This window comes from Bactrocera tryoni, chromosome 1 (assembly GCF_016617805.1).
Source record: "Bactrocera tryoni isolate S06 chromosome 1, CSIRO_BtryS06_freeze2, whole genome shotgun sequence".
Taxonomy (NCBI): domain Eukaryota; kingdom Metazoa; phylum Arthropoda; class Insecta; order Diptera; family Tephritidae; genus Bactrocera; species Bactrocera tryoni.
The window spans coordinates 37,106,364-37,178,452 of record NC_052499.1 but is presented as its reverse complement, the minus strand read 5'-3'; the positions used below and the strand labels follow the sequence as shown (position 1 = coordinate 37,178,452).

General features: G+C 37.4%; 4 protein-coding genes across 5 annotated transcripts in view; all 4 read left to right on the top strand.

The window, feature by feature from the left end:
- Positions 1–971, top strand: part of LOC120782287 — a 5,874-nt gene extending 4,903 nt beyond the window's left edge. The window contains exons 2-3 of one of the 2 annotated variants that reach the window (XM_040114491.1): positions 3–42; positions 194–971. In XM_040114491.1, coding sequence (XP_039970425.1) covers positions 3–42; positions 194–720 — 567 coding nt within the window. In that variant the 3' untranslated portion in view covers positions 721–971. The remainder of the gene's footprint in view (positions 1–2; positions 43–193) is intronic. The other variant, XM_040114490.1, reaches the window with a different exon arrangement.
- Positions 972–30,039: 29,068 nt separating this feature from the next.
- LOC120768151 lies at positions 30,040–31,837 on the top strand. Its single transcript, XM_040095105.1, has 3 exons — positions 30,040–30,290; positions 31,152–31,357; positions 31,464–31,837. Exons 1-3 carry the CDS (start codon positions 30,040–30,042, stop codon positions 31,835–31,837), a joined length of 831 nt encoding a protein of 276 aa, XP_039951039.1.
- A 10,616-nt stretch (positions 31,838–42,453) lies between these two features.
- Positions 42,454–46,719, top strand: LOC120766617. Its single transcript, XM_040092228.1, has 3 exons — positions 42,454–42,781; positions 46,210–46,362; positions 46,437–46,719. The coding sequence occupies exons 1-3, from the start codon at positions 42,454–42,456 to the stop codon at positions 46,607–46,609; spliced, it is 654 nt and encodes a 217-aa protein (XP_039948162.1). The 3' UTR covers positions 46,610–46,719.
- A 6,435-nt stretch (positions 46,720–53,154) lies between these two features.
- LOC120782762 lies at positions 53,155–58,062 on the top strand. Its single transcript, XM_040115224.1, has 3 exons — positions 53,155–53,670; positions 57,408–57,626; positions 57,689–58,062. Exons 1-3 carry the CDS (start codon positions 53,295–53,297, stop codon positions 57,985–57,987), a joined length of 894 nt encoding a protein of 297 aa, XP_039971158.1. The 5' UTR covers positions 53,155–53,294; the 3' UTR covers positions 57,988–58,062.
- Positions 58,063–72,089: the final 14,027 nt, after the last annotated feature.

Here is a 72,089-nt window from a genome sequence, read left to right as displayed (position 1 = left end):
AGCTGTCATTCTGTCACTCCCGCGGAAAAAGGTTCACGCACGGTAAGTAATTTGAATTTTAATTTCCATGTGTGGCGTTTCGTAATTGTTCAATATTGTTACTTCATCCAATTTAAACTATTAACTACATATGTATTTAATCAAGTAATTGTTTACTTACACTAACAATCTCTCTTCATCTCTCTCCATCCAGAACGTGGCAGACGCAAACGCAGGAAAATGTTGAAGTACCTACAGCCGATACTGATTGGTTTCTTAATAATGAAGTTCATCATTTTTCCGCTCGTTTTAAAAACACTAACAGCGCTCACCACATCCTCATTTGTGATGAGTAAAATTGCGTTGGCAATCGCCGGACTACTTGTGCTTAAATGGCTGCTCACGGGTTCCGGTGATGGCGGTGGCTACGATGGCGGCGCCAAAGAGCGGACACATTTGGAAATTGTTCATTTACCGTTTCCATTAACGAAAGCGTATCACAGGGGTAATGTGGGCGGAGGGGGTGCTCCGTTCGGCGGGTGGGATGATTTAGCTTCAAGTGGCAGCAGCAGTGTGTTTGCTATAAAACATGGCAGCAAGCCGCACAAGTATATACCAGTGAGCAATGTGAAGCAAATGGCACATGTAGTGGCCGCAGCAGCCGTGGCAGATGCAGCAGATAATGGCGAAGGCTTTTATCGAAACACACGTCCAGTATTCGACGCCAAGCCGTTCTTGTAAAAAATAAAATAAAATATGACACGGCAGGAATCTCCCAACGATTAAATTGGCTACTATGCACTCAATTTATGTTTGCTTCTGATATTTATTTGCATAAGCCCGAGTGCGAGTTTATTTATTTATTTATTGTAATACTGAATACCAGCGAAGAAAACAAATTTATATATCAGAACTGAAAGCATTTAACCATGTAGACATGAAATAAGTAAAGTTAATTTATGTGAGAAAATATTTATTAATTTAAAACTAGCTGACCCCGCAGCCGTTGCCCTGCGTGAAATTATGTGTTTTGAAATGAAAAAAAGTTGAAATTATATTCTGTCAAAAATGATTTATTTACGATTTTTCTACATTTTTTTTATGTAGCGCAACTTAATAAACATAACTTTTTGATTTCTGTTCTGGTGCGTAAATATATAGAGAAGATGGGTTTCCAACTCGTCAACACGCAACATACTATATATCTGGCCGTGTAAAAACATAGCATTTCCCGATTTCCTTGTGTCCTGTTGATTGTCAACGCAAGGGCAATTTTCCCTGGAAATTGAATACGTTTGAACTGAAATGGCTGTCTCTTGTATTCGATAACTACGTCATAATCATTCGGGTTCCATTACACAGTTTCGGCGCATGAAGATTGTGAAACATAATAATGACAGATCCAACTTGAAGACGCAAATGATGCTGGGGCAGGCTTGGTATGGTATTTGGAAATTCCACTGGATAATTTACGGTTTCGTCTTCCTTGTCAAGACGATCGATCGATTTATATGAGCGCAAACCTCCCGGAACTTGACTTTGAATCTTCCAGTTTAAATCACTAACATCGGTAATTTAGGCAGCTAAAACTGCTCGTGCACTCAAGCTATCGCAGTTACGATAATTTGGCCAATGTTCGGATAAACATTCGTGATGAGTTCATCTTCCGTTGAAGAAAGGGAGGTGAAATTGATATCAAACCACTGGAAGTATCAACCGAAATTTGCCCATTTCCAATTCTTAGCGAATACAATGTAAAATGTCATCGGCAATGTCATTTTTTCGTATCCCATAATTAACGCGGAATTTAAAGGCTGATATGTCGAAATGATCTTGTCGAAAAGTATGGGAACTTCAGTGGCATGCGAAGTACTATCGCATTGTCCTTCGTCTGTTTCCAGTGATTATCATGTTCCCAGCAAATGCTACAAGCTGGCATGTTTCTCAAAATGTTGCACACACTGTACTTATTCACAATACGCGATGACTTAAATGAAGTTGAACCGCGAGACGTAAAACAGTCGGAAAACTTTCATGAATTGCAAAAGTAAATATATTACAAAGCGCTTTATTGCAGTTCACATATCGACCCATTTGATACTGCTGATCTCATATCGTTCAAGGCCAATAACCGCTATGTTGCTTTCTTTGGTGACGTATTTGCAAACGTATTTGATCGATTACACCAATCTGCAATATTCAACATTGACATGAGTTTTGAATGTGAATTAAACAAAAGGGGCGAATATGGTACGACCCATGTGTTGTCAACTTCGATGTGTTGTTAACGTCGATATTCACGCCTCTAAATGCTAAATGTTCTGCCATTGTCGTCTGGTGACTGGCGCCGATACAGTTAATATCCATCATTTCCCATTCCCGTTTCCGAAAGAAAAGCACATGAGTAGTGTTTCGTGCATTTATTGTCAGACATACAAACCAAAGTGGGATTGTAAGGTTCGCAAGGTCCATGAATCATATTGGTTTTCACCACTTCGCATAATTCTGGATCTATCTCTGAATCAGGAATTTCCGCTGAAATGATTTCATCAATTTGATCTGGTGTAATCACCATCCGCATCCAAAGAAGAATGTGTACGTGCGGCAAACCTCTTTTTTGCTACTCAACAGAACACATTCAGCATCTAACAGCATCATATATACCATAGGTTGCTTCAAGATAAAGACCATCAAACATCGCAGCTATTGTTTAAAAAGTCGTGCTGTGATATCGTTACGATCGCCAGCTGATTGACCGCGATCCATAATTCCGCACGTATGTCATCGCATTTTGGGAGTACTTTTTGCCTTTCTTTGGGCTGCCATACGTTGATGGCAAAAAGAACGCCGACCAATATTAGCGCCACCTCTTCGTGGCTTCGTAACAAATTGCAATCTGTAATTGATCACATCGTCTCAAACATACATAAAGTTTTCACTGACTAATTTTCAATAATTTTTCCTTTGGATAGCCGGAATAAAAAAGCAAGCGACCGCAATTGAACGATTCAAATAATTTACAAATCAAAATATTGAAAATCAAAACAAACAAAAATTTAAAAAAATGTGTATGGAAAATGTCACTTTTTGGAATTGTCCAATTTTCCGACTTCTCCTCATGAAAAGTATAAGGTATTTTGTTTCTAAACCTTTCCCGATCCACAACAAACAACCTTTAAAAATTTCATTAAGATTGGTTCAACCGTTCTCTTAGTGTTACTAACAAACAAACATTCATATGTATTTATTGTAACGTTTGTATGGGGAAAAGAAAAGGGCTGTTTTTAGGGGTTTTCCGGAAACTATTCGAATTTTTCTCGCCGTAAAAACCATCGTTGAACTTCAACAAACATTTAAGAAAAAGAATTGGCCAAATTGGTCCAGGCGTTATTGAGTTATGCGCGTACATACATTTTTGGTATTCATTTTTATTTATATACATATGTATGTATTTATATATGTACATAGAATAGATTGGAATAATACTACAAGTATTTTCGGACCGACAACGAAAACATGTTTTCGTGGGGAAAACTGGTTTACGCACGTGCAATCTTGCAAGAGCAAGAGAATGCCGCTATTGATAGTTGTCAGTGAAAACTCATCGAAAACACACATTGTCGGTCCGAACGACTTAGATTCCACAACATACAAATGTGTATCAAAATGTTTTCAATGTCGGTCCGAACATAGTATAAAGAGTATGACATTCTTCTCTGTCTGTGTGGATTTATGTAATAAATAAAGCAATAAAGAACATTCAAAAATAATTTAATCATATACATATATGAATATGTGGGTATGAATTAAAGCGGATGATTTATTTTTCTATAAAAAGGCATATACAGGAAATACTCTTAGTTCTTGAAAAACTGGGTGTGGCCCCATCCTCTAATTGGTTTGAGGTATATATCATATATCATATCTCAAGCTACAACAACGAAATTCACCTAGCGCAAATAGTATAATAACTACTACCAATAGTGCACAACTTAATGAAATCGGATGGTAACCCCGCTCACTCCCCATATAACGATAACCCCCGTCGACTAAATTGAGTATGTTGGATTATTTTCATATTCCTATGGCACAGCGCGAAAATGGACTAAATCGAACTACAACCACTCCTTCTTCCCATATAGCATAACTTTAAATTCCATTCTTTCACTTTCCAGTACACCAATCAAGAAGCAATTAAAATAACGGCACAAAACTGTGTACTCATAATTCCTTTACAGTAAAATTGTCCCTAAGTACCGAATATGTGGTCCCTAGAATTTATAGCTGACTTTCGGTCAATGTATGGAATAAACAATTAAAAATCGGAGTGAGTGTCACAAATACTAATGAATTTTTTTGACGTGAAATTTAGTATAGTTGTCACTGACAGTCGTACCAACTAACAGAAAAATATGTACCAATCCAACCAATGATCATGGTAGTAAATAACCAGGGTGACGAGAAAAGTCCGTCCGTCCGAGATATCTTGATGAAACTTGGTATGCGGGTTCCTTAGTACAAAAAAAAATCCGAGTTCGTTGATGGGCGTAATCGGACCACTGCCATAACTAATTACTAAATTAAGATAGATATTTGACACATGGAATCGCAGTAGCCAGAAGCACCTGTGGGATAAAAATTTTAAAAAGTGGGCGTGTCCCCCTTCTAATATGTTAAATGTATATGCTTATCTCCTAAACCACTAAGGCTACAACAGCTAAATTCGCTCAGCAGGAATGTTACAAAAACTCCTACCTATGGTGTGAAAATGGACGAAATCAGATGAAAACCCCGTTCACTCCCTATAAAAAGGTACTGTTCAATACTACTAAAAGCGGCGAGATAAATCAATAACTAAATGCGTCATAGACGCAAAAATTTTGATTATTTTACTTTCCAGTACACAAATCAAGAAGCAATTAATATAACGGGATTAAATTATACGCGAATAATGCATTTAGTCTATGCCACCTTATTATCAAAAATTGTTTAAAACCAACAAAATTTGGATCCCGGTACCTATAGCTGACTTTTGAGATATATAATTAAAATTAAGGGATAATCGTTCTCTTATATATAATGGTATGCCTGTATATTAAAAATTGCTTGAATCAGGTCAATACTTCTCTGGAAAACTTAATTTACCCCCATATAACTAATATCAGAATTTTCGAGAATCCGGCTGACTTTACTCTATATGATTAGCTTTTTAGTATGTGACAGGCTAATAGTATGTGGTATTGGAAAAAATAGATAAAATTTGGTCGATAGTACCCAACTTCCATATACTATATATAATGTTTAAAGTCTAACGATAAATGAGAAAATCTTAAATATATTTAAGACTAAACGAGCTCAAAGTTTTGGTTGAGCTGTTTTGCTAATATGTTGCATCTTAAAATGCATGTCTAAATCTATTTGGGCTTCATTTCTAACACGATGCGCTTTTTGGATTTCATCTTTTATTTAATTCCTCCAATGTATATGCGAGTTTTCTTCATCATAAGACACATTTCCTCTTTTAGTTTTAACACAATCATTATATAATATATTTTGCACTTCACTTCCACTGGCGTTATACCTCTTTCCATCAATCCTAAATTCATTCGTGACTGCTCACAAAGTACTACATTTATCTAAAATAAGAGGAGCCGTCCACGTTTTACTATGGCTGATACATAGATAGTACAACTAATACCATCTATATGATTTCTATTAGTTAGATTATAACTATTAGTTAAGGAGATATAGCATTTGGGTGAAGCAACTTGAGTTAGTTTACAAAAAAATGGATCAAAAAGCATTTCGGGTGTTAATAAAGCATTGTTTTTTGAGCGAAAAATACTGTTGAATTTGGGCTGTGCACCAGTGAAATCAACCCAATCCAATCGATAGTCAGGCTAGTGGACATATTATGAAACGGTTCTCAAGCGTGGAAAAACAAAAAAAATCGGCTGGCAAGGTTATGCCGTCAGACTTTTGGGATGTACGTGGTATATAATTCATCGAATGATTACTGAGTCAGTTTTAATCCATTGCACTGCGTATTTGGTTACTATTCTATTTTACCATTCCCAATATTTAGCAATTTTATTATTTTTTAGGAAGGATCAGTTTGAAATTGTAGGCATATATACTTCATCGTTCTCGTTTAAATATTGCACTACTCTGTGCAATGCTTCGAAAAGATTTTTGTATATCTCAAATTATAATAGACCTTTTTACCAACACTCCAATTATTTCGCTTTATTTATATGCTAGATATCGCGTTTGGTTTGTTATAAATTTGCGTCCTTCGCCCATAATCTAGCAAAGTATCAGCAATAAATTGACGACGTAAATGTCAATGCCATTTCTTGTTGTGTTTTTAAATACATTTGACGATCTTGTCTAAAAAACTGCTTGATTCAGAAGCACAATCAGTATAACCCATATACTAAGCATCTATGGATATGAAAATTTTTACTTACTTCTTTCTTTTTTTAATTACTAAAATTTTCAAATGGTTCTTATATGAATTTTGAACAAATGCTTATGATTTGTATTGAATTTAAACATAAAGAGATAAAAAATATCCCATGTCCTTCTCCTGCTTCTAAGCTACCTCCCCACCAATTCTCAGCCAAATCAGTTCAGCCGTCCTTGAGTTATAAATGGTGTAACTAACACGACTTTCTTTAATACGTATATATGTAGATAACAAACGCTGTACAAAATGCGATTTCTTATATGGCTGAGATGCATTAAGTACATTATAGTATGGTACATAAGAAAAAGGCTAAACAAGTTATGACAAATGATTGCATGATTTTTTAATTAAAATATACATTACTGCATTTAACTGTAATAGTTATTGCAGAAATAAAATTTAACCTCACTGTCAACAAAGTATACATAAATCTTTGACAGCTGTGGTAATTTTTAAATAACAGTAAGTTTTAATAACGCCTACTTTGAGTAAACCAAACTACGGTACAGATTAATGTACAATTTGCATTTAAGAGTTAAGAGATTGCCTAGAGAAGAAATATTACATAAGGCATATCACATTAACAAGCTTGCCCTCAATTAAAACTAAAAAAAAACGAACTATAACGCACAATAAGAATGAATGAACCACTGATATTTTTAAATACAAAAATCGAATAAACGGAAAAATGTTGAATAATTAAATTTGTTTGGCCAATAATGGCATTGGCAGTGCTGCGGTAATCCTTGGCGGTTCACGTGTACGGCAATAATTCGTAAATAAATACACCAATAAAAATAGCTTAGTATTACAAGTGCTTAATGCGCAAATTGTTTGTACTGTTGTTGGGTGATTAGCATAATGCGATGAAGTGAACAAATTGATGAATCTGCTATTACGTTGATGCTGACCCAAAACCATTACGTCATCAATAAATAATCAAATAATTGCAAATTACGCTTACATATAGATTTCTGTGCAGGTTAACCATATGTATGTATGTACTATATATACCTGCTTGTAAAAAACATGCGAAAGAGTCGGTTTCAAATGCATGAGTGAGCAAGTTTCAACGAATTGTATTTGGTACACAGACATATTCAAAACAAAAGTCATGAAATCATTTCATTCATATGGGGTGAACCTTCCGTAAAAGCTTGTGGTGTGAAATAACGAATTAGCAACATACATACAAACATATTATAAAATAGTCTTCAAAAGTTTGAACACTAATTAAACAAGTAAGGAAGGGCTAAGTTCGGGTGTCACCGAACACTTTATACTCTCGCATGATAAAGTGATAATCGAGATTTCATTATACGTCATTTACATATTTTTCAAATACCGTATTTTTGTAAAGTTTTATTCCGCTATCATCATTGGTTCCTAATGTATACATATATTATACAGAGAAGGCATCAGATGGAATTCAAAATAGCGTTATATTGGAAGAGGGCGTGGTTGTTAACCGATTTCACCCATATTTCGTACATGTCATCAGGGTGTTAAGAAAATATTATGTATCGAATTTCATTGAAATCGGTGGAGTAGTTCCTGAGATATGGTTTTTGGTCCATAAGTGGGCGACGCCACACCCATTTTCAATTTAAAAAAAAGCCTGGGTGCAGCTTCCTTCTGCAATTTCTTCCGTAAAATTTAGTGTTTCTGACGTTTTTTGTTAGTCGGTTAACGCACTTTTAGTGATTTTCAACATAACCTTTGTATGGGAGGTGGGTTATTATCCGATTTCTTCCATTTTTGAACTGTATATGGAAATGCTTGAGGGAAACGACTCTATAGTGTTTGGTTGACATAGCTATAGTAGTTTCCGAGATATGTACAAAAAACTTAGGGGGCGGGGCCACTCCCACTTTTCCAAAAAAATTACGTCCAAATATGCCCCTCCTTAATTCGATCCGTTGTGCCAAATTTCACTTTAATATCTTTATTTATGGCTTAGGTGTGACAGTTTATAGGTTTTCGGTTTCCGCCATTTTGTGGGCGTGGCAGTGGGCCGATTTTGCCCATCTTCGAACTTAATCTTCTTATGGCGCCAAGGAATACGTGTACCAAGTTTCATCATGATATCTCAATTTTTACTCAAGTTACAGCTTGCACGGACGGACGGACAGACGGACGGACAGACAGACAGACATCCGGATTTCGACCCTACTCGTCACCCTGATCACTTTGGTATATATAACCCTATATCTGACTCTTTTAGTTTTAGGATTTACAAACAAGCGTTATGTGAACAAAACTATAATACTCTCCTTAGCAACATTGTTGCGAGAGTATAAAAATTGCATCACTCAGAACTGATTTCAACTAAAGTAGCAAATATAGTAATAATTTAATTATTATATCTATAGACGACATGGATCAAGTATTAACCATTTTTAAAATCATTTCATTAAGATATCTCTTACAATGGCAGATGCTATTGTGTTCCACTATCTCAACATCCTGAAAAACCTCTTGAAGCCGATGCTGATAAAATAAAGTCGTTAATCAAAGCAAATCGTCGAATACTCGACAGATTGCTGAAAGATTAAATTTGTCTAACATGACCGTTCTCGTTACAAAACAAAAAATTTGTATTTAAATTACACTAAAAAACAACGAAATTTCTTAGGGAACGACCCAATATATTCTATGTTAAATACGAGGGCTGCTATATATATTTTGACCTAGGGCAATACTAAGTGTTGCCAGGTGCAATCTGACATTTCCATTATGAAGTTTGACATTTTTTAGCATAACATCACTCAGAACGTTTTGTCATTTAATCGTGAATTGTTTTATTTACAGGGAATTAAAAAATACATCTCGGCCAAAAAAATGGAATTAACTCTTGAACATTTTCGTGCGATCATTTTTCACAACTTTCGACGTGGATTATCACGACAAAAGTGCATCGATGAACTAAAATCTTTGTATGGCTATGAAGCACCATCCTATAGCACTGTGAAAACTGGTACAACGAATTCAATCGTGGCCGACGCTCGCTCAAAGACGAATTCCGTGAAGGTCGTCCAAAAACAGCCGTTGTGCCAGAAAACATCGATGCCGTACGTGAACTGATAATGCAAGACCGTCATGTAACATACCTTCAGATAGAGGCATGCCTATGCATTTCTCCCACCAGCATACATTCGATATTGCATGAACACCTGGCCGTAAAAAAGGTTTGTTATCGTTGGATCCCGCACAATTTGACAATCGCTCAAAAAAAGGATCAAGTGGATTGGTGTAAAGAAATGCTGAAAAAATACGATCGCGGTGCTTCAAAAGACGTTTATAAGATCGTCACAGGTGACGAATGATGGATCTATGCGTATGAGCCCGAAACAAAACAGCAATCGACAAAACAAAAAAAAAATATACAAAAATATGAAAAAAATAATCATTTTCGTTGATAAATATGCCTATTTACATTATTAGGCCAGAAATATACATATATTTCAACCTACGTATGTTGTTGAAAATGGGGATAACCTCAGAGATCTCATAAGCATAGCAAACCCTTGTAATTTTTTCGTTTTTATACTCTCGCAACCTGTTGCTACAGAAGTGCGTTGCAAAGTAAACAGGACTCGACTAGTGCGTTACAATCTGCTATTTTTATCGATTGTTCAGTGAGAATTTCAAGACATTTCATAAATTAAAAGTGAAGTTATTGCGTTTTAAGTGTCAGTATGTTAGTGTTATCGATGTGAAAATGAGCTTCGAACAAAGAGCCAACATTAAATTTTGTTTTAAAATTGGTAAAACATTTACCGAAACGATTCAATTGATGAAACAAGTTTATAGCGATGATTGCCTATCCCGTAGCAGAGTGCACGAGTGGTTTCAACGCTTTCAAAGTGGTCGTGAGGACATAAATGACGATCAACATGTGGGCTAATCAATATCCGTGATCACCGGAAATTCCATCGAAACTGTGTGTGTATTCATCAAAAATCAGCCGAAATCATCATTGAAATTCATGGAAATGGAATTGATCATATCCAAAACATCGATTTATCGCTTTTTGAACGAACATTACGAAAGGTGAGTGCACGGTTGCCAACATTCGAAAGACCGATTGTTACCGATTATTTGATCAAAAATCACATTTTACCATTAACCACTCCCCGTATTCACCTGAGAGGCACCGTGCGACTTCTTCCTTTTCGGAAAAATGCATTTGCCCATGAAAGGAAAGCGTTATGCAGACGAGGTCATTCAAAAGGCTTGCACCGGCATACCTGCGGCCATACCGGCCAACAAGCTAAAACACTCGTTCGACATGCTTTTGGACCGTGCAAAAAGCTATATTGAAGCAGTCTCCTTATTTTGAATAAAATAAATTGATTTTGCCGAAAAAACCATTTGTTTTGTTTTTTAAGTCCTGTTTACTGGACGTAATCGGACCACTACCACGCCCACAAATCGCCATTAACCGAAGATATATAAAGTGCTATAACTAAGGACTAAATTACGATATACAAGTAAAATTGCAATTTGGCATAGGGGAACGCAGCAGCCAGGGGCATCTGTGGATGAAAAAATTTTGAAAATGTGGGCGTGGCCCCGCCCCCTAATACGTTTAATATGCATATCTCCTAAACCACTAAAGCTACAACAACCAGATTCACCTAGCACGAATACTACAAGAACTCCTACCGATAATGTGAAAATGGATGAAATCGGACGAAAATCCCGCTCAATTCCCATATAAGGGTACTGTTCAAAACTACTAAAAGCGCGATAAATCGATAACTAAATGCGTCAGAAACGTGAAAATTTGTCGTCAGAATGGTATGACAAGGTAAAAATTGGACGGTGGGTGTGGCTCCGCCCACTTTTTGGTGAAATCCCATGTCTCGAGCCCCGATTTCGATAAAATTTGGAACGTGGCATTCTTTTCATATTCCTATGTTACGCTGTGAAAATGAGCGAAATAGGAAAATAAACACGCCTACTTCTCATAGAGCACAATTTTAAATTCCGCTAGATTCGTTTCGTTTCCAGTACACAAATCAAGTAGCAATTATTATAACGGGATAAAACTTTATATGCTCTAATGTATACTATTTTATTACAAAAAATTGTTCAAATCCAACCAAAACTGTTGAAAACCCTAGGGACCGTATATGAGGACCTCAGGACCCACAGTTTAAAGATTTTCGAAATTCCTGGTGACTTTATACTGCATATATGTCAATGTCAATGTTTGAGTTATCACAATGAAAATTTCAGAACGTATTTGACTCATGACAGTATATCATTGTGCCTAAAATTAATACAATTTGGTGAAAACTTGACCTAGCCCCCATACAACCATTACCAGGATTTTCAAGCATCCGGCTGATTTTGTACAATGACTATGTACAATGATTTTGGTGTTTTTAACAAATCTTATGCCGAATATATACGTAGGTCAGTGTGTAAGTTATATATAGTGTAAGTATACTATATGTAGAATTGATTTGATTTCGATCCTCTGGTTGACGTTTTACATCTTAAGGTATGTATTTCCTTGGCTTTGATTCCAGCAAGTTGCAAAAGCATAAAATGTTCGGTTGCACCCTTTTTTACTTGTTTTCAGTTATTTTTTTAATGGCAGCACATTCAAGTATTCAACCTTTCCACAGAAGTACCAAAATCTTTAGCAATCAAGTAAACAAGTTCACAAGCACAACAAAAACAAAGCGCATGCCTATAGATACGATTATGAATGGCCAATAAAGGGTGAGGAACTGAAATTGACGTTCGATGAATGGCTTGGCAGCAAGTGCGTACCGGATCGAGATAAGGAGCAATGATCAGCAAACAACAGCAGCAACAACTGTAAGTAGCCCTATCAATGTTGGCAATTAACAATGCCGTCGTCGCGAATCGCTTCCCGCATTTTAGGGTTTTCATTGCCAGTGAAAGTTACTGGCCAGTCGACGGCCATAATAAGTCTGCGTACATTACACATTATTGATGTGTAGCGGAAGCGCGTAAATGCGTCCCAATTACGCAGCGCATGCGCATATATACATATATACGCTATAGCAAAGCTTCACACTAAGCGTTGCTTAGTTTTGTATTCGCGTGGATATGTTTCTTGCGGTGGATCGTCAAGTAACAAAAAAAAATTTATCGTTGTCGTTTTGTTTTTGGCACTGGGCACCGCCACCTGATTTGTTGGCTTTGAAATGCGTAAGTGAAATATTTTGTTACGCTTTGTTTGGTTTTGTCTTTGCTATTGTTTGGCTGCCGCTGACGAAATCGAAATTGTCATGCATTAGCAATTAACATGTAGTCAGATATGCGCGTGTTTGTTACAGCCAAGTGCATAAAATGCCAACTACGCGCGTTGACCAGCGCACCCATCCACAATTTTCTGCTGTCTCCGTCTGCGATTTGGTATCTGCGCCAGCGCGGTCGATTACCTAACTGTGCGCAACCGCTTTTGCTGGCATACATTGCAGGCGCAGCGATGTGCGCAAGTAACAAACAGCGGCGGTGGCGCGCCAGTTCCTTTCGCCGTGCCCGACTTTGAAATTTACTTTTCTTATTACTTCACTGCGTTACGATTTTCGTCATCTTCCTCTTCTGTTGACTTTTGCTTGCCTTTTTGTGTCATCAATTTCACTTTCAACCAAAAATGCCGCAGCAAAGACAAGTATGATGCCTCGGCAAGTCGGGTCTTAAAAGGTGTGCGTTGAAACTGTGCCGCCGAGCAGGCGTGTCGCACTTGTTAAAATTACCCAACCAACCGCTTCGCACAAAAGATGCTATTCACAAACAACAAAAATAACAACGGGTAGAAAAGTTTTCAGGCTTACCAACCGATAAATTGGCATTCTTTCGGTTAGTCTTTTCTCTTCATTCTGCCTTGTACGCATGTTGAGCCACACATGAGCCTGGTTGTTTTCTTTCTTTCACTGCCATAATTGTTCAATTTTTTTTTTTGTTGTATTTTTTTTTGTTGTGATTACTCAACCCATAAATGCGTAGTATGCAGTCATGCCGCCGCAGCGTGAGAGCATCCAGTATTGTCAAGTCTCAGTAATTGACACGCTGGCTAAGGGAAAGTGATTTCAGGCTATATACCCACATACGATCTGTACTTGTATGTACAGTAGAGGGCTGTCGAAGTTTTATTGAATCTGAAATTCCAAAGCGTTTAATAAACTCATAAATGCAAAACGCTTTAATGAATAAAATAATAAATATAACTGAAGCGGTTCTTTCAAACAATGAGGCCAATTGTTCCGCTTTTTACACAACGTACAATGAGAAAAATAAAAAAAACTAGTAAGGAAGGGCTAAGTTCCAGTGCAGCCGAATATTTTATACTCTTGCAACTTGCAAGGATCAAAGCTGGGGAAATACCTCCAGGTGTTGGCATAACTTAATTTTAAAAACATTTTGCGAAAAATTCAACATTCATTATTCGACGAATTCTCAATAAATTACTTTTAAATTTGGTATTTGTTTAGTTACATTACAGATCATTTGTTTAATAATTATGTTGTGCTTCACATCAGTGAAAATAATATTAAAAACCCAGAAGATGGGAATTGATGATATTGACCAAATACCATATACGGTAGAAGGCCAACCGGAAAGTTCCGAAATCTTTTAATATGTAGGTATGAGAGAAAGGCGGAGTATTGACTCCATTTTATTTATTTATTACTCAACATTATTAACAGAAACAGATGTTCTCTGAGTTTCACTAAGGTACCTCACATACAATCATCAACAGATAATATAAGGAGTAAAGTCAACCGAATGTTCTTCGTTAAGTAGAAAATATGGCCGCTAGATTAGATGAACAAAACTATTATACTCTGTAGCAACATGTTGCAAGAGTAGAAAAAGAAGTTTGAAGCTTTTTATTTATATTTGACTGTAGGAAGGCAGATCACTTAATCATGGAAACCCAAACATATTAGGGATAATGAGCAGCTCAACCAAGGTCAAATACTGTTCAAAAAATGATTTTCGTTGCTTGAAACTCTAAATTATAGGTTTTAAGACACCCCTAAGAAAGTCTCTAGAAGTATGAGCTCTTAATTGTAACGGGAAGGTCTGCCGCCTTACAGTTTTATATTTTTTCCCATTATCAAAAAGATAAAAGTTTCAAATCTTGCTTCCCGCTACTTGAAAAAATACTTCGTATCATAGGTTTTATGGTTTACATATTTTACCTGCCTTTGGTTACCATATGACTCTTAAGAAACTTGTTGCCTCTATCCTTTGCGAGCTCACGCCAGTTGTATATCCCAAGTGCAGACAAGTATCTGTACCCTGGGTTCTTCCATTGTATGCCACCATACAAATACTCCTCAATTTAATTGTCGATTGTATTAAAATTTGCTTATTTTTTCTGTAAAAGAGCTGCCTTTACTCTACACAACTTAGTCAGCAACAAAATATATAAAACTTATACTTTATATTTGTTTTTATTCCACTTTAATTCCCTAATACTATTTTAGTATTTTAAGACATGAAAGTGGACAAATAATATATGTGGTTATCCGCCCAATTAAGTCCTATTCATAGCATTTCAGTAGACATGGAGCCGTGGACTAAGCAACAACGTTCGTTTGCCGTGAAAGCTTTTTATCAAAGTGGTAGCTATGTAGCCGCTCGGCGTCGTTTCCGAACGCATTTTCAAATTAATCGCAATAGACCAGTGCCTTCGGTAAACGCAATAAAGTTCATTCATAAACATTCTTCATTCCTCAGCTTCGGCAACATGAGGTGAATGAAGAAACATTGTTTCAACAAGATGGAGCAACAAGTCACACAGCCCGCGTGAGCATGAATGTTCTTAACGGAGTTTTTCCAAACCGAGTGATTTCCCGCAATGGCCCGATTCCGTGGCCGCCCCGTTCACCAGACCTCACTGCGTGTGATTTTTTCTTGTGGGGTTATCTAAAAGTAAAGTGTACGAAGAAAGACCTCATACTGTTGGTGAACTGAAGGCAAGAATCCGGCTAGAAATTGAGAGAATTCCTCAGCCTATGCTTCGTGATGTTATGAACAGCTTCGCAAATCGCCTGCGCGAATGCCGTGCACGGGAAGGCCGCCATCTTGCTGATGTTATTTTCAAACAGTGATTATTTTCAATGTTTCTTAAATGCTTTTAATGTAGAAAAATATTTTATGAATATAATTTTGATATCTATGTCCGTGTTTTTTTTACACCTACTTCAAAAATGCGGGATTGACTGCTTCACCCTGTATATGTGGTTATCCGCCCAATTAAGTAAACGAGTTATCCATTGTTTGATTACGTTCAACTTTGTCTGCTTGGGGGTCTCATAGTTGTGTCTAAGTATAAATAAACAACAACGATGTAGCAACCCAGTGAAGCAACAAGCCAACCGTCCCACGAAAAAAAAACCACGGTGTGGCCTTAAATATTTAGGTTGAATGCTAAAACTCCGACAGGTGAAGTGAAATTGATTTCCTTTTCATTTGTGTAAATATGAAGTGTCAATATTGACAGACTGAGAAAGTGCCAAGTGATGGGGAAATGACAACGGCTAGGAATGCATGAATGACCAAATAGTGTGAGGGGAATATGCAGTGTGGGGCTTAGTGTGACAATTTAAAATTTGAACAGCTTAGATACGCCCAGTTGACGACGGCAAAACAACCAGTTAAGTTAGTTTTGTTGCCTATCGTATCAACAATTTGGGAAAAAATGAAATAAAATAAATCTACGTAAATATTTTGACATAATTGGCACCTATTTATGGCTCTTTCACCACAAATAAGGCTAATAGTTTCCAATAGAAATATGTAACCCCGCATTTGTATAAAATAGGTACCTCGGTGTATGGAAATATGAGTAAGTACGAATTTCATCAAAAAACTGGAAATATACGAATCTGTAGACCTTGTGTAATAGTGAGCGTATGAAAGCGTAAAAGCTACCTAATGAAGTAAACTATGGTATGCAATGGTGGATGAGAAGGAATATACTTTAGCATCCTAAATCGCCTAAACCTAATCGAGATAGATGTAAGTTTATATACATACATATATGTATTAAAGATCGGATCGGTCTTAATTTGCGGTTTAGTTATGGCAAAGTATGACCTATACCTGTAAATTGGTACAACAAATCGCAATAATTAGGAGTACTTGTGGTTTGCAAACCTTTAAATGGTGATGGTGGTGGCGCCACAGTATATGGGAAGTGTATATAACCGGAAAATCATTTTGACCTCTTGCGGCAGCGTTCAAATATTTGAAATCTGATGATAACCACCCCTTCCCTTATAACGGTTTTGTTAAAAACTACTAAAAGTGCGATAAATCAATAACTACATTTGGAAATACATACATTAAATTTTACCTCCGGGATGACACAAAATAACATTATAGAAACAGGTTTCAAAACAGAATGATGGGCGTGGTACTATCCACATTTAGGTGAAATCACATATCTCCGGACCTACTGAACCAAATTTACATACAATACAGTGTGAAAATGGGCGAAATTTGACTGCAACCAGACTTAGTTCCCATACAGCACAACCTTAAATTCCATCTGATTATTTCACTTTCTAGCATACAAATCAAGCACCAATTGATACATCGGAATAGAAATTGTCAGTGTCTTTAAGTGTGTTTACCTCCTAACGGTGCATCAATGTGCTTAAAACGGATAAAATCAGGTAAAAACTGGCCTTAGCCCCATATACCGAATATTAGGATTTGCAAACAGCTGGTTGACTTTAGTCATTAAATGTACGGTATGTGTGGTATCTTCATGAAACTCAGAATTATCTTATTTCAATATGTACTACCTCTAGCTGTCATACATATATCTAAAATAAGATTTTCAAACTTCCGGTTGGACCGTATATGAATATCGGTAAATATTTAAGATATCTTAGCAAAATTAATTGATCGTATAATATTGAATCTACTATAGGTTACTGCCGAAATATGTCAATTTAATATACGGATTATCACCACTCCCATATACCATATATAATAGCTTTCGTTATTCTAACAAGTCTTAAGCCGTCCACTTGTTCGTGCAAGTTGTAGCTTGAGTAAGAATTGAGAATCGAGGAAGAGTTCGTAAATGGGCGTAATGGGACCAGTGGGGTAAAAATTGAAAAAATGGGCGGGGATCCGTCCTTAAGAGGTTTAATGTCACTTTAGGTACAATATCCAAATTCGCTCAGGCAAATCACGTAAGCACCCCAAACTACACTATACAAATTTCTAAAACCGCCCACTCCGCATACAACTGCTTGTTTAAAATTATTAAAGGCGCGATAAATCAGTAAATAAATATCAGAGACATTGAAGTTTGCACGTGGAATGATACAAGTGAACTTTATAGGAAGCGGGATCAAAACGGGAATATGGGCATGGCGCCGTGGACCTACACGACCGATATCAACCAAATTTGGCATAAAAGTAACCTTAACATTCCTATATTCCAATGTGAAAACAAAAGAAATCTGGCTATAAGCACACCTTCTTCTTCTTTACTGGCATAGACACCGCTTACGCGATTATAGCCGATATTCGCCATGGCCAACGCGCAAAAGACCATAAATCTTTCGCAGAACTTTTCTTTCGAAAACTCGCAACGTCGACTCATCAGTTGTTGTAATCGCCCAGGCCTCTGAACCATACAGCAGGACGGGAATTATGAGTGACTTATAGAGTTTGGTTTTTGTTCGTCGAGAGAGGACTTTGCTTCTCAATTGCCTACTCAGTCCGAAGTAGCTCCTGTTGGCAAGAGTAGCACACCTACTTCTCATAAAACGCAATTTTAAATTCCATCTGATTCTTTCACTTACCAAAATGCAAACTAAACATCAATGAATGTATCAGAATAAAACTTTGCCCAAATAGTGTGCTTATATTAGGCTACCTTATGACTATGTATTGTCCAAATCGGGCCAGACACCGGATATATGAAAAAACGGTCAATCTGTGAGATTTATTACAGAAATTCGAAGAGAATACTTTGGAATAGTAGGATGCCTGTATTTGAAAGAAGGGATTGAATCAATACTTTCCTTAGCCTCCAAGTACCTAATAGAAAGATATTCGAGCTTTCAGTTAACTTTTTAGGGTGTATTTTTAATAACGGTGCATTTTTATGCGTAATATGGATAAAATCGGCGATAAATGCGAACTTGCTCTAGACCACATATAACTTACAAATCTTATACCCCTAAAGGTATTTCCTCGGCTTTGATCCTGGAAAGTTTCAAGAGAATGAAATGTCCGGTTACACCCGAACTAAGCCCTTCCTTCCTTATGTATAATTAAATTTATCATTAAAATTCAAATTCAGTTCCATAAAGGAGATTAAAAATAAGACGAGCAGAAAGTACATACAATATAACGAATCTCCTCTACGAAGGTGTTCAAGTGATTACCTTTACAGTTATTTTTTAAACAGAAGCTGAGTATGCAAACTTCGGTTTCACTCCAAGTTGGATACCTTCATTTGCAGTGTCCATCATTTATAAATCAATCGCAGCGTAAACTATTTGCCAAATTAACCCTCTTAAGCTGTCAAAATTGAACTAAATACTCAAAATATACATATTTACATACAAAAAGAGAAATTATGCGGCATACATAAATACCATACTTAGGTTGGCACACAAAAGACTCAAGACACAAGCGGGCGCGGAAGAGAGAAAGCAGAATTGACAAGCGATAGCACTCTAAAAATAACAAATATGTATATATGTACATATATCTATATATATGTATATATAGTGGGCAGTGAATGAATAAATGTGACAACACAAAAACAGCACGTGAATATGTAAGTCATATACGGCAGCAGTGTATTTAAGCAACGTAAAAAATTTAATGAAAATTTCGCCAATTTGCTGGTAATTATTGATGTTGCCAAGGGCAATAAGCACAAAGTGCATGAGTAGCAATGTAAGCAGCTTCAAATGATGATTAAAAAGCTAATTGATAAAAAGTTTAATGTTTTCGTTGTTGTTGTTGTCAATTGATTTATGACAAGAGCCAAATAATGCTCTGTTTCTTTATGATTTAAAGCCGTAACAAAGCCAACACACGGACAACTACTTCGGATAATTAGCTATATAAAATCACCTCTGATAGCTATTGACGTAGGCATAAGCGCTTATATCCACACCTTGCCAAAGTATAATAACCCAGCAGGGAAAATTTAAAACACAGAAATAAAGTTTTTTTGGTGAGTACCACTGAGTACGCGTTGCTGAGCAACTGTTTTGCTATTATGCGGGCGGAAATAATGTGTCGACGAAAGCTATCTCCAAAGAGGCACACCTCGTCGGACCGTCTAAGAAAAGAATTGGTTTGGAATTATTTTAGAGAAAACGTAAGATGATGAAGTGCTTTAAAATGTTTGAGGATAAATTTATACATAAATAATGAATATACACAATTTTTAACACAAATTTAAGTTTTAACGAGTTATTCAGAAATTCATTTGTATAAAATGAACCAAAAATGAACAGCTTGACACGACTCACGCGTAATCTGTCAAAACAGACTTTTGAAAAAAGTACGTCTACTTGGGCCAACCGTTATTTGTAATTGCTCAGTTATTTCTTGTTGGCAACATTTTCATTCATAAATTTTATGATTAAATATTTATTTTCCATTGGTTTGATATCTTCTTTGTTGACTGAGGATATAATACAAGGTGCATTCCGAAGTAAACAGGACTTAAAAAAAAAACCAGAACAAATGGTTTTTTCGACAAAATCAATTTATTTTATTCAAAATAGTCTCCTTCTGTTTTAATATAGCTTTTTGCACGGTCCAAAAGCATGTCAAACGAGTGTTTTAGCTCGTTGGCCAGTATACCGGTTAAGCCTTTTGAATGGCCTCGTCTGCATAACGCTGTCCATTCATGGGCAAATGCATTTTTCTGAAAAGGAAGAAGTCGCACGGTGCCATATCAGGCGAATACGGGGAGTGGTTAACGATTAAAATGTGGTTTTCGGTGAAATAATCGTCCTTCGAATGTTGGATTCTGAGCACTTTTTGATCGTCAGTCAATTTGTGCGGAACAAACCGCGCACACACCTTTCGTAAGCCCAAATGTTCATTTCAATTCAATTCCATTTCCATAAATTTCAATTATGATTTCGGCTGATTTTTGATGAATTCATACACAGTTTCGATGAAATTTCCGGTGATCACGGATTTTGATTAGCTCACATGTTGAAAGTCATTTATGTCGTCACGACCACTTTGAAAACGTTGAAACCACTCGTGCACTCTACTACGGGATAGGCAATCATCGCCACAAACTTTTTTCGTCAATTGAAACGTTTCGGTAAAAGTTTTACCAATTTTAAAACAAATTTAATATTGGCTCTTTGTTCGAAGCTCATTTTCGCACCGATAACACAAATATGCTTACGATTAAAACGCAATTACTTCACTTCCAATCTATGAAATGTCATAGAATTCTCACTGCGCAATCGATAAAGATAGCAGAACCAGTCGACATATAGAGGGCGCCATCAGGTGGCGCTAGATTCAAAAAGTCCTGTTTACTTTGGAAACCACCTTTTAACTGTGATCAAATTGAACGGTGAATTTTATTTATTTATTTATACTTCGCGTGTCTTTCGAATTGGTAATTTTTTTTTTCAGTAAGTTGGTAGTACTGTTAGTGACATCTATGCTAAATTTCACGTCAAAAAAAAATCATTAGTATTTGTGACTTGCGTCGTTTTGTGAGGTTTTAAAAGTGAGTTCTTCGATTTTTACTATGTCTGAATTTATTGAGCAAAGAAGTGCGATCTCTTACTGCGTTGGTTATTCCTGATCAATTCGCCACATTTTCAATTAATATCGTGCTGCAACCACCGCATTCGCCTGATTTACCTTCGTGTAACTTCTGGCTATTCAGCAAATTGACATGACCACTCCGAGGCCACCGTTTTGACTCCATTGAGGATACAAAAGCTGAATCGAAGAAGGCTCTGATGGCTATCACGACGGAAGATTTTTCCAAGTGCTATGACGACTGAAAAATTCGTTGGCATAAGTGTATTGCAGCGGGAGGGGATTACTTTGAAGGAGATGAAATTGATAGAATTCACCTTTCAATTTGATCACAGTATCATACATAGTGTTATTTCAAGAAGAAACAAACTCATATACTTTAATGTTATGGTGCAAAATTTAGTTTTATAATAAATACAGGGGTTTACCTTAACGAAATGCAACTACTGGCTGGGTAGTAAGATCTATGTAGTAAGTTAGTTTCAAGAATATCAATAAAGTGTACACATGTCAAAGTGTAGAAATTGATTGTTGAGGTGGCTGTATGGCATGTTGCGTCGTCTTGTTGGAATCAAAGGTCATCCAAATCTACATCCTACAATTCAGTCAAAAAAAAGTCATGAATCGGGACTCTATAGTGCTCCGCATTGAATAAAATATTTTGGCGTTTCATTTTTGAAGAATTACGAACAAATGATACCCTCTGCAAATATAGCTAACCAAAAGTCACTTTTTGAGGATGCAGCGGCGATTCAATAGTGGCTTGTGAATCATAACTCCAAAGGCGACAAAAGTGAGCTTAATCGCTGAACAAAAATTCCTTGTGAAAAGTGGGATCTGTGGACATTTCGTTTTAGGTCTACACCAGTATTTGATAATTTATAGCTTAAGATATATAAATACGTTTTTATGTCCCAAGATCCGAGAGATCGAGACCGAAGCAATCCTTTTAATTTGAAAAGCTTATAACACTATTTCCCTCACCGTTAACTTAAAGATACATTAAATATGTATTTGAAATATACTTATGTAAATTCGCCAAACGTGCATGTAGATATATTTTTAAAGCAACTGTTTATGTGTTATTTTATTGAGAAACCATACATAACGTCTCATAACCCCTTTGTTCGCATAACACTCGTCTATTTTTGGATAGGTTACATGTGCTCAACCATCTGCCAACACCGCTCTTTCCAGCACTTTAAATGCACACATGGTTCCATTCATCAACATCGCTGAACGCGCTGCAAATAATAAATGGGCAAGCAAGGTAACTGGTGCGGCCATTGGCCATTCATTCCACACTGCTGCCGCCTCTACCATAGAAAATGCACAGAAAAAAGCCGTGAAAATCCCAAAACAAAAACCAGAAAAGTGTCCAAAATACAACAAACTATCGCCACACACTCAGACTTAAAGTAATTACCATTATTCACTACTCTCCAAGTTTGCACATCATGTGTACTTTTGAAAATACAAAGAATACCCCAACGCACCGCGTTAACCAAGGTATTATACTTTCAACGTTTAAAGAGGTAAGATATTATATTTTGTTTGTTAGAAGGGCGCAAAGATGTCCATTCAATATATGTACCATATATGTGGTATAAAGTCAACTAGAAATTCGAAAATTTCTCCAATATGTGCAAAGGGGCTAAAGAAATTATTGATCCCATTCAACGCAGTTTTGACTTACTATTATACATTAGAAAATTATTATCTCTGAATTTCTATAACATATCTCACCGATTGCCCGATATTGTCGATAAAAAGTTCGCAATTGGAACTTTGATCCACATATTCGGAATCTGGAGACTTGAATAGTTTTGGTCCGATTTGGACAATTTGTGATACGGTGCCACACTTTAAGCACACTACTCTAGAAAAGTTTTACTCCGCTACATTCATTGGTCTTTGATTTGAATTTTAGAAAGTAAAGGAATAAGATGGAAATTAAAATTATACGGGAAGTACGTGTGGTTGTAGTCCGATTTCGTTTATTCGCACTGGAAAACAGGAATGTCAAGGTTACATTATATACCCAATTTGATCGATATCGATGGAGTAGGTTCGGAAATATAGCTTTTCACCGAAATATGGGCGTCCAATTTTGTCCAGGATTCCTATGAAATTCGTTTCATCATTCCTGGTGCAAAGAATAATGTCTCTGGCGTTTTTATTTATTGATTTATCGCACTATTAGTCACTTTTAACGAAACCGTTATATGGGATGTGGGCAGGGCTGTCATTCGATTTCATGGATTTTTATGATGTCGGTTGGAGTAATAAAGTGAGTTGTCGTGAGAGAACTTGAATATTTTATCTTAAGCAATTTAGGAGAAAGTACATTAAACTTCTTAGAGGGGCCACGCTCCTTTTTACTGTGATCTCCTGTGCCAAATTACAGTTTTATATTTCAATTAAGTGCTTAGTTGTGGTGTTTTATAGGCTTTCGATTTTTGGGCTTTTCTCGGGCGTGGCAATGGTTTGATTACGCACATCTGCGAACACGTGTATCAAGTTTCATTAAGCTATCTCAATTTTTACTCAAGTTACGTCTTGTACGGACGGACGGAGAGACATATGTACGAACAGTCACCTGGATTTCAACTCATCTCATCGTTCTGATCTTTTTTATACTATATACATACATATAACCCTATGTCTAACTCGATTATTTTTTGGTGATACAAACAAAGGTTAGGTGAACAAAACTGTTATACTCTAATTCAACATGTTGAAAGAGTATAAAAAAGAATTAGAACTGGAAACTTAGTACCGACTTTGACGGTGGCGGAAATAACAATGAAACTGGAAATGTTATAACTATAACTGCGCCGAACCGCTAAAGCTAAGCGCCAATCATATTGTAGACGCTCTTAGCAGGTGTCTGAAGTTAGCACATTTATGTGACGAACACGTTTGACTTTTGTTGTCACTAACTTCTTAGATGCTGCCGCTGAGTCAGTGGTACAATTTACGAGTGCAAACAGAAGAGAAAATGTACTTTAAGTATATGCAAACAAACACATTCACACAATGTGCACATATGTTGGTACTTAAATATGCGCTAGTCTGTGTAACTACATGTAAGCCAAAGCATAATTGTTCATTTCGTAATTGTGTAATCTTTGAGAAAGTTCAGATGCGCTTGCCAAGAAATCGAAAGTGAAAATTTTGCTCAACTGATCAAAGAATAAATATGAGTAATAAGAGTATGAAGAGATAAACAAAAATTTATTGTATTGAAAGTGTAGAGGATTTCGAAAATTTCGTTTTACTTCTTCTTTTTCTTTATTGGCGTAGACACCAATTGGATATTCCAAGCGAAGCCAGGTCCTTCTCCACCTGGCCCTTCCAACGGGGTGGAGGTATTCCTCTTCCTCTGCTTACCCCGGCGGGTACTGCGTCGAATACTTTCAGAGCTGGAATGTTTTCGTCCATTCGGACAACATGATCTAACCAGCGTAGCCGCTGTCTTAATTCGCTGAACAGTCAATGTCGTCGTATATCTCATATAGCTCATCGTTCCATCGAATGCGATATTCGCCGTGGCCAACGAGCAAAGGACCATAAATCTTTCGCAGAAGCATTCCCTCGAAAACTCGCAACAACGACTCATCAGTTGTTGTCATCGTCCAAGCGTCTACACCATATATGTAGCAGGACGGGAATAATGAGTGACTTATAGAGTTTGGTCTTTGTTTGTCGAGAGGGGACTTTACTTCTTAATTGCCTACTCAGTCCGAAGTAGCATCTGTTGGCAGGAGTTTGGATTTCCAGGCTGACATTGTTGGTGGTGTTTACACTGGTTCCAAGATAGACGAAATTATCTACAACTTTAAAGTTATGACTGTCAACAGTGACGTGAGAGCCAAGTCGTGAGTGCGACGACTGTTTGTTTGATGACAGGAGATATTTCGTTTTGCCCTCGTTCACTGCTAGACCCATTTGTTTTGCTTTCTTGTCCAGTCTGGAGAAAGCAGAACTAACAGCGCGGGTGTAGAGGCCGATGATATCCATATCATTGGCATCCGCCAGCAGCTGTACACTCTTGTAAAAGATTGTACCTGTTCGATTAAGTTCTGCAGCTCGAATTATTTTCTCCAGCAGCAGGTTGAAGAAGTCGCACGATAGAGAGTCGCGGCATAAAGGCAGCTCCTTTTCGTGCTATTGAAAGCAGCTTTGAAAGCGACGAAGAGGTGGTGTGTGTCGATTCCCCTTTCACGGGTCTTTTCCAAAATTTGGCGCATGATGAATATATGGTCGGCTGTTGATTTGACAGGTCTAAAGCCACACTGATAAGGTCCAATCAGTTTGTTGACGGTGGGCTTTAATCTTTCACACAATACGCTCGATAGAACCTTATACGCGATGTTGAGGAGGATTATCCCACGCTAGTTGGCGCAGATTGTGGGGTCTCCGTTTCTGTGGATTGGTCAAAGCACACTTAAGTTCTAATCGTTGGACATGCTTTCATCCGACCATATCTAATAAAGAAGCTGATGCATGCTCCTTATCAGTTCTTCGTCACCGTGTTTGAATAGCTCGGCCGGCAATTCATTGGCCCCCGCTACTTTATTGTTCGTCAGACGGGTAATTGCTATTCGAACTTCTTCATGGTCGGGCAATGGAACGTCTGCTCCATCGTCATCGATTGGGGAATCTGGTTCGCCTTCTCCTGGCGTTGTACTTTCACTGCCATTCAGCAGGCTGGAGAAGTGTTCCCTCCATAATTTTAGTATGCTCTGGGCATTGGTCACTACATCACCTTTGGGGGTTCTACAAGAGTATGATCCGGTCTTGAAACCTTCTGTTAACAGCCGCATTTTTTTGTAGAATTTTCGAGCAATTACCCCTGTCGGCCAGCTTATCAAGCCCTTCATACGCACGCATTTCGGCCTCTCTCTTTTTCTGTCTGCAAATGCGTCTCGCTTCCCGTTGTGCCAGCTATTCTTTGCATTTTCCGTAAACCAATGGTTTTGGTTGCAGGTGTACGTAAGGAACTTGAAATGCCGTCTCACAGTTCCCTTATACCGAGTTGTTGACAAATGCTCTCAGAGAGCAGGAGTGCAAGCCGAGTAGAATATTTGCGAATCTTGGCTGCAACAAGATAGTGGTCCGAGTCGATGTTAGGACCTCGGAGCGTACGCACGTCTAGAACACTGGAGCCTGTCTTCCGTCTAGCACAACATGATCGATCTGGTTGGTGGTATTTCGATTCGGAGCCAGCCAGGTACCTTGATGAATTTTTCTATGCTGGAATGTAGTACTATAGATAACCATGCTTCAGGCCCCGGCGAAGTCGATCAGCCTCAACCCATTTGGGGATGTTTCCTCGTGGAGGCAGAATTTACCGACTTTGGCGCCAAAGATACCTTCCTTGCCCACCCTGGCGTTAAAGTCGTCAAGCACGATTTTGACATCGTGACGGGGGCAGTTCTCATAAGTGCGCTATAACCGTTCATAGAAGGCATCTTTGGTCACATCTTCCTTCTCTTCCGTCGGGGCGTGGGCTCAACCAAAACTAAAAGAGATAAGTAGATAAAGAGTTATTTATATTTAAATGATCAAGATGACGTGATGATTTGAAATCCCTAACTGTTTGTCCAGTCATTCATCTGTCCGTGGCAGCTGTAACTTGAGTAAAACTCAAATATCTTGATGAAACGCCGTACATATGTTCTTTGGCACCATAAAAAGTTCTGTATTGGAGATGAGCGTATTCGGCCCACTGTTACGCTGTAACCGTATGAAGGGCAATAACTAAGTGTGAAATGAAGATGCAAAACATTTGCTTTTTTTCAAAATATCCTATTGCCCTTAAGTCCTTTCGACAATTCTTACGAAATAGGATAATAACTCACTCTCGATAAAATGGTTTTGCTGCAAAATACTAAATAGCGGTCAATGTGTGAGAACTATATGTCAAAACGGAGTTGATTAGGTCATTACTTTACTAAACTCTCTATACTCTCGCGGTTTCGTTCGAATAGTTTTGGTGAATGAAACGCGTTCGAGTCGAGCAACGTCCGTATTGTGCGATGAGACATGGGTTTATGAGTTTGACATGCAAACAAGTGAACAGTCATCGGAATGGAGGAAAAAAAACCAAAGCCATTGTATGACCGAATTTAAAGATAACAAGTAAAAAAGGGTTAAGTTCGGGTGCAACCGAACATTTTATACTCTTGCAACTTGCAGGAATCAAAGGAAGGAAAATACCTTAAGATGTAAAACGTCAACATAAGGATCGAAATCACAGCAATTTTATATATATATATACTATATATAACTCATACATACCACATAGACATAGCATTGTCGGAGACGTATTATCTCTGAATTTCAATTATATATCTCAGACATTGATCAATATCAAAGTCAACTATAGGTACCTGCGTCTAAATATTCGGTACCCAGGGGCGTGAACAGTTTTTGTTGGATTTGAACAATTTTTGGTCAAAGTTTAATCCCGTTATATTAAATACTTCTTGATTGGTATACTGGAAACTGAACGAATCAAGTGGAATTTAAAATTGTGCTATATTGGAAGTAGGCGTCGCTATTATCTTTCGCTCATTTTCACAACGTGACATACGAATATGAAAAAAATACTACGTACCAAATTTTGTCGAAATCGGTCAGTCGGGTCCCGAGATATGGGATTTCACCAAAAAGTGGGGTGTTTTTTGTACTAAGGAACCAGTGTTACAGCTTGCATGGACGGATGGACGGACAGACAGACAGTCAACAGGATTTAAACTTTTCTCCGCAAACCCCTATCCTCTAACCCTATATTTATCTCGATTAGTTTTAGGTGATACGTACAACCGTTAGGTGAAAAAGAACTATAATACTCTGTAACAACTGGTTTTAAGAGTATAAAAACGCAATGAATACCATCTATCAACACCTAAATTCACCAAATTAACATGAATAGAATTAGTTTAGAGTTTGGTCTAAATCAGTTAGCTCTAATGTATTTCGGGTTGATGGTTCCCTCATATAGTGTAGTATTATATATATATAATAGACTAATTTGATGTAACTCATTCGATTCCGTCGAAATTTAAACTTTGGATCCTTTGTGATCAAACCCCTTATCCCTAATGTAATCAATCCTCTCATATATTTACATATTTCACTCCTCTTGGGGACGAAAGTGTGATATTATTAAAATAACAAATGTAGATTGGGTATTAATATTACTTGTTTTTAATAAGAAGCTTGTCAAATACAAATCGTTTAAGTCCAAACTGAAATCGATTATGATATAATAAATAAAATCCACAAATTGACAGCAATGCTTCATTGAAAAATTGAGCAATAAATTGCCGAGTTGACTGAAAGCTCAGATCTGTCATTTGTTGAAATGCTCAATTTCTCTTATTTCACTTTGCAAATGTTGCAAACGCACCGAAAAATCAAATGTGTGATTAATCAATTTGCTTGTGAATCTAGGTCACACTTCAACATTAAAATGGGTGGTTCCGCAGAAATAACAACAAAAAAAAATTATGTAAAATCAGTTGAGAAATTTCACACCCAACGCAATATAGTATTTACCAAGTTATGGATACACCATTAACAATAGAGCTTATCTCCAAATGAGTCGTAATAGCAACGACACACAACAAACAACAACACACAAACGAATATGCGAAATTTGCTTAGGCCTCGTCGAAAGTCGTGTGCTCTTTCCTTATGCATTACAGACGCTCGATATACATAAGTATGTACAACAAAAACTGAGGAAGTTTTCAGAAACTGAGCGGAGAGGAAGCTGCGCCGCGCAAACCGCAGTTGACTGTACAGGTGACAGATGCTGCACCCTGTGCGGCCGCAACCGACGTCGCCAAGGCGGCTTGTTGAGGGCGTAAAAGCGAAATTTATACGTCTTTTGCGTTAATGCCAATTGGCGCGCAAGCATACCTGCACAGACTTACTTGGATACACATATATTATGTGCTGCATACGCGGCGCATGCGCGTTGTCTTTTTCGACAATTATTTGCTATTGAAGTGACCAACATTTAACTTAAGTTTTTACTTTTTATGTGAAACGTGTGATGGCGTCAACCAAAGAAACAGGGAAAACAAGTAGCATTGACTGCCATCATAATTGCCTCAAAATGTTGCTGCTTAACTCGAACGCCGCTGACAGCAACCGCTTTATGACAACTGCGGCTGCGCTCCATTGCGTCTTTTTGCTTTTATGGGCCATTTTTTCAATGTTTCGCTTTTCTCGTTGTTTTCGGCCTTTTCTCCGTTATAGACGCGTACATGAAGTTTTAATGTCCCTACAGTTTATTTATTTTTCGCGTTATTTTCAGCTTTTTTTTGTCTGGTTTGTGTTGTGTTTTCGCGCCACTTTATGAGCGTGCGTGCGCGTGTTCAACATTTTTCGGCGTTACTGTGTTCGCGGCATCGCGCGTCTTGGCCGCTTCATTCACTACATTTTTCTTGCGCGTTGCTACACGGTTGCTGCTCAGCTGCTGCTGCAGCGACTGCTGCTGGTTTTATTTAATTTTTCGGCAAAAATGTTTTGTAATTGCTTTTTCGGCATTGCAGTGCCGCAGAGCTGTAGCGTTGAAAGCGACAGCGGCAAACTCACAATTTCCGTAATTTTTTGGGAACCAGTATAAAAGGGTGTCTTTCTGGAGACAAGCACATCAAACTCATCTTAACGCTCTCGAGCATTGCACGTACGCGCAACCGCAACGAATTATTCAACTAAAATTGACGCGTTAACGAATTCGAAACGTTCTCTTCGGTGTGTTATCTAAATAAAAAATTTTCGTGAAAATGAAAGTGTTCGCCATCTTAGCCACCACTTCCTTGCTCTTCGTGAACTGCGCTTGGGCCGCGCCAAGTGTACAAGATAATCGTGTCGAAGGTGAAAATGGCGGCTCATTGGCGCTTGCCGCCCGCTACCTTGGCAGTTGCTTCGAAGCTGAGGATATGACCACTTGTTTTGCCGTCAAGGGTATTACGGCATTGAACCGCGCGGCTAGGAGCAATAACATCGAACTCGTCAATGGCATTTCGTTCAAAAGGTGTGTGTGATTGTGTGTAACTTAAAAAAGAAGCTTGGAATCATTGTAATACCCAACTTAAAGTCATGCAAAGAAATACAAATGTTATGTATTTGTACATTCCAATTACGCAAGTTAAAAGACAGTCCATTAAATGTGATTACATAACCTCGAAAGGATGTGCTAACAATTGAGTGAAAATTTAAATTTGAACAAACCAACTGCAAATTAGTGCGCATTCTCAAAGTTTAAAATTAAAACAAAAAAGATAAGAAAAAATGCTGAACGAACTGATAGAATATGCTCTACTTTTACTTCACTGATGTAATCCAGACGTAATGCCGACTTGGCTACCATGATATAATCTCAGTTTAGTGGCAAAGCTCAATTGATGCTTATCTTATCATAAAAGTTCATAAAGTCCTGAAGCAAAGCTTCATATCGAGGGCAAAGCATGTGAAAAATTTTACTTTCGAGACAGTAAGGGAGAGTTTGCAATATGATTACTTGAAAAAATAGAGCCTAAGGCTTAAAATAATCTTGGTTTGAACTCGTTTCTTTGAAGAAAGATCAAACGCTGCTTTCTATATCGACGTCTCGGTATTAATGATGCTTAAGCTTACTGAAAATAACAATACAGTTATCCAATCGATTTCACTGGAGGCTATCTATATCTTCCTATTAAAGAGATAAAATTTCTCTTATTTAGTAAATTGGATACCTTTGGAGATTAGCAATCATACTAAGCAGCGATTCACCTCAATACGGCACCAATATCACATTTTCACAATTTTTTTCATTCGCTGTTTAAAAATTGTTTCTTAGATTCTCCTTTTTTCGCATTGACTTTAAATTAGACTTCAATATTTTATATTTTTGCAGAGATTCCACTTCTACCGTGGCACGCAGCAGTAAAGCTTTGAGCGAAAATGAAATATATGCGCAATTACCGGAAAATGCTGAAGAACGCAGCGGACGCTTAGTCGACATTGCTATGCAGAACGCTGCTGATTTCTTGGGCTCCCACAGTTTGGAAGTGAAAATTCCCGCTGAAGCTACTCAAGATATGGCACGCGCACTCGATGAAGGTAAACCTCAAAACCCTTACATCTACGAATGAGTTCATTCGTCTAATATTACTTTGTCCTTTACTTTTTACTTTTTTTGAAACAATATTTGTCAACCCCTTTTTAGGCCGTGGTAAATTGAAGAAGATGTTGGGTCCGATTGCTATCGCTGTTGGTGCCAAACTCTTTGCTGTCATACCCATTGTGCTCGGAGCTTTGGCTCTGCTTACCACCAAAGCTGTGATTGTTGCCAAAATCGCTTTGTTGTTGGCTCTGATTGTCAGTGGCTCACGCTTCTTCGGTGGTCTGGGCAATAAGTTCGGTGGTGCTCTTGGTAGTGGCTACAATGCGGCTGGTTGGTCAGGTGGCAACTCTGCTGGTTGGTCTTCGGGCGCTGCGTCATCTTATCCATATGCCCGCAGCTTGGATGCCCAACAATTGGCTTACAGTGAACAAGCGCCCGCAATCAACGACGAAGAAGCTGAAGAGCTACAGCTCTAAATGTTGAGGTCAACAGGTGTTCACCATCACAGTGGAAATGCCAAAAATGTGCCTTCATTAAAGTTTACATTATGCTAATTGTTTCAATGTATACTTGGTAGTTCGTAGTAATTTATTAAAAAAGAAAATTTGTATTTAAATACCTTACTTAAACGACTTGAAAACTGTTTGCTAATGAGTACAAGTAAGAAAAACCCGAATAGAAAAACGAAATTCGAAAGGATACGAAACTCAATTCATCGCTTATGAATAAGTATTCTTCTAATAACTAAACTATATGTATTAATATTTGTTAGTATTCAGTTGTTCAAAATGTACAAAGATTAGCGAATAAAGTTTGAACTTATAACTTAAGAATTTAGAGATGGTTTTATTCTAACCCCAATTACCCAATGCCTAGGTATATATTAGGCCTATGCTCCCATGAACTTAAAACGAACTTAAATTAAAGCTGAGAGTTAACTTGTGTCTAAATGAAACAAAAACTGAGTAATTTAGTCTTTGCTAAGTTGTCAGGTTGAAATACTTAGTTTATGAAAAATGTATGATAGAGTAAGAGCAATTCTAGAGGGTGATTGTTTAGACATGTAGTTTTCAAAAAGGAATAGGTCTTTTTGATAGCTGTTAATTGATTTATACTCAGTTGGGCTTGCCATTTGATAACAGTAATTCGAGCAACCACGGATCGGTTTCGCACCTCGTTTACTCTAGTTGATAATGCACATTCTCAGAGATACCGTGTAGTGTGCATTGAATACGTCATTATTTCTATAGAGTAGAGTATCGAAGAAGACCATAGCACCATTCGCTTTCAGACGCAACACTTGGAGCTGTACCCATCCACTTTATGAACGGAAGAATCTTGGTGTCCGGACTTACAAAATCGAACACGTGCAAAAATTGAAGCCGAATGACTATCAAACGCACTTTCGGTTATTTCGCAATAAATTTTGTTCAACCATGAGGCTCACTTTTGGTTGAATGGGCACAAGCCATAATTAAAACTCCGTGGAACATTTTCAAAGCTGGAGTGTTTTCATCCATACAGATGACATGACCTAGCCAGCGTAGCCACTGTCTCTTACTTTGCTGATCATTCCATCGAATGCGGTATTCGCCGTGACCAATGCGCAAAGGACCAAACATTTTTCGCAGAATCTTTCTCTCGAAAACTGCTAAGGCCGACTCATCAGAAGTTGTCATCGTCTACGCCTCTGCACCTCTGCTCACGACTTCCGGTCTTAGACCAAGAGTCTTAGACCAAGAGGATACTTTGGGTAGCCCAAAACCATCCGTTTGAAGGCGAGCTAAAGTGAGAAGGCGAAACATCCCTCCCCAAGGTTTTGCGTTGGGTTTGGGACCCGGAACGTAAAACATCCTACCAATGAAAAGGAAGCAATATAACAATCACTCAAGAAGCAATTTCAGTATATAATATATGATATTCATTTCTAGAACTTTTGAACTAATTCATAATCTTTTATATCTTTCTGTCTCTTTTGTTTTTCAAGCAATAACAAGGCTTGAGCGATTGAAACCATATTATAATATGGTAAATAATATGTAAATAGAATTTTTAACTCATGAAACATAAATATGTGAGCACGAAGAGCTTGATCAGCCGGCCGACAGAGGTAATGACACGTCACACAAGAGCTGCATTTATGCCGCTATGTCTGAATTTGGTATCCCTTATCCCTATTGTGCCACTTCTTTAATCCACTGCTGGAGAAAATAATTCGAGCTGCAGAGCTTAATCGAGCAGGTACAATCTTTTATAAGAGTGTACAGCTACTGGCGTACGCCTATGATATTGATATCATTGGCTTTAACACCCGCGCCGTTAGTTCTGCTTCTTCCAGAACAGATAAGGCAGGGAAGTGGTGCCCGAGGGCAAGACGAAATATCTCCTGTCATCAAACAAACAGTCATCGCACTCGCGACTTGACTCTCACGTCAATGTTAACAGCCATAACTTCGAAGATGTAGATCATTTCGTTTATCTTGGAACCAGCATCAACACCAACTACAACGTTAGCCTCGGAACCCAACGCAGAATAAATCTTACCAACAGGTGCTACTTCGAACTAAGTAGGCAATTGAGAAGTAAAGTCCTTTTTTCACTCAGTATTCCCGCCCTGCTATACGGTGCAGAGGCATGGACGTTGACAACATCTGATGAGTCGACGTTACGAGTTTCCTAATTCGTTAGTTGGGCTTCAGTGCGTATACCACATCTGAAACATATAGTATTTAATTATTCATCAGTATCTGTTTTGTTTCAAAAGCACTTTTCAGCCTTCAGCTCTTTCAGCGAATATTGTTGTATCATTATGATAGTGTAAATTGTTGTTCCACAATTCCGCCCGTTTCCGACGGATGTTCTCACGCAAACACCTCAACACGGCCAACTAGAACTCTTTATTGACCGTCTGTCCCTTCGGAAGAAATTCACAATGCACCAAACCAAAAATATCAATGGGCATCACTTTGATTTTTGTGCGCTTTGGCATGGTTTTTTTTTTACTTCGGCTCATTTTCTTCCCTCGATTCCCATGATTGTTGAGGTGTTTGCATCTCAAACTCAGAAACCCATGTCTCATCAGCAGTTATAATCCTCTCCATGAATATGGGATTCTCTCTCCAACACTTGCTTGGCAATTTCCAGGCACCATATCCTTCACTTTTTAATTATTTTTTATCATTTGAAGAGGCCGAACGATATATCGACCGTCTTTGAAGGCTTTGTTTCATTTTAAGGCTTGTGTTTTGTGAATCACCGCAAGTCTTTTGCAACATTCGCAATGATTCCGCACTCGAAATTTGGTTAGAAATGCAAAATTGGAGACAATTCTTTGTACGATAATTTTATCCAGTGTAAAAATCGCAACACTCTACTGAGGTGTACCGACATAAATAGTTGCTGAGAGCGAACTAGTTCAAAGATCGCGTTCATGTTTGGCGTAGAATTAAAGACATTCTTACCAATTTAGCAAAACAGATTTTTCTGAAATACTACTGTGATCAAATTGAAAGGTGAATTTTGTCAATTTAATTTCCTTCAAAGTAATCCTTTCCCGCTGCAATACACTTATGCCAACGAATTTTCCAGTCATCCTAGCACTTGGAAAAATCCTCCGTCGTGATGACCATCAGAGCCTTCTTCCATTCAGCTTTTATATCCTCACTTGAGTCAAAACGGTGTCTTCGGAGTGGTCATGTGATTTTGTTGAACAGCCAAAAGTTAACGAAGGTAAATCAGGCGAATGCGGTGAGTTGAAAATGTAGCAAAACGATCACGAATAACCAATGCATAGTGAGATGCTGCATTAATGCATTTCTTTGTTCAATAAATTCAGATATAGTGGAAATCAAAGAATTCACTTTTAGAGCTTCAAATACTGATGAACATTTTGACGTTAAATAAATAAATAAATTAAAAATTCACCAATTCAATTTGATCAGAGTAGTATAATTTACCCATCTTCTACTCGGCTTGCACTCCTGTCCTCTGAGAGCACTTGTCAACAACTCGGTATAAAGGAACTGTGGAACGGCATTTTAAACTCCTTACATACAGCTGCAACCGAAACCATTGGTTTCCGGAAAATTCAAAAGAATAGCTGCTACGACAAGGAGTGCCGTGTCATAGCGGAGAGAAAACAGACTGCCTACCTCGCAACGTTACGATCGTCCACAACACGTGCGGGATGTGATAGATACCGAGAGTTGTAGAGGAAAGCGAGACGCATTTGCAGACAGAAAAAGAAATGCGTGAGTATGAAGAGCTTGATAAGCTGGCCGACAGGGGCTCGGCTAACCGAAGGTTTCAAGACCGGAGCATACTCTTGTAGAACCCCCAAAGGTGATCTAGCGACCGATGCCCAAAGCATACAAAAATTATGGAGGGAACACTTCTCCAGCGTGCTGAATGGCAGTGAAAGTACAACGCCAAGAGAAGGCGAACCCGATTCCCCAATCGATGACGATGGAGCAGACGTTCCATGGCCCGACCATGAAGAAGTTTGAATAGCAATTACCCGCCTGAAGAACAACAAAGCGGCAGGGGCCAATGGTCGGATAAAAGCATACCAAACGATTGGAACTTAAGTGTGCTCTGCCCAATCCACAAAAAGGGAGACCCCACAATCTGCGCCAACTACCGTGGGATAAGCCTCCTCAACATCGCGTATAAGGTTCTATCGCGCGTATTGTGTGAAAGATTAAAGCCCACCATCAACAAACTGATTGGATCTTATCAGTGTGGCTGTAGACCTGTCAAATCAACAACCGACCAGATATTCACCATGCGCCAAATTTTGGAAAAGACCCGTAAAAGGAGAATCGACACACACCACCTCTTCGTCGATTTCAAAGCTGCTTTCGATAGCACGAAAAGGAGCTGCCTTTATGCCGCGACTCTCTATCGTGCGACTTCTTCAATCTGCTGCTGGAGAAAATAATTCGAGCTGCAGAACTTAATCGACAGGTACAATCTTTTATAAGAGTGTGCAGCTGCTGGCGTATGCCGATGATATTGATATCATCGGCCTCTACACCCGCGCTGTTTATTCTGCTTTCTCCAGACTGGACAAGGAAGCAAAGCAAATGGGTCTGGCAGTGAACGAGAGCAAAACGAAATATCTCCAGTCATCAAACAAACAGTCCTCGCACTCGGGACTTGGCACACTGTTGACAGTCATAACTTTGAAGTTATTATAGTCGAAATTATCGTCTATCTTGGAACCAGTGTAAACACCACCAACAATGTCAGCCTGGAAATCCAACGCAGGATAACTCTTGCCAACAGGTGGTACTTCGGACTGAGTAGGCAATTGAGAAGTAAAGTCCTCTCTCGACGAACAAAAACCAAACTCTATAAGTCCCGTCCTGCTATATGGCGCAGAGGCTTGGACGATGACAACAACTGATGAGTCGTTGTTGCGAGTTTTCGAAAGAAAAGTTCTGCGAAAGATTTATGGTCCTTTGCTCGTTGGCCACGGCGAATATCGCATTCGATGGAACGATGAGCTGTATGAGATATACGACGACATTGACAGTTCAGCGAATTAAAAGACAGCGGCTACGCTGGCTAGATCATGTTGTCCGAATGGACGAAAACATTCCAGTTCTGAAAGTATTCGATGCAGTACCCGCCGGAGGAAGCAGAGGAAGAGGAAGACCTCCACTCCGTTGGAAGGGCCAGGTGGAGAAGGACCTGGCTTCGCTTGGAATTTGCAAATGGCGCCACGTAGCGAAAAGAAAAAACGGCTGGCGCGCTGTTATTAACTCGGCTGTAATCGCGTAAGCGGTGTCTACACGCCAACAAAGAAGAAGAAGAAGTATCATTTACCCAAGGAATTTAATTACAATTTAAGGGCGCTATTTTATCCCAATGTATAACACACAAAATACGTGGTGCATACATATATTTGTACCTACGTGCAAATAATTTTTTTCAATTTGTACAATGTACGAGTATGAACATAATATATCTGCTTACATACATATATGCGTTGAAGAAAAGAAAGTATTCGTTGGTGCTAAAGTTAATGGAAAACCACCTGAAAGAGTGTAGAGTATTTGCCGAAGACGTAAAACAAACAGAGTTCCGAAATGAGAACAGTGTGGGCACAAGGAATCGTATATTATCCAAAATTGTGGAATGCCAAATATTTTGTGGATCTTACATACAGTGGACCAATAAAGTTTACATACACCTAGTTGTATTAAATTACGACACGTTTTTTTGTTTTAAAATTAATAAATTTTGTGGTTTTTTCCTATCCATTTCAAGATATGTATATTTAACATTAAATTTAGCACTTCAAAATATTTTTACACAAATAAAAAAAATAATGCTAAACCTTAAAATGCGCCTAATTCATATCAAAAAAGTTTACGTACACCAATGATTGTTTAAATAAATCAAAAGTACCTAATTACAAAAGTTTTAGCGATTTCGATTTTTTGTATTATTTCCGGATATTTTGACCCACTAAGTCGATGATCCCGTTTTTTGACCTTATTTTGAAGAAATTTGATGTTTTCGAATACGATTTTTCAAAAAGTTCCAGATATTTTGAATAGGATTAATGTCTAGTGATTGCGGGACCTATGGAGTTACTTTTATTTCCATAACAACCCTGCACGTACAAGATACAATGTGTATTTTGGGTCCGTATCCTGTTAGAAATTGATTTAGCTGCTATTAACAGCCGATTTAAGCACACTTAAAATTAAAATTTTTTTTTTTCAAGTGTTCAAATACATATGTATGCTTATCCATTTTTGAAATCCACCCCAAAAAAACTAAATCCCCAAACAGTAGAGAATGTGTTGAATAGTGCTGGTTTTCATAGGCGAATCGCACGTCGTAAGCCATACATAAGTAAGGTTAATAAAAAGAAGAGGTCGGCGGTTGCTAGACAATATTTATACAAAACGTGTTGGTTTTGGGAAAACATTGTGTTCACCGACGTATCAATATTTAATATATTTGGTTCGAATAGATCACGAAAAGTGTGGAGAAAGATGGATAAGCATATTTATCTGAACATTTTAAGGAAAAAAATTAAATTTTAAGTGTGCTTAAATCGTAGTATTACAAACTACTGTCTATCGATTTTTAATAAAACAAAAATTGTAACAACGAGATTTCTTCAAAATTTTTGTTTCCAATGGAAAACTTGCCATATCTGAATCGTGCCTTGTTAAAAATGATATCATAGAAAAAGTTAAAGAAACAGGGCTTGAAAAGCGGTGTGTTGGATCGCAACATCTCTTATGGATTGACTAAACCATTTCGTTTAACGCCGTTTGACAACGTAACTGAAAAGCTATATTTATCAAGCTTACTGGTGCGATAAGGTGAGTTTATGATTACGACGTCGAAACAAATCTGGCGAAACCGAAACGAACCCAAAAAATTACGACAAAATCGATCAAAAATCAAAGTGGTGCCATTGTTTTCCCTAATTATCGTTATCGGGTTCATTAAGAAGTCTGTAACAACCAGAGGGAAAAGTCATTTAGTAATGTCCATCTGGCTCAAAATGATGTTGCTATACCCTGAACAGAGGCCACGAAGTTTGTAACACCTAGATGCAAACGTCGGAGACCCTATAATAATACATATATATCTATAAATGTACGTATACATAGTTATAGTTGTATATATAAATTAGCATCGAGATGAGTTGAGACAATTTAGCCATATCCGTCTATCTGTCTGTCCGCTTATCTGTGTATATACACGCGAACTAGCCTCTAAATGTTGAGATATCAATCGGAAATTTCGCTCTCGTCCTTTTCTCTTCAAGAAACCTTTGTCGAAACAATTTGAAAAGATTTAATTGTTTGGATTATTTATAGTGAGGTCAACTAAAATGGGATTGTAATAAAAGGAGAATATTTTGTATCAAATTTTACTGGAGTGCGAATGGTGAAGTGGTTCATAAATAAGCCTACACCTTAAATATATATTTTCCCTTGACAAAATCAATCCCTTACTAATGTAATCGGGGTTTTTTGCTCTATGTCATAATTAAAAAGTTCTTCTCCTGATTAATTTTCAAGCGTCAAATAATCGTGACAGAGCGTTTTACAAATGAAAACCATTTTAATTTTTATTATTTTTTTTTTTTTGTAGTATGTAAAATATGATGATATTCATATCACATTTTAAGGATTATATCAAGATTGCAGTAAGAAAGAAATAACATAAAGCTTCTTACATGATGAAAAATCTTGAGTAATTATGAATCTAAAATTAATGTATCAAGTGCACAAAATAGAGGTGATATTATAAAGCACTCAGGCTTAGATTAATACCACGTTGACTGCTAAACTTTGTTTTGAATTTTCATTATTATTACTCAGGATCAGTTACGGTCAGTATTTTATTGTAGCAATGCGATAAACATCCCTAGTTATGGGAAAGAAAATGTATGTATCCCTCGAATAACACGGTTAATTGGTTCCGTGTTAATCGAAATCGTGTTATTTGATACTAATAAATCATACAATTTTGGAGATACCGTTCCGTGCTATTTAAAACCGTGCAACTCCAAACTCGAGATCCATACAAATTTGTACATTTGGTTCCAAAGATTAATTAAGAAAACATTAAAAATAAGAACAATTTTTTTTTTTTTATTTTTAGTTATAAAATTTCAGTTATACAAAAATAACAAAATTCTTTCAATTTAGAAAAGTGAAACTTAAAAATTTAAAAGGTAAAATTTTATAAACGCAATAATTTTTAACTTACATATGTTCAACCACTGATTCAAATGCATTATTGCGTCAAACTACAAACAGTCGTTCGAACTCCGTGTTATTCGAGGGTTGTCGCAATTTTTAACCGTGCTATTCGAGATTTCGTGCAACTCAAGTACCGTGCTATTCGAGGGATACCTGATATGATGTTCCCAAAACAGCTACGCCACTGAAATAAAATACGCATACAATTTGTACTTGAGGTGAAAAAAAGATTATTCGGCATACAATTTCATTAAATTGCTGCTGTTGATTAAAGAATTGCTGACAATGTAATATTACCGCAATTTAATGTCCTGTTCAATAGCAAAACTGCTGACTTCTGACTGCTGACGTCGTAAGTAAGCCAAGTAGTGGTTTTTGATTCTACCAATTGCAACAAAGTCTTGAGAATTAAGTGCTTAAACTGTTATCCCATAACCACAACTCAGGTGAGGGCACTTATATTCATATATATGTATGTATGTATATGTACAAACAAATGTGCCCTAGCCATGGCGCAGAATAACCGACACGAGCATTCGAGTGCCCTTCATTCGGAGCCACGAGTGTCAACAATGATTTGACCAAAAATTTCAAGAAGAAGAAGAAACGAGCGACACGAAACGAAAAAGAAATTTTATTGAAATCGAAAGCAAACGAATGCGAGGAAAGAAAAAAATCTGGGCCATTGAGACCAAATGAACGGCCATAAAATCACATAAAGCCGATTGCAATAGAATGTAAATTACCCCAAAAGACGAGTGGGTGGGGCCGGCGTAAGCTGAGTGCCGAACTGGTGAACGGGCTGAGCAAAGTAGTGGTAAATCGAACGTGTGTTGGTGGTGGACCAAGTGGTTCACAAGTACCGTTTAACAACGATTAATAGAATAATTTGTGCGTAACTACACGTAGCACACACACCGACACACATTTGCGCTTGTATTTACAATTGCCATTACGGAACACCAACGAAATGTTAATAAACTGCTGACTTTCATAGAAACCAATGATGGAATTAATTCAGTTACTCGAATGACTGTGTGCTTCGTATGCGGGGCTTGGGTGTGCGTTTACGTTTGTGGGTGATAGGCGACGCATAAATTTATGAAAAGAATTTGGAACAGATAATCCACTACGCTGGGGCTCTGTATGTGCACGAGTTCATATTTGTGGCTAGCGGCTGCGGCCAGTGGCCAACAGTCATAATTGAATAAAATCACGTACGTGCGCTTGCAGCGGAACATGCGCGTGAGCGTGTGTATGCGTGTGACACACATACGTCCAGACATGCGTGACGCATATTAATGATAAATAAACGCAACAACAATTTCGCTCAAATAGGACAATTGCTATCGAAATATAGTTTTACAAATTACTTATATTCGTATTTTTTCTTCTTTTTAGTTTTTGTTTTTGTACACCTTTATTTTCTAACATTTTGATGCTAACTTGCCACTGTCATGGCTAAGTGTTGGCGACTTCCCTTTCGTTTGGGTGGCAGGTGTAGCAACAATCAACCGCCAGAAACGTGACAAACAACCGAGAGAAGTTGCCGAAGTGTCGAAGTGTCGAAAGAAAGGAAAATAAGGCAACCAAGACGTCGATTTTGGTGCTCGAAGGCAGCGAGTCTAATACTCGAAGTGTTGCTATTGCTGTGGTTGTTGCTGTTACTGGCAACCATGAAATTATGGGCAAGAAATTTGTTCGCTTTGCAAATGTATGTCGAAAAATCGAAGGCAAGCAACGGACAGTGCGTCCAAAAATCAAAAATCGAACGCTTAGAGGACGGGCTGTGGGCTGCGGTCAGCGGTTAAGGCAATCAGCATTGCGTAGTAGTCACTATAGTGATAGCAGCAACGAGGCATAGTACTAATGGCAATTTGTATTTTGCTTATTTGAAATGCAACGTCGCGTACCTGACGCTTGACTCTGACACCCCACACCGTCCGCCGGTTGCTGGCTGCCTCTAATTCACTTAGCCTGCGCCAATATGCGTGTGTTCGTACGTGTGTACGTGATATTATTGGTTGCGTATTTTGGCGTTTGGATATTTTCTTTCTTTCCGATTTCTAGTCGACAAAATAGGAATTGGAAAGAGTTGGAACTTTTTCGGCTACGAATTGCCTAAGCGCGTTAAGCTGCGACATTTCATTACGCGACAACTCAATACACCGCAATACGATTAACTGCATTCCGATTTTATAGATTCACCTCGTATAAATACTCGTGCTTGGCACTTAATCAATCACAAAACAATTTCAACCTTCAAACGGTGTGTACTGTGTGATCAACCCACAATAAAAACGGATTAATTAGTTAAATTAATTAACAAGAAATCTAATAATCAAAACAAAATGTGTTCGAAATTCGTCTGTGCCGTACTTATCGCGTCCTTTGCCTGCAGCGCTGCCGCTCTACCCTCACTGCAACAGCTGGATAACAGCGAAAAGGACGTCATTGGTTTGATCAATAGAATCGACAGTGCCGACTCGCTCCCACTCTTCGGTGGTCTGCGTGTAGAACGCTCGGAAACTGGTCGCTCATTCGGTGCCTCCGCCAAGGGTATTGAATCGGTTGATGAGCGCGTCGAACGTTATCTAGCTACACACGAATTGAACTTCGGTCTGCCCGGCGATGAGGATGAGGAAGCCGAAAACGAATACGCCGGCCGTGCCATGGAGGGTAAGAAGAAAAAACAGAAAATTAAAAAGTTGTGGTGTGCAAAATAGAACAAAAAGTGAAATTACAAGGCTAATTTTGTGGCGAAATTTCGTATCATAAAACAGTTTTGCAGTTGGGCAGTTAATACGTGATTTATTCGAACTAAATGAAAAAGAGTTCACTGCTCATTAAAATATAATAATTCATAACAATTATTAATCCCCAGCTTAAACGCAATCAAATGTGATAATTGCCCGAAAGCTTATTTTTAGAATGAAATTCATTTTAAAAAATTAATGAAAAGTGCCGTGCTGTATATTGTCAGGATAATTATGTTCTACTTATTAATTGAAACTTACAAATTTCAAATTATTTTTTCAAATATTCAGCTATTTGATTGCTTCTTTTATTTTCAATTATTTCACATTTTAATTCTGTGCATATTTCACTTTTCATGCATACTTTACAACAACACTACTTTTTCAAGTAATTACAAGCATTACTTTTTTGCACTCATACCTTCTGCGTCAATTATATCGCTGGCCGAAACTAATGGCAACATAAATATATACTCGAACGAATATAAATTCGAAGTCGAACTCGGTTGCGCGTTGCCACTGCAGTGACATAAATCAATGGCAGCAAGAAGCAATTCGCAAACCGCTATAAATGTCGCCTACTAGCCGTGGCACAACAGGTTCATTCACCACTGTGGCACCATTTCCAATAAAAAACTTTTCACAATAACTTTTATACGCTGAACTTCGACATCACCTTAATTGAGTAATAATCGTAACGGTAATTACAGCCGGCATGTACGGCTTGACGTTACCGCAGTCCCGAGTGCCAATGCTGTTCCACATGCACAGCGACAGGCAGCTAGAAAATGGAGCGTATGCAATACCTCAGCAGACAACAACAACAGCACAAGCAGTTTCTGTCTGCGCTTGGCAGTTGAAGTTAGTGTGATCAAAATGCAATTGTTGCTGCACAAATGGCATTAACCTGCACGCATATACTCGTACATTTCCAAACACATGCGTGTGTGTGTGGCTTGTATTGGCAATCTAAAAAGCACAAAGACCTTTGTAATCTTCGAGCTGAGCAAGTAATGATAAAATGAAATACCGTTATGCAGTGCACATTGCTCATTTATTATTCTCTCCCTACTATTTCAAGGCAGCGCCGCTAAGCAAATCAATTTCTGCACAGAAACGCACGTTCTCCTCTACTTTTTTATGTGGATTCTCTGAGCATGGCTTCTCGGTAACAATTAGCTGGGGAATCCGTCATTTATTAAACCAACTAAATACAGGAGGTATTTATTATAAGGCATGTGTTGAGCTAGACCTTAGCACTGCTGGGAATAACATCACAATATTTGTGAGCAATATTTATAGCACTACTCAGAAGAAGCCTTCGCTAGAAACGTCCTAGAAACCTTTTTATTATGCTAACAAGCCGTCAAATTTTCACTTATGCCTATTAATACTTATGAAACTTTCGCCAGTGTGTGCCAGCATGTTTGGATGTGAACGTGTGTGCGCCTTTGTGGCATATCACAAAAAGTTCCGTACATTTATTTAATGTGCTATTAAGACACGCCTGCTTTCAACTCTTCAACAGCGAGTCCTAAATCCAACGCATAGTACATACAAATATTTCATTTGGGTCGTTTTCCCGAATACTTTTCCTAGCTTAACTAAACATTCCCTTCCCCAGTTCTGCAGACAAACTCAAATCCTTCCTCACACCAAATAACTAGTTGGCCCCAAAGGAGCAGGCGTCTTTGGCGCAACATGCACAACTTTGGCGGTTTGTGGCTTGTAATCCTTTTGTTTTGTCAAGCAAAGCGATGCTTCGTTAATAAGTCGGCGCTGTAGTGTGCTTTGCGGCGCATACACTTCAAGCTATCAACGCGAAATCCTTAAAGGAAATATTTGATTTATTGGGAGCTTTAGGACTTATATAAACAGTTACCGCTGTAGCTCGATCACATATATAATCCAACGAGTGTACAATATCAATTACCACATCTAACAGTGGACGAAATGTATTCCGTGATATTTAATACATTCATCAATTTCTAAAGCGATGCGAAAAATCTTCAAAGTCTTCACCACTTTAAATTTCCATGGAAAACATCGCTCCTGCTTAACAACTTCGACAATAAACCAGAATTTCTCGGTAAAAGCACGAGTAGAGCAAAGGTGAAACTTAAGCCATAAAGCATGCAACAAAATGAACCAACGGCGTTGTACATGCTTCATATAAAATCTAAGCTTTGTTCTGTGTTGACTTGCAACAGTTTGCAGCAATAAAGTTGCACATCAGATTCGCACCAAAAGCGCGATAGTGTCATTAAAACTATTGTTTTCGAGAATTGACCAAGGCTTTATACCATTACAATGAAAGCAACGCGTAACTCAATCAATCGTATTCCGAACTGTGCTATTATTATCAGATGAAAGTAGAACATGCCTGCCGTAGTTATAAGTACTATGTATGGCAAAGGAAATATCGCTTAACTTTGAATTTCCGCTAATTTTATCTCCTTTCAACCAACATTATACCAAAGCAAAATAGCAAAGTAAATCCACCGTAAGCTTCAAATTCGGGCTTAACCAACTTAAACAGTTGAAAATTTCGAAAACTTTTTACCATTTCCTTATCTTACGCCGCGCACTCCACCTTCCAACACTTTCTTAACAACTCATAGCGCACCTCACGAACACGCAGCAGTCGGTAAAGCAGCAAAAAAGTTGCTTCGAAATTAGGTGCTAACAATGTAGAAAGTCATTGCCTCTTTTTACACCGCCAATAAAAAGCCACCACTGTGTCGTCACGCTCAGAAACTTTCGCAGTTTTCTTATTATCAGAGTTGAGTGGGTCGCGGTTGTGTGTGCTCGGGTGCATTAGCTGTTTGCATACTTTTAGGATTCTCTTGGGAACCGCATTTTCAGCAAGCACTCGCTTTAATCCGCACACAGCTTCTGCAACTATTACTGCCATACTTTTCGTTAGTTTCGCAGAATACTTCCGAAAGTGTAACCCAAATTCAACTTCAATGCCATTAACTGACTTTCCACATGACATAATATGACACTATAAGAGGAGAATTGTTGCTCTCACATTTATGGGCATCCAGCGCATGTGCTCGTGTATGAATTGGCAGCCTTGTTTGTAGCACATCATTATCGCCAAGTTTTGTAGCAAAAGCTTAGTAGTATAGCATAGCTTCAGGCGATCGCAAGATGGCACTCTCCAAATGTTTTTGATTTGCCACAATTAGTGTTTATGAAAGGCATATTACCACTTTATTAACCAAAAAAAACTTCAAAGTTCCTATTGCTTTTTGTTATACACATATTAGCATTCTATTTATCTAAATTAATGTGACTAAGTTTAAACTAGCCGCAACATTAGCTAACCGAAACTTTTCATTGCAGAATCCCGCAGCAAGAAAATGAAGAAGATGCTCCTGCCTCTGCTCCTGATCTTGAAGCTGAAGAAGGCTGTTCTCTGCAAGATTGCTTTCAGCATCGTCAAATTCATCTCCCTCAAGAGTTTGGCCATCTCCATTTTGGCTCTGATCCTTGCTGGTGCGTAGCATTTTGAAATTCGAACGACTGAACTTGCCATTCCCCACTAAACTTTTATACTTGTTTTTATATAGGCGCCACTTTCTTCAAGGACTTGTTGGGCAAGAAGAAGGAACACATCACCACCGCTTACATCACTGGCAGCCCATTGAACGCTGAGATCGTGCACTCCGACTGGAACCGCAATGGCCAGGCTGCTGCCTCTGACTTGGCCTACAACCAATATGGCTTGGCTCAACCCTTCTAAATGTCTACAACAATACAAGCGAATCGACAACGGCACAACCCGCCGCTAGACTACTTTTAACTAGATTTACACATCTCCTCCTTATCCTCCTCTTCCTATCCTTATCCTATTATTGAATGCTATGAAAGTTGATCATTTTTCATATTTCCATATTTTTCTATTGATCAACATAAGAATGACTAAATTTTAGTTAATTTATAAAACTCTTTATTTATAAATATTTATTTGTAGTCGAGTACTTAGTTTTTAGTTAGTGAAAACTATGCGATACCAAAAACAAAACAAATGAAAAGCAAAAGCAAATGCAAAAATGCAAAATTGAAAAAATCACAAAAAAATAATAAAGAAAATCGAATAATATTTATTTCATAAAAATACATGTACAATTAATTTTATTTATTTCAATGCTTTGGAAAACAAAATGGAGACGGCCAGGGGCCACGGTCTCCACTTGCACTTGTCAATCAATCAGCAAGATTGTAGTCACCGCTGAAAAGTCGATTATTTTTATTACTAACCCATTAGGCGGTAATTAATTTATATTTATATTATATGGTATGCAACTTACAGTTTAATGACTGCCATGCATAATTAAGTTGAGCTCAGGTTCCGTTAGTCATTTCAGAATAAAACTTTTGTGGCTTTGTTGTTCGAGTTTTCGTTGTGAAATATTTGCAACAGGTCAATTTGGTCGTGCAAATTCGCCTTAACACAATTACAGCCAAGAGAATGTCATTAAATCACTATTATTTGCAGATTCATGTAATAAGCTTAAATTAACCATTAGTTTAACTCTTAAGCACTTCTGTTTGTATTGCGACCGCATAAATAAAGTTCATTGAATAAATACTTAATATCGCCGAGTTTGAGCGATATTTCAACTCTAGCAACATGTTGCTACAGAGTGTTACAGTTGTGTTCACCTAAAAGTAATCGAGTTAGATATATATATAAGTTTTCACTTGCACAAACGGACAGCCGGAAGGATAGACAGTCTCGATTATTTATATATATACATATACAAATAATCGAGATGAAGAGATGAGTTGGAATCCGCGTGACTGTCTGTCCTTCCGGCTGTCCGTTTGTGCAAGTGAAAACTTGGATTTAAACTATGCTACCCTAACAGAACTTGATAAACGTATTCCTTGGCAAAAAAGAGAGGACGAGTTCGTATATAAAAGCATCGGTGCATTGCCACGCCCACAAAACGCCATTAAACATAAATCTATAAAGAACCTTAACTATGCACTAAGTTAAAATTTTAAAGGGTAATTTGGCTCAGGGGATACTGCGATCCTCTGTAACACACTTGGGAGATAAAAATATGACAAAATGAGTGTGCCTCCATTCTCTAAGAGATTTCGTGTACATATCTCTTAAACCACTTAAGATATAATATTCGAATTCTTTCAGAACAAATCCCTTAAGTAACTCCCGACACTGTAAACATACATAACCACTCAATCCTTTTATAACGGTAATGTTAAAAAGTACTAAAAGTTTGATAATTCAACAACTAATTGCAGTCAGATACATTAAAGTGTACACCTATTCAAGCCTCAAGATAACGAATATGTGGATCAAAGTTCGAATTGTGAACTTGTTATCGAAAATATTGGTTAATCTGGGAGATAAACAGAGTTTGTCCGGAAAGTAATAGGACTGAGTCGACAATTCTTTAAATACTTTCAAAATTGGCTCCTTCTACGTCGATTCAAAGCTGCCAGCGAGACTTCAAAGCATTGAAGACGTCACGGAAGGCATTCTGTAGAATAGCCTTGAAAGCCGAGATGCATGCTGCTTGAATCCTCTCTGTCGTTAACGGTTTGTCCAGAATGAACAAATTCATGGTGGACGATGCCTTTGATGTCAAAAAAGACAATGAGCATCGTTTTCCCTATGGATTTGCTCATTCATCAGTGACCTCTTCCCGGCCCTCCAAACCAGCTTGGTGGCACCGAAACACACCACTTCTTGCTAAAGCAACATCTGGGTAAGCCTGCTTGATCATATCAAACGTCTCTGTCGCAGATTTACCGAGTTTCACACAGAATTTAATCGCGTACCTCTGCTCTAACGAACGCTGCATTTTCGGCTTGCACCACTTACAGAAACACGTCGCGCGAAAATGTTTGTCCTGACTCTCCAGGTGCTCGGAGACAACTGACCAGCCGCTCGTTCGTTAGCTAGGAACGCCCTCTACCGAATCCAGTCGGTGCGCGCACGCTCCGAAGTACAGTCGCGGTGAAAGAAAATCAGTCCTATGACTTTCCGGACGATCCCTGTATTATATAAATTCGGAGAGAATCGTCAGAAATGGATTAATCGTTTAAATAATATCCTTAGCCCCCATTTACCTAATAGAAAGATTTCCGAACTTCCGGTTGACTTTATACCGAATATATCAGCATATACATATGTATGTATGTGAGTTATGTTAATAAAATCGAGAGAGAGAAAAGAGCAGCCGTCGTCAATTCAACCGTCGCACATAGGAGCATTTTTCTTCTTTCCACTTTGCAAGTGGTTTTTTGTGTTGCGTGAAGTGAATTCTGGAAAATATTTTTTGTGACTCATATATCCAACTAGCGCAATGAAGACATATACTCGATTAAGGATTGGACACACTATCATAACACACGCCCACTTACTATCGGGTAAAAGCCCATCCATTTGCCCCCTTTGCGATGACACCGCTTCTATCAAACACTTACTCACACTATGTCCGATGCTTCACCCAACAGCCCACAACTCTGGCAACATTGATCTCATAAAACTACTAAGTGAACCTTCAGAAAAAAACGTGATGATTGTATATAGATTCTTAAAAACCAACGATTTGTTAAAATATATTTAAGTAACTTACATCTTTACTAACCATTAGCAAATAGAATTTTTCACCTAGTTATAATTACAAGACGGCTGAAGGCCTCGTAACCAGTGCTGCGTTTATGTATTTATATAATAAAACTCTTTTTTGTTATATGAATTATTATAAATAAATAAATAAATAAATAATTTTTCTAGCAAATCTTTTGGTGAATAAGTATGTCGTTCAGTGTTTAAGTTATACATATATTTAAACAAGTAAGGAAGGGAAAGCTGGGGTGTTGGTAAGACTTTATTATTTAAATGTTGTGACAGAATTCAACATTCATTATTCGATGAAATCGTGTATGGAAGGCAATCGATTTTGGTATACTATTTACTTACTTTAAAGGTTATCTACTCACTCTTTTTATTAATATATATTTTACTTCGCGTCGAATAATAAAAATATTAAAATCATCCTTAAATGAAAAATATGTGAAATAAACTCAACAGAAGAAGATAAGTTTAATATAATGAGTTGATGTAAAAACATTAACCAGAGGATCGCAGTTTATTGCATAAGGTATACAAGGTTTGGACCAAAGTCTACACAAATATTTTTAGTATTCAGCGGTAAACCTTATAATTTTTAAAAAAGCTTGTTTCATGTGCAAATTGTAGCGAAAATACAAAAATGCGAGCTATAGCTAATACGAAAGAGCCCGTGCCTGGGATTATATATATTTCACTGTTGATAAAGTGACCGTCCTTTTCTCTTTGAAATGTAATGTGCCCATGTATACCAACTACTAGTATTTCGCCTTGGTTAAAATAATTAAAACTTGTCACTAACTATTTGTGAAGGGAAGCTAGTTGAGTGCTTTCTGTATTTAAGACAAAAGTTTGTGTGCTTTAGCTTTGGCGTTGACCTTGGGTACTAACGAAAAAAGAAGTGCTAAAAAGTGCCTTTACGAAGAGAAAATATGAAATGAACGCAGTTGAATGATAACTCAGCTTGACAGCACATACTACGTCTATAATTTCCATTATTGAAATGCTATATCCATAAATACAAGTCGTAGTTTTTAAACTCTCAAATAAAACAACTTTCACTTCCAATTATTGCATAATTTAGCGAATCGAATGAAAAGATGTAAAGAAAAGTGTTTATTCTCAATTAAAATATACATAAAATCCGTTATAATTTGCTTTCAGCGCCGTCTTAAAACAAATTTCTCTTCACTCATAGCTATGCCCTCTGTAAACTGGAGTGATTATATAACTAATTGCTTTCACTAATTTTCTAATAATTGATCGTTTTCAAATATTTAATTGTGTTCTTCTTGGTTCTTCTCTTCTCTAAGTTTCTCTAAGGCAAATTAATTAAAAACAGGTAAAAATTCTTAACATTTTTACAATAAAAATTCCTCAGCAAAATAAAGTAACAACAAGGTATGGACCCAACCAGAGATAGGTTTGGCATTTTAACTGGTACAAAAGAGCTAGATGGCTAGATTTTAAATTGCCGTATATCTTTCTGCCTACTCTTATGTCCGCAGTTCGCATCATATATCGTGAAAACGATTACTTCAGGATAAATTAATAACTGTTAATAAATCATGGTCTCGATCAGATATACAAGATACTATGGGAATACCTGATAAAGAGGTACATATAACCATTATCTCCAATACTACTCAATTTTGTTTTTAGTTTAGCATATTTAAGATTGGTGTTATTATTGTGAATTGATCAAGTAACAAATGAAATCACAAATTAATTTTGTTCTTTGTTTTTAAGATTTTAAAATTTAAGGTTTTGTCGCATGGGTCAGAAGACATGTTAGCTTAAGCTTGCAACACTAGTGCTGTCGGGTTTTTGAAGATCTGGTATAGTTTATTTGGTTCGCTCTTCTCCAACGCTTGGTGAAATGTAACAATTTTTTATATCGGGTAATAGAGAGTGTTAGGGTCCCTAAAATCACAACATATCTTTTATAACCTCATCATACCACTTATGAAAACTTATGCATGTACTTATGACTAACTTTATACCAAAAAAATCGGTCAATTTGTGAAATTCCTTAATAAAAAAGTTGATATCTTCTTGTAAAAACAATGTATGGTATTGGTGCTTAATGAATTCGGTGAAGAACTTACTCTATTACTTATAATAAATGTTTTTCGACTTCCCAGTGTAAACATTAGCTTAGTCATTCTATACTCATTACGATTGTTTTGGGTCTTCTGGTTGGCTTTATTATTACCAATCGATTAGCGGTTATGGGGATATATCAATAACAATAAGGGAAATATCGTTTAGTATAAGGCTTAATGATATTGGACCCTTAGACCGTATAAAAATATAGATAAATTTATAGTGATTAAGTTGATTTCAGTATTAATATTTGACGAGAATGAAGAATGAGCAGGCAATAATAACTACTTGCATAAGATATTTATAATGTAAATTTAGTATATTTGAAGCTACAAGTATTACTTATTGGACTGCAGATAGTAGTTGCCCATGAAATTATATTCAATAACAATACTTGTATACAAACTAACCACTGTGCAACGACTTCAATGACATCGTTGACAACTACGACGTCCAACTATTAATCAACGAAGCACGCGACAATTGCTGCTCTACATTAATTACAGATGTATACATAACAGTTTAGACACCCCCGCACTGTCCAAGCAACGCTATACTTACTATACATACATACATACATATACCCAATGCTGCTTGTGGTATTTTCTTGTTTAGGAGTTTTTCTGTAAGAGGGAGATATATCACTACATTTTTAGTATGACAATTAATGAACACATCTGAGTGGTCGGGAGGTCTTCCTCATGTAATATAAACAGATTTTTCATTTACTTTAAAAATATTTCCCATTTTCGTTCAACTGTTTTACCACTGTTGTTTTGATCACTTTCTTTTCAGTTTTACTGTTCTCTTGTCGCTAAGCATAATTTGGTCTTTCTCATATTCATCACATATAATTTGACCGTAGTCTCCATTTTTGGCAATTTCTCACATACCGAAAGGGAATGTTATAAAGGAAAAAGCTAACGGGGCGTTTTATGCCTATCTCCCGTTCCCTCTTCTTGACTGGCGGCAATGCAGTAAAACTTTCATTTTCAAAACATCAGTAGTATATGAATAAGTCCAACTCTGTATTGATGAGTTGAAGGGGGTTTTGTGGTTTAAGTTGACCACCCAACAGTGTGTACACACTTCACTGCCTTTCTGAATTTCTACTAGTGCTACTGTCACTTCTTTGGTTAATGATTTTTAATTGCAATTGAGAGTTTTCCATTTTCTTTCACACACTGCTGATTGAGTTTGAATTATTCTGCAAATTTGTATGCGAAGAGAACACCATATGAAGAAAATAAAAATTTTATTTGAACATAATTAGGTTGGTATAACGAACTGCTTCCGTTTGAATCCCCCTCTACCTCTCTCTTTCTCTCTTAATGCTAGGTTGGTAAGCTTTCCACTGGCCCACGTCTTGGTCTCTCGAAGTTCCTTTCTTTTGCTGCAGTTCCGCTATGCTGCCACAGTGAAAGGGAAACAACGCCAGCCGACCGCCGCTGCGACTGCTGATATCTTAAACTTTATTACCGCCACAGTTGTTGTTTTACCGCAGCATTTTTTCTGTCCAATTTCGTTAACAACTTTTCGCCGCTTTTCTGCATTGCTTTTATTATAGTATAAAATTCAGATCACTCTAATGTCGATCAACAGTCGGTACTAAGTGATAGTGTAGCACACAACTCACAGCGGCATTCATAGCTTTAGTCCTGCTTAGTCAATTCAAAAGGATATAAATCAGTACGTACATACCAACACCGTCGTCATGCTGCCACAAAGAACTATGGAATACTTATTTTATTTGGGATTCTTTATTCTGCTGTTGAGATTTGCCAATGCAGATGCCGCTACTGTACGCGCTTTCGAAGAGCCTGCCAGTGAGAATAGTCTAAAGGCGCCACCCGCCTCACATTCCAGCCCCACCGAGACCGCAGGTACGAGCAACAGCAATAGCAAACGTGACGTAATGAAACGCGCATTTGAAGAGTGTAAAACACAGCTGAGCTGGATGTGCTTGAAAATTGAATTTGTGAAAATTATGGAGCGTTTGATGGAAAGGGACGAGCTGAAACTAGTGCCTGGCGTGAGTGTAGTGAGAAATGCCAATGCCACAGAAGTGAAGAGCAACGACTTAATGGCAGGTAGGTAGGAAGCTGTAGGTGACTGGAAGAAAAATCAAAATTGATCTGTGCTTTTGCACATTGCAGTACAATGCAAAAGAAAAATGAGTAAGCAAGAGCTAACTTTATATAATTTATACTCTCGCAAATTGCTACGATCCAATCCAAGGGAATACCCGCAGGTGTTGGCAAAACTTTATATTAAAAACAAGTAAGAAATAGCTAAGTTCGGGTGCAACCGAACATTTTATACTCTTGCAACTTACATGAATCAAAGCCAAGGAAATACTTTAAAGTGTAAGACCAATCATACAGAGTAATGTCAGCCGAATGTTCGAAAATTTTGTATTATTTATACAGGGGCTAGGCCAAGTTTTCGCTCAAGTTTATCTATTATACAAGTAGTATATGGGACAACTCACATATTGGCCGATATATGCGGTGCAAAGTCATCCGGGCTAACAGATGACAGACATATCATTATAAGAGAAGGATAATCCCTTCATTTCATATCGGGTGATTTTTAAGAGCTTGATAACTTTTTTAAAAAAACGCATAAAATTTGCAAATCTCATCGGTTCTTTATTTGAAACGTTAGATTGGTTCATGACATTTACTTTTTGAAGATAATTTCATTTAAATGTTGACCGCGGCTGCGTCTTAGGTGGTCCATTCGGAAAGTCCAATTTTGGGCAACTTTTTCGAGCATTTCGGCCGGAATAGCCCGGAATTTCTTCGGAAATGTTGTCTTCCAAAGCTGGAATAGTTGCTGGCTTATTTCTGTAGACTTTAGACTTGACGTAGCCCCACAAAAAATAGTCTAAAGGCGTTAAATCGCATGATCTTGGTGGCCAACTTACGGGTCCATTTCTTGAGATGAATTGTTCTCCGAAGTTTTCCTCAAAATGGCCATAGAATCGCGAGCTGTGTGGCATGTAGCGCCATCTTGTTGAAACCACATGTCAACCAAGTTCAGTTCTTCCATTTTGGCAACAAAAAGTTTGTTAGCATCGAACGATAGCGATCGCCATTCACCGTAACGTTGCGTCCAACAGCATCTTTGAAAAAATACGGTCCAATGATTCCACCAGCGTACAAACCACACCAAACAGTGCATTTTTCGGGATGCATGGGCACATTTACGATCAGAAGTCAACTATAGGTACCGTGGTCTAAATATTCTGTACCTAGGGCCTTGAACAGTTTTTATTGGGGTTAAAGATATTTTGATCATAAGGTGGCACGCACTAAAGGCATTATTTGAGCAAAGTTTTATCCCATTGTATTAATTGCTTCTTGATTTGTGTACTGGAAACTGAACAAATCAATTGGAATTTAAGATTGTGATATCTTTTCATATAGCATTTGAACAAATCAAGTGGAATTAAAAAATGTGCTATATGGAGAGATATCACAATTTTAAATTCCACTTGATTTGTAAGGGCCGGAGCCACGTTTGCCCACAGGTGCCCTTTGCTACTGCGATCCTCTGTTCCACATTACAGTTTTATATCTTAAATCAGTGCTTAGTTATAACACTTTATGTGTTTTCGGTTAGTGGCGGTTTGTGAGCGTGGCAGTGGTCCGATTACGCCCATCTACGAACTTGTTACATTTTTTATACTAAAGAACCCACATACCAAGTTTAATTGAGATATCTCAATTTTTATTCAAGTTACAGCTTGCGCGGACGGACGGTTGGACGGACGGACAGACAGTCAACTGGACTTCAACTTTTCTCGTCATAATGAGCATTTGTATATACATATATAATTCTAAATCTATCTCGATTAGTTGTAGGTGATACATACAACGGTCAGGTGAACAAAACTATAATACTCTGTAGCAACTGGTTGCAAGAGTATAATGATGCGAAAGACATTTATTGTTCGACGAAATCGTAAGGACGACAATCAAATTTAGAAGCTTACTATCTGATATTGAAGGTCATAGACTCACCTAGTTGTACTAATATTTTTTATACGCGTCGGCCAAATTTGATTAAACTTTCTCAAATGAGATATAGTATGTGATACAAACTCAAACAAAGATTGAAAAGTTTAATACATTGAGTTGTTGTGGAAAAGGACAACCAAAGGATTGAAATGGATTATAATAGGGCTTTGAGGTTTGGAACAAGGTTTAGACTAACTTCATTCATATTCAGCGCTAGACCACAAAATAATTATGAAAACTTCTCCACTTAATTTAAATTTCATATAGAGAGTAGTGACCTGAGAGACCTGACTTAATCTATTTTACACTATCTGAGTTTCATTAAGGCACCTTACATAACATCTCCAATATACATATAAAGAGTAAAGTCAACCATGTTTGAAAATTTGATATTAGTTATATGGGGCTAAGGCCTGTTTTCTCCCTATTTTATGCTTTTTAAGTACAAAGATACATTGTTATCAGAAAAATATACTGTTCGAAAATAACTAATTAGGAACATTAGGGCTAAAAGAAGTCCCGATTCAACCGATATCTTCGGTAAAAAGTAAGCAATATGCACGGGGGTAGACATGTTCGGTATATAGGGGCCTTGAACAGTTGTTGTCCGAATTTTACAATTGATCATAAAGAGAACGCCTTAGAAAGTTGTATCTCGACAAAGTTGTATTTCTTGATTTTTATACTGGAAAGTGAAATAATCAGACAAAATTTAAAGATGTGTAATACAGAAAGTAGACGTGGTTATATGCGCTTTCTTCCAGAGTAGCACGTAAATGAGTTTGGTTGAAATTGGTTGCCCCTAATGCAATATTGATAACCACTCTTATAGCGATTTTTTGTGTCATCTCGTGCGTAGTGTCGACGCTTTTATTCATTGAGTCATCGCACCTTCAGCAGTGTTCAACATAACTGTTATATGGGTAGAAGGCGGGTTTTAACCCGATTCTACCCATTTTTGCACTTTCTATCGGTACATTTATTCTGAACAAGTGTGGTTGTTTGGAAGAAAGGTACATGAAACCTATTGGAGGGTAAGGGCACGCCAACTTTCTCAAAGTATTTCAAACCGCAGATGTTCTCCTGCCTTATAGGCTTTCGATAAACGACTTTTGTGGCCATGCTAGTTGGCCCGTTCCTAAACACAATACCAAACTTTCAAGGTCATGAACCCGGAAGCAGATGTACTGATTTCATCGCAATATCTCATTTTTCTAACAACGGTTAGGAGATAATAACAATTATAATCTCTTGCAAAGAGCGTCAACTTTCGAGAGTATATCGAACCATCGATGGAAAAGGACGCTTGTAAGCCAAATTTTTTGGAAAATTTAGCGTCGCACTTTTAAAAATATTAATTTCGAAATATAGCGTCTTTTAAAACGTTACTTATTGTAATCAAAAATATTCCAAGGGGATTTCAAATTTCGCAAATTTAGTAAGTCATAATATCAAAAATTTAAGTATCTCATTTGCTTTGGAACGAAGAAAGAACTTGCTAAGATATCAATGTGAGATTTATAGATCCATCCGAGGTTTCCGATTTGATGACAGATTTTTAACCAATATTTTCAATTTGAATTAAATGACCTTTTCCTATTGAGACTTAACCAAAACAATAAATTAACATCTTAACTTTTGATTCTGAAGTACCTGTTCGCTTTCTATATACATTCATTATTAAACTTCCTTTAATATATATCCTATCCTATGATCGCCTTTTGTAACGCTAAGAGTAAAGAAGATATAAACTTTCTAATAAAATCCATATATTTTTATTTTTTCAAATTCGATTAATACAGAAGTTGCACGAAGCTACCCGAATGATCCCAACTCACGCCTCAATGGATACATTGTGAACAAATTGAGTAGTTTCCTGCAAACACACTTCCTCCGTTTCAAATTGATCGACAGCGAAACAATGGCGGAGGCCCGTTCGGCTGTGGAGACAGGGCGTAAAGGAAAATTTGGCAAAAAAGGTGGTATGGAGGCGCTCATCGCCGCTGGTTTAATGATGAAGGGTAAGCACCATTTCCCCCAAAGTAAAAACTTCTCATTTACAAAATATATTTGTTCATCTTAGGAACTCTCATGGCCATTGGTATGGGTGCTGTGGCGCTAATGGCTGGCAAAGCACTCATGACGGCACTAATGGCCCTAACACTATCCAGCGTATTGGGTTTGAAGAGTTTGGCCTCCGGCGGTGGAAAGTCCACAACATACGAAATTGTTTCCAAACCCGTATACACTTCAAGCCATTCGCACTCCTATGATGAAGGACACAGCAGCGGGCACGGACATATGGGAGGTGGCCACAGCGGTAGTGGTTATGGGGGTTACGCGCGGAGCCTAAATTTAGAGTCACCGAATGAGTTGCAGTGAAGAAGCTTACCGTATTTAATTCAAGCTTAGTTTTAATCTAGTTTGTAATAAATTATTGAACGTTTTATATACATACATACATAGCATAAAAGTATTTATTATAAAAATAATTATTCTCTGAGATCTTTTAATGGGCATTTTTGTGAATATCGTACTACCCACTTCTAACGGTTACGAATACTAATAAATAATTTATTCAGCATTTACTGCGCAGCGTTTATCACACAATATAAACTGGCCTTACTAATGCATGTTAGTATATTACCAGAGTAATTAGAATAGCTAGGATTGAGACATATCCCACAATTGTCGGGCATTAGGGTGTTGACGTTAGTCCTGTTAGCGGACATATGAATACTAAAGGAAACGGTTGGGCCTATTGTATATGTATGTATATTTGACGAGAGCCCTGTGCCAGTGCTTTAACTTCAAAAGAAGGCCAAAAGACAGCCCACGGCCGATACTCTTTAAATTTATATAGAATATCTTCTTCTTCTTGATTGGCGTAGACACCGCTTACGTGGTTATAGCCGAGTTTACAACAGCGAATGTTCTGACCTCATTTTAAAAACAAAAGGCAAATAGCAGTACAAAACTGTTAAAAAAATGTTAATACTATTTTTTTTTTTCAATCATTAAGATGCCAGAAAGCGCACACCAATTTCGAGGCGTTTAAGGAAGCTGTCCTAACGCTTACTAATATAAAAATACTTCAGGTTTAAAAGTCCCTTAACTCAAGTTATCGGATAATTTAAACAAGATGCAAGATCGTGAATTACTAACCAGAAAACTACGCAGTCAACACAATTCAATTTATGTTAAAAGGAATGCGAATTGGGTTCAACAAATGCCTCATTATCAACGACATTTTGGAGAATAATTCAAAGAGTTGGTGGTTCATAATTACCAAACTCTTAAAATAAGATTTGTGGTTTCTCTTTGGAAAGCCATTAGAAATCATACCCAGAAATTTTAAATGTTGGACATTTCTTAGTATCACTGTATATGTATACATACATTTAACTCGTATACAAATAAGCGACCAAACCAACTTTAAACGAATATACTTTTAGGCGTTATATTTCTTCTTGATGGGGTCCCTTCAAATGATAAAAACCAGACGAAATAAGTAAAACTGCAACAATAAATAAGTAAGGAAGGGCTAAACAAAGAAGGCTTAAACAGTTTTTTTGGATTTGGACAATATTTAGTCCTAAGATGGCATACTGTAAAGGCGTTATTCGTACACTGGAAAAGAAAGAATCAGATCGAATTAAAAATTATGTAATATGGGAACTAGGCTTGGTTGCAGTGCCATTTCGCCCATCTTCGCGTTGTTACATAGGAATGTGAAAAGAACGTCATGTAACTAGTTTGGTTAACATAACATGGAAATCTGAAGAGTCGACGTTACGAGCTTTCGAGAGAAAGGTTCTGCGGAAGATTTATGGTCCTTTGCGTAGGAGTTATACATAGTTCAGAGAATTAGGAGACAACGGCCACACTGGCTTAGGCTATAACCGCTTACGCTGGTCTACGCCAATAAAGTAGAAGAAGAGCTATGTTACCCGATGTTATCTAATTTTTGTAATATCACGATATGCCAGTTACTAATACAATGCTTTTCGGGGTTTCATTAAGGTACATTTATTATCACCAATATATGTACTATATAATATTCATTTTAGGCACAAAGACGCAAACATTAAGAAAACACGCTCACTCGATTAATGTAACTCACATAGTAGCCAATAAGTATGGAATAAAGTCAGCCGGAAGGTCACATATTTTTCTATTATGTATGTGGGGATTAAGGAAGTTATTGAAATCCAGTATCAGACACGAACATATTATTGACAGCTAAATGTTCTCTCTGAATTTCGAAATAGGAGCTTTAGTTCATATATTCGGTATCTATTGGCTTTAACCGTTTTGGTCCGATATGTATAATATTGGTCATTCATCGGTGCTTAATTTGACTACTGGAAAGTGAAAAGAATCAGATGGAATTTAAAAATGTGGTATTTAAGATGTAGGCGTGATCGTTTCCCATATTTTCGCACCCTGATAAGCAATACCAAGAGGATGGAGTCACGCAAGTGAGGAAAGTTCTCTGATCGCCAATTACTTGGAAATGGCCAGAAACGATTCTTTTACATATGGCTCAAGCAGCTCACGACTTCCGGTCTTTGACCAAGTATCCTCTGGGTAGCCTAAGCACATCCGTTTGAAGGCGAGCTAAAGTGAGAAGGCGAAACATCCCCTACATTGGATTGTGCGCTGGGTTTGGGACCCGCCACGTAGAAAAACACCCCAATGAAAAGACGCAACAAGCCTCGGATGAGTGACCCCTTTATCCCCGCAAAACTAATACGGCTGTGTAAACTGACGTTGAGCAACACCAAAAGCTCCGTCATGATCGAGAAGGACCTCTCCGAGCCGTTCGATACCAAACGAGGTTTCAGACAAGGCGACTCCCTATCGTGCGACTTCTTCAACCTGCTGCTGGAGAAAATAATTCGAGCTGCAGAACTGAATCGACCAGGTACAATCTTTTATAAGAGTGTGCACCTGCTGTCGTATGCCGACGATATTGATATCATCGGCCTCAACACCCGCGCCGTTAGTTCTGCTTTCTCCAGACTGGACAAGGAAGCAAAGCAAATGGGTCTGGCAGTGAACGAGGGCAAGACGAAATGTCTCCTGTCATCAAACAAACAGTCGTCGCACTCGCGACTTGGCGCTCACGTCACTGTAGACAGTCATAACTTTGAAGTCGTAGATAATTTCGTCTATCTTGGAACCAGTGTAAACACCAGCAACAATGTCAGCCTGGAAATCCAACGCAGGGTTGCTCTTGCCAACAGGTGCTACTTCGGACTGAGTAGGCAATTGAAAAGTAAAGTCCTCTCTCGACGAACAAAAACCAAACTCTATAAGTCACTCATAATTCCCGTCCTACTATATGGTGCAGAGGCCTGGACGATGACAACAACTGATGAGTCGACGTTGCGAGTTTTCGAGAGAAAAGTTCTGCGAAAGATTTATGGTCCTTTGCGCGTTGGCCACGGCGAATACCGCATTCGATGGAACGATGAGCTGTACGAGATATACGACGACATCGACATAGTTAAGCGAATTAAAAGACAGCGGCTACGCTGGCTAGGTCATGTTGTCCGGATGGACGAAAACACTCCAGCTCTGAAAATATTCGACGCAGTACCCGCCGGGGGAAGCAGAGGAAGAGGAAGACCTCCACTCTGTTGGAAGGACCAAGTGGAGAAGGACCTGGCTTCGCTTGGAATATCCAATTGGCGCCACGTAGCGAAAAGACTCGGCTATAATCACGTAAGCGTTGTCTACGCCTATTAAGAAGAAGAAGATTAGGAACACCAGAATTATGCTGTTTGGTGAATTTGGTTTGAAATTGATGGTGCAGGTCTTAAGGTATGGGTTGGCAGCGGCACTCATGATTTTTCAGACGCATTTACTTATGGTTTTATAATTCTTCTTCTTTATGGTCGTAAACACCGCTTACGTGGTTAGAGGTCCTTCCATTACAATTTCGTAAATATTTACCCAATGGATGCGATATTAATTTATGCGGATGCTCGAAAATATTTACCATATTTTAGGCATATGGCGGATAAGCTAAGTATTACCCCGATTCTATTGATATTTGGCACAATAGCATGACGTCATCTAAAAATTTTCTCCCCGAACTTCAGTACTGAAAAGTTACAGTCCAATTTTTACATTTTTGGGAAAATTTTATTCTGTTAAATAATCCAGCCACGCTTTTAATTTTTCACGATATTCGGTATAAAGTCAACAGAAAGTTCGAAAGTCTTTCTCTGAGACACATATGTTTTTGCGGGCTACGGGAAGTATTGAATCATACCCTCAGATATCTGGGGCCTTAAAAAGTTTTACTCCGATTTCGGCTACTTCTAGTTATGACATCGCATGTCTTAAATACACTTTGTTTGCAAAGTTTTATTTCGGTAACGTCACACAAAATTTAGTTAAAATCGATTGAGTGGTTCCTGAGGTATAGGATTACATCTTACCTCTGGATGATAGGTTAATTGTCCCATTTTTGCAACATAGACCGCTTTCGTGATATGCTAAATGTAAAATGTTTTTTTTTTTATTTTTATATATCGTGCTGTTTTCATCTGCTTTCATCTTTTTTCACAATATTAAAAGAAGTTCCAGAAAGACTTGTTCTTAGCAAGTTTAGTTGAAATAGCATTGTGGCTTGTGGCATATGGCCATTAAGTTTGTTTAAGGGCGGTCCCACTTTTTAAAAACTTTCTAACCACATATAGTATAATTTTCGAATACGATTCGTTGTACCAAATTATATCTTTGTATGTTTATGTGGAACTTAGTTAGGGAACTTTATAAGTTTTCGAATTAGTCCAAGGTAGCAAGGAACATATGTTGGTACAAAGATTCGTTAAGATTTAAATTTTAATCAAGTTATCGCTTGCACGTCATACCGACGGACAGACGGACAAGAAGTTAACTCATCTCTTTATACTGATAATTTATATATATTTTATATATATACATATATCTCGATTAGTTTTCGGAGATACACACAATCGATAGGTAGATATAGAAAATAGACATATCAAAATCGAATGTCATAAGCGAGTTCGTCTCAAAAACTTTCTCAAACATTCATTTTAATTAGAAAGAAAACCGCTCCTTCCATCGATGACGTCACAATCCAAAGTATTTTTCTATAAATTGTGCTTTAAAAAGAGTAAGAGTAACTAAATTGTCTAAAACTTCTGACACTATCATAGAAGTGTAAATATTCAATAGCAATGTAGTATTCGATGAGGAACCTCTTCGGTGTTTCAGAAAACATTTTCAAAAGTATAAATCTTCTTCACAATGTTCATTTATTGCTATAGCAATCATTACAGCAGTATCAGTAGTAGGATAGATAAAGATATAAACGGACATAAACATTGGGATATAATATTAACATATCACCACAAAGGTACTAAATATTTCAAGGAAATTAAGTTTAAACTATTATTCTTAAATTGAAAGATTGCAATTTTTATCCCAAAGGTAACGCAAGTTATTAACCAACTATATTATCAAATGCTTGTACAAATGCATAAATCCAGTTTTCCAATTAATCTAGAGCTAAACCACCCTTGTACTTATCAAACAGTGCTTAACATCCACAAGGAGCAAACACAAATCAAGGGAGTAGCTGAAACGCAATTAAAACTGATACTAGTTCACAAACAACAGGAAGAATTAAAAAACGCTTAGCTTGAGACAACACAACAAGTTAGTAACCTGTTGTGCAAAACCGTTACAACTATTTCACTTGTTCGCATGCAAGAAAGCTACTGGTTCTTCTTACAGCATATGTAAGCAATAACTGTCATCCTTGTGATAAAGAAGACTCCATGAAATTGACTACTCTCACAATGTCTCTCTATTTTTCTGTTTTCAAGCAAACCACCAAACAGTTAAAAGCCACCATAACTTCTTGGATTTCAGGTGTACTTATGGCATTGGCTATGTATGTGCGTACTTATACGCCATTAGCAGCTTCTCCACCAACTTTTACAATCACAGCGAGTTCAGCAGAATAAACAAGAAGAAGCAACAGCTGGCTGTCAGCGCGGTAAGCTTGGAGCTGAAAACTGCAGCCCAAATAAGAATTCTCGAGTTTAACAAAATAACGTGTTGCAGGCGAATTGTGCTCAGTCAGACAGTTACTGCCAAAAGCGACGCGAACGCGCCAAGGTGAGCTGCCAGTTTCAGAAATTTCGAGTAAAAGTACTTCAGAGATATCTAATGCCAAGAAGTTTGCTTTAACTTTAACGATTCAACAGCAACAATTAGTGTGGAGTGTATTGAGCGACGCGAAAAGTCTTAAAGAAAAATAATGTGAAAAGTGTTGATTAAAGTTTTTGTAAGCTGCCGGTGCGTGCTTAGCTGGGTTAAGCGAGTGTTTGCAGTAATTGGCAGAATTACGGCCGTTAAGCTGCCAAGCCAAAATAACAAACGTTAATATTAAAGAATGAAGTGTGTGTATGTGTGCTGCAGCATATGAATAGTGAAAAGTTTTTCTGATTTTCGAAAGGAAATGCTTGTATAATGTGGTTGTGCTTAGTTTATTCATAACATTCTATTGGAATCGATGGTCGAAAGTGTATCCTCAATCTGTATACAAACACAAAATTAGTGAAAGTGTGTAATTAAAGTAATAGCTGACCTAATTATTAAAAGAGCTGGCTGCTTCGATGGTCTAAAGTGTTTACCAACTAACTTTGGCTGCAAGAATATTTTTTTTTTTTGCTTCAAAATATAATTTCGGTTGACAAACTACTATACATATTTATAGCAATTTATATATACTGACATTCATATAAACTCGTACATGTCTCTGTACAAAGAAGTGTGCGTGTGCGGATTTTAATAAAGTCATATATACGCACAAGTGGTTGATATTGTAAAGGCAACTGCAATCACCAGGTCTTTTAATGGCACAGGAAATTTTCAATTTGTGTTGCATGCCAAAAACCGGTTGTAGCGTCTTGTGTGCACTTCTGCAATAGCAAAAAGGTTGCACAAAAAGTGAAATTCGGCAAATATGTTTATTTTTGGCAGTATCTGCGATGGAGCGCATAATGCAATAACACATTTACCCAAACCCAAACAAAAAAGTGAAAGCACTATAAAGTGCTCATATGAAATGTAATGAAATAATTCATGATATTTATAAGCTATAAATGAAAAGTAAAGAACAAGTGGCTTGCACAAAGAAAACGCCGGTAGCTTTCTTTTAATTACAATCACACACCAAAGTGTGTTCACCGTGGTAGCATTAAAATTGTTTATATACTGCATATTTTGATTCACCCATTTTCCGCTTCTATTTCCATTTTTGACTTACGCGTAATTAGCGCATGCAAACAAACGCTGCACAGTGACGCAGTTAGTTAAAGTGTTAATCATATTTTGGGGACTCACCACTTAACGCATCGTAAAATCATAAAATCATAAATTTTTACACTTGTTTAGAAAAATGAGACTATATGAAACCCCTAATTAAAAAAAAGTAATAAAAACAAAAAGAAAAATACTCTATTGCTTGTTTATCTTTTTATTTTTATGCCACCGCAACATATTGATATTTTCAGCACTTCCTAAAACTGTGAGAAATATTATTAACCCTGCCTATTCTCTATATCACGATAATGTTGAAAACAACAATTCACTAAAATACACAGTGAAAATGGTCGTAATCGGATTGCAACCACGACCACTTACCATACATATATTGAAATTTTTAATTCCATTTAAATTTTTAGAGTATACGAGTATAAATCGAGAGACAGTGACGTTATTACCTGTCTAAAATTATCGCAAGCGGATGATAACTCTCCTATCCTCCAGATAAGGAATATGCGGACCTCAGTGTACCTTAGAAGTATATGGCAGACTTTTCGCGAAAAAAAGGTTCAATCCGTAAAATGTACTTCTCTAGTATACTACAGCAATTCCAAAAGTTAAAGCAATCAACCTTCTTCTTACCCAATATATCCGATTTATAGTGTTTTCGCTTTTCAAGTTGACTTTAAACCGTACGTTTAAGGCAATATGTGTTGTATTTTAATGAAATTAAAAGGATATGTTTTCTTAAGCACAATGTCGTTAAGTGTTGAATACTAATGAAATCGGTCTACGCTATTTCTGATATAATGATTTCCGTTTCGCTGATTTTTCCCTTATAAACTTATGTAATATGTTATTTTAATTTTAGGTCCTTTGGGTTAAATTTGTATCTCATTTAAGTATAGGTAAAAATCTCTTAGATGAAGCAAAATTTACAATAACAATGGAACTTAGTAATAAACTATTTTATGATATCAAATACGATTGTAAGCCACTCACGGTTTCATCGAATAATGAATATTGCTATTTAAACAAAATTGAAAGTATTCATGTCCTTTGATTCTAAAAGCCGTGAGGAAACGAAATATTTTGGTTACACCTCACACTTAGCCATTCCATGCTTTTTCCCCTCATATTAATGGTAACGAACCTTAACAACCAGTTCTACGCGTATTCCTGCAATGACACCTTTAGATTACTACTAACCAAGTATCAAGAATTTATGAAAGTAAATTAAATTACTTGGTATTTTCATACAACTTTTTAGAATAAAATCCAAAGCATACCTAAAAAATGTCGAAACTTATTTTTCGTAAAGAAACATAAGTACATTTATATATCAGAGATTGAATTGAACATAACTTTAGTTTGCCCAAACTTTCCTCATTGCATTTTTTTTTCTCCACTCTGCACACCGTAAAAGAGCGCACATTAATTTTACTTTGCATGAGGTTACTAAGCGCGATTATGTTATATGTAGCTTCTAGATTTTAATCTTAATGCGCTCTAATAAACCACATATGTTTTGACTTAGGTAAATGCAAATGTAGACGATGAAATCCGTAAATATTTCAGTTATTGTCTGTAATTCTTCATTACCTATTTGGAACCTGTTTAATAACGCTATTACTTTCAAAATTACTAAAAATATATTAATGCCTTTAAGTAAAATAAAAAGTTACTAGCTATCTGGGTTCGGTACCTCTATTAGTGAGCTCTCGACAGTTAATCGGCTCTCGACAGGTATGGCAAGATAATTTTTCAGGTTTGGATTGCTGATTTTGAGTTGTTAAAAACGTCAAAAAGTATACTTTTGCGGTTATAAGATTAAATTTTTCAGTTTTCTGATTTCAAGTTCTCAACCTAGTATTTCAATGAAACCGACTTAGATCCATTTAGAAACGAGTAAAACGAAGTAACCTAAATAATTTTTATTAAAGTTCGTTGGGGCATTTTAATTAAAAAAAAAAGTTGAACAAGTAAGGAAGGGCTAAGTACGGGTGCAATCGAATATTTTATACTCTTAAAACTTGCAAGAATCAACGGCAGGGAAATACTTTAAGGTGTAAAACCAGTTATATAGAGTCGGTTGTTCGAAAATCCTGATGTTATTTATATAGGGACTAGGCCTAGGTTTCGCTCAAATTTATCTATTTTAGCCACAAAAATACACTGTTATGAGTAGAACCCAATATCAAGTTTTCACTGGGATAAATAGCCTCCTCGAAGTTCGAAAATCTTTTTATAAAGTATATGGGGCTAATACTTCACATATTGGTCCGTTTCAACCCATTTTTGACATACAGACAAACCATTATAAGAGAAGGATAGTTTTTAGCAGTACCGCTATATGGAGAGGGAGCGGGGTTACCCTCCGAGCTCATTCATTTTCACACTGTCGTTAAAAGTTTTTATAAAATTTGTACCCAGCAAATTGGGTTGTTGTAGCTTTAGTAGTTTAGAAAATATGTACATTAACCTTATTAGAGAGCGGGGCCACGCCCACTTTTTATTAATTTTTCGCTCACAGATGCCCTTTGTCTCTGCGATCCTCTATACCAAATTAGAGTTTTATATCTTAGTTATAGCCCCGTCCATATTTCAAGACCAGTAAATCCCAAAGACAATGCTACACAAGGGAGCTATGCAAACGTGGTGAAGGCAATACTGCACAAATGCAATTGCCCCGAAACCAACCAAATGTAAGCGTTGAAACTATTATTTTCAACCTTACCCAATGTTTGACACAATTTAAGGCTTCAATGCAAAATATGATTCAAGAGATAATCAAATCAGAAAACCAAATTTTGCATACTTTTTTAAGTAAAAAATGAGGGTTTTGAACATTTGTTTATGGAATGCTAATGGTGTTAACCAACATAAACCGGAACTTATTAGATTTCTGGATGAAAATAATATTGAAGTAATGCTATTGTCAGAAACTCATCTTACGAACAAAAACAATTTCTTTATACCGGGATTTCGATTCTATGTTACAAACCACCCAGATCGAAAGGCACATGGAGGAACAGTAGTGGGGGTTAGAAAACGGTTAAATCACCACCCATTAGAATCTTATGCCACAACGCAATTACAAGCTAGAACAATAACTATAAAAAATTGCTGCTGAGACTTAAACCTGACGGCCATATAGTGCCCACCTCGGTTTAAATTACAGACATCTAATTTAAATACTTTTTTAGAACCCTAGGCCACAGATTTCTAGCAGGTGGAGATTACAATGCAAAGCACACGTATTGGGCTCACGACTAATTAATCCGAAAGGACGATAACTGTATCACACTATTATAAACAGGCACAATAACCTGGACATAATATCTCCTGGTAAGCCGACATATTGACCTATTGATCGTAACAAAATACCAGATTTAATTGATTTTGCTGTAATCAAAAATATAGATAAATCGTACATAACAGTTGATACATGTACTGATTTATCTTCTGATCACTCTCCTGTACTAATAAAGATATGTGAACAACCTATATTCGTTGATCGAAAAGTGGGTCTAACATCTTATAAAAGGAATTGGCTAAAATATAAAAAATACGTGAGTAGCCACATTAATATTGAGCACAAAACAAATACAGAAAGACAGTGGCGTAGCTGCAACTTCGGGGGCCAGGGCCAAGGATGTTCTGCCGCCCGCCTTAATCTACCTACCTACAAGTTTCATGAGGTGGTTCGAACAAAAGTGAATTTTTACAAAATATCTTCGATATTAAGTATATAAAATTTAGGAACTAGAAGCCACGCAAATGCTGAAGTTTCAAAATTCTCACAATACGGTTTTTGAGGAAATTGATAGTAAATTTACAAGACATCTTATTAAAAGCCATAGAAAAAACCCATTTTCGCCCTATATCATGTACACCTTTGACACAATTTGCAGCAATTTTTGCCTAATTTACCTACTATTTTTAAGAAAGATATAAGCCAAAAGATATAAGACAAATTCAAAGACTGAAGAGTATTCGAGTAAAAATTAATATTTTTCATTGTTATTCACATTATTGTGAGTGTACAGCTCTTTATCTTTAAAATTTGTTGAAGTATTTTTCTGAATATTAAAAAACAGCGAAGATCGTTTTGCCGCCCCCAAGACGTTGCGCCCGGGGCGACGTACCCCTTCATTGCGTAAATGTTATCTTCCAAAAAAAAGATCGAATAAGGACCGATGTTGCTCTTCTGCGATTTTTCTAAAATTCTGCGAATGTCATCCACATCCGGTCAAAACACATGTATGAGTCTGATTCGGCTGAAATGTTGTCATGACGAAATTATATAGTAACGTTCATCCAAAACTCAAAATCATAGTTGACCTAAAAGCCGTATAATGAAGAATAACAAGCAGCAAACTGGGTAAAAATATAATGATACTAATCGAACTTAATCATCAGCTCCTCCGTTTTAGGTAAGGAAACAATAAAAGCTGTGGGCAATCCGAAATAAAAGTTATTCGCTCTGGTTTGTAATAAATTGCAATTTCAAAAAATATTTTCCATTAAATAAAAAATAATTTTCCTGATGATAGAAGACACACTGCAGTATTTATTAAATTTGATTTAGTGATGCTTAGGTAAATATTTATTAATGGCGCTGGTTTTGTGCTTAGAAAATTCTTTAAGCGACAAGAGTAAATACCAACAATGCTATTACAATCAAATACCGAAACTAAATGAGTAGAAACAAAAGTGCAAACCAATAAATAAAATAAATTGGCATTCAATTAGCAGCGTGAAAATACCTACTCACTTATCTGCATCCTAAAAGGCCAGTCTTGAGTGTCGAAGCAAGTATGCACTTAATATGTAGATGAAATGAAACTAACTGTTCGACTGCCGTGAAGGAGGCAATATAAGCAAGCACAAAACTGGTATAGTATATAGGTACCTATATTAACCACTAAGAGCAAAAATAATATAAAAGAAAATCGAGAAAATAGTGAACTAAGCAAATTCCACTATTTATACAGCAAATTGAAGACAAACAAACCGCATGTTCAAACAAATCGATGTCTCTAAACACCCTAAATTGATATTACACACGGACGTAAAGCATTTTCGATAAATGACTGTGGGCTTACGTAGTGTTTATGTGTATTTTAGTGCTCACTTTAGTGCTCATTCTTCAAATTCTTTAAGGTAGCCACGCTTTCTGATGGCTTGAACCATTAGCGAAAATCACCATAAAAGAAACTGCTTGAATGGTTGGCAATGGGTCCACAAAACATTTCCTAGCGTTTTATACTCTTGCAACCTGTTGCTATAGAGTATAATAGTTTTATTGACCTTACGGTTGTACGTATCACCTAAAACTAAGCGAGATAGATAAACAGTTATAAATTGTATATAAATGATCAGGATAACGAGAAAATTTTAAATCCAGGTGAATGTCTGTCCGTCCGTTTGTCAAAGCTGTGACTCGAGTAAAAATGGAGATATCTTGATGAAATTTGGTATGCGGCTTTTGAAAAAGTGGGCGTGGCCCCGCCCTCTAATACGTTTAGTGTACATATCTCCTAAACTACTTAAGCTACAACAACCAAATTCGCTGAATATATAAATATTATATATAAATTAACTATAAATAAATAAATGAAATCGGGAGATAACCCCGCTCATTCCGGAACCGGTGTGAAAATTGGACGGTGAGTCCTCTGGTTGACATTTTACACCTTAAAGTATTTCCCTGGTTTTAACTTCTGAAGGTTGCAAGAGTTTGCAATATTCGGTTGCACCCGAACTTAGGTCTTTCTTACTTGTTGCGATATTAGTATCAATGTGACACAGAGTAAGCAAAATAGGAGATACCATAAAGATCACTTTTCATTCAATGTCCAAATAACTAACATGTATTCCTAAAAGTTTTTCTTAGTCTTGCAAAATTGCAGGAACAACATCTTCAATAAGTTGTCCGCAGACACTCCTTAAACCACTTCAAAAAGCCTTTAAAATTAGATTTAAACATTTCTTTAATTTTCTTGAAAAAATTGTATAGATGATGTTCATCCACTGAATATTTCACACAGGCGCAGTCACGAGCTGGTGCAAAAAAAATAAGGTGACATTGTATTTATTTTGAAAATTCTTTATTTATTCTTCCAAATCAATTTCATCCCCTTCAAAGTAATCCCCTTCCCATGCAATGCACTTATGCCAACGGATTTTCCAATCTTCGAAACACTGGTTGTAGTCACTTTCCGGGATGGCCTTCAGTTCCGTCTTCGCTGCGGCTTGAATCTCTTCTATCGTATAAAAACGGTGCCCCAGGAGCGGTCTTTTGAGCTTGGTGAACAGCCAGAAGTCGAACGGCGCCAGATCAGGTGAATACGGTGGTTGCGGAACGATATGGGTTGAGTTTTTGGCGAAATGATCACGAATTACGAGGGCAGTATGGGATGGTGCATTATCGTGGTGTAAAAACCAAGAATTGTCTTTCCACAATTCCGGCCTTTTTAGGCGGATAGCGTTACGCAAACGACGCATAACGTTTAAATAATATTCCTTGTTGACTGTTTGACCGGTTGGAAGGAATTCATAATGCACAACACCACGATAATCAAAGAACAGTCAACATGACTTTGATTTTTGAGCGACTTTGGCGCGATTTTTTTGGTCTCGGCTCTCTTTTGGCACGATATTCGCTCGATTGATCGGTTGTTTCGGGGTCGTAAGCATAGATCCTAATCTCATCGCCAGTTATAATGCGTTTCATGACACCCTGGTAGTCGGAAAGCATCGTTTCACACACTTCAACGCGACGCCTTCAAAATGGTATTGGCTGAGCCTTTCGATATGCCAACTTCATCAGCAAGGACTCTAATTGTTAATCGACAGTTTTTCAACACCAAATCTTTGATTTGTTGAACGTGAGCTTCGTCGATTGAGGTTGATGGTCGCCCTGGACGTTCTTCGTCTTCGACACGTTCACGGCCGGCTTGGAACCCACTATACCACTTGTAAACATTTTTTTTTTAGACATAGCCTCATCACCAAAGGCTTTCTGCACCATCCTCAACGTATCCGCAGCAGAAACTTGATTCCGTAAACAAAATTTAATGCAAATTCTTTGCTCAACAAATTTCAACATCGCAACAAAACGAAAAACTCACTTTTAGCAGCTCACAAAACGACACGTATCT

What these genes read in the sequence shown, in the direction of transcription:
- LOC120768151 (XM_040095105.1), top strand. Translation starts at nt 30,040, where the DNA reads ATGAAAGTGTTCGCCATCTTAGCCACCACTTCCTTGCTCTTCGTGAAC. An exon ending in AATGGCATTTCGTTCAAAAG is followed by an intron (nt 30,291 to 31,151) that starts GTGTGTGTGATT and finishes ATATTTTTGCAG; the next exon opens with AGATTCCACTTCTACCGTGG. An exon ending in GGCACGCGCACTCGATGAAG is followed by an intron (nt 31,358 to 31,463) that starts GTAAACCTCAAA and finishes ACCCCTTTTTAG; the next exon opens with GCCGTGGTAAATTGAAGAAG.
- LOC120766617 (XM_040092228.1), top strand. Translation starts at nt 42,454, where the DNA reads ATGTGTTCGAAATTCGTCTGTGCCGTACTTATCGCGTCCTTTGCCTGC. An exon ending in CGCCGGCCGTGCCATGGAGG is followed by an intron (nt 42,782 to 46,209) that starts GTAAGAAGAAAA and finishes TTTTCATTGCAG; the next exon opens with AATCCCGCAGCAAGAAAATG. An exon ending in TTTGGCTCTGATCCTTGCTG is followed by an intron (nt 46,363 to 46,436) that starts GTGCGTAGCATT and finishes GTTTTTATATAG; the next exon opens with GCGCCACTTTCTTCAAGGAC.
- LOC120782762 (XM_040115224.1), top strand. Translation starts at nt 53,295, where the DNA reads ATGCTGCCACAAAGAACTATGGAATACTTATTTTATTTGGGATTCTTT. An exon ending in GAGCAACGACTTAATGGCAG is followed by an intron (nt 53,671 to 57,407) that starts GTAGGTAGGAAG and finishes CGATTAATACAG; the next exon opens with AAGTTGCACGAAGCTACCCG. An exon ending in CGCTGGTTTAATGATGAAGG is followed by an intron (nt 57,627 to 57,688) that starts GTAAGCACCATT and finishes TGTTCATCTTAG; the next exon opens with GAACTCTCATGGCCATTGGT.